Source organism: Pongo pygmaeus, chromosome 1, assembly GCF_028885625.2.
Source record: "Pongo pygmaeus isolate AG05252 chromosome 1, NHGRI_mPonPyg2-v2.0_pri, whole genome shotgun sequence".
In the NCBI taxonomy this organism is placed as follows: Eukaryota; Metazoa; Chordata; class Mammalia; order Primates; family Hominidae; genus Pongo; species Pongo pygmaeus.
The window spans coordinates 18,477,367-18,548,555 of NC_072373.2; the positions used below are offsets into that span (position 1 = coordinate 18,477,367).

Consider the following 71,189-nt stretch of genomic DNA (forward strand, 5'->3'; position numbering starts at 1 on the left):
CAGTAGAAAGCTTTTCTTTTCTCAGAAACACAGTGTCATAGCATTGGCTTCTAGCACATTGGGCAGTGAGCCCCTTTTGTTTGAAAACACACTGTTCACTGTTCCAACTAAGGAAGCTGTTCTGGTGCATTGAAAAGTGACTGCAAGGAGATTGCCTGGGTGGGAGACTCTCTTTTTAGAATGTAGAAGGTAGACTGGGAAGGACAAGAGACAATGCTAAACTCATACGGACAAGCTGGGTTCAGGTAAGTGTGTATAATGGAGGAGCTGAGTGTGTTGAGATGTTGAAAGGCAGGAGGAGTACAGCTTTCCAAGAAGCCTGGTCCTGATGTGGCCTACAGAGAGTCTTCTGCATGACCACATTCTTCTCAGAACTCTGAGCTCTGTCAGGGAGTAAGATGAATTCTCAGGCTTGCTGGGCCCACCTCTGCTACCTTCTCTCCATCCATCCAATTAGACCAGGACTGAGCCACACTTGACCTGGCCTTCTAGTTCCCAGAGTGAGAAAAGGAATCATATAATTTCAAGGTGCAAGGTGGCCCAGAGAGGTAAAGTGATACGGTTAAGTCCACACAGCTAGCTGGAGGTAAGTTCTAGACTAGAATACAGGACCCAAACTCTAAGTTCAATGCTGCTTCTATTACATGATCCTGCAGTTGCTCCATACGGTTCAGCTGTTCCCTTTCCTTGGCAAGTCCTAGTGATAATGAACCAATAAACTTCCTTGGGAATATCACTGAGCTACATTCTTCCATCAGAGGCACTGTTCAGGCACCAAGGAGAGTCTCACCCTCTACCTCTCCTTCTCCCACTTCAGAAAGGCACTGTGGGGCTGGGAAAATGCCCCAGGCTGGCATCAGTAGCAAGCACAGCCTACTCTTGATTCACAGCTGTGGTGACGAGGCAGCCTTCGCACTGGTACTTGGCAGGCGGTCTTGGCTCTCAGTAGAATGGTGCTTTGTTTCTACTAATGATCCAGTACACTGAATTAGGCTGGCACCAATGACCCTGGTACCTCTGCCAACCAGGTCACATGCTCTGGGCTTTCTGAAGCCCTGGCCCCTCAGTGCACTGTGTAGCTCTGCACAGGACAGGGTGGAGAGGAGCTTGGAGGTAGGCTCTGTATTTCAGATAAACATGACTGTGGCCTGAGGCTCTCTCCAGGCACTGTCCAAAGGATTTGGTCCCAGGACCAAAATGTTATAGGTTGATATGGTATGATATGTTTCATGTTGTAGGTTGATATGGTTTGGCTCTGTGTCCCCACCCAAATCTCACTTTGAATTTAATCCTTATAATCCCCATATGTCAAGGTCAGGACCAAGTGGAGGTTAATTGAATCATGGGGGCAGTCTCCCCCATGCTGTTGTCATGATAATGAGTGAGTCTCATAAGAATCTGATGGTTTTATAAGTGTCTTGCATTTCCCTTGCTGGCACTTCTCCTTCCTGCCGCTTTGTGAAGAGGGTACCTTGCTTCCCCTTCACCTTCCGCCATGATTATATGTTTCCTGAGGCCTCCCCAGCCATACTGAACTGTAAGTCAACTAAATCTCTTTCCTTTATCAATTACCCAGTCTCAGGTATGTCTTTATTAGACTGTGACAGTGGACTAAGGCATAGGTCTATTCAGATTTTCAGTATTCTCTGAAGGTAGTTTTGATAATTTATCTTTTTCTAGGATTTTTTCCATTCCATCTAAGTTGTCTAATTTGTTGACATAAAGTTGTTTAAAATATTCACTTATCATTCTTTTAATTTCTGATGAGTCAACAGTGATGGCTGCTCTTAGATTCTTGATTGTTAATTTGTGTTTTCTGTCTTTTTTCTTGATCAGTTTAGCTAAAAGTTTATCAATTTTGCAATCTTTTTTAAGAATCACCTTTTTGTTTCTTTGATGTTCTCTATTATTTTTCTCTTTGCTAGTCAATTGATTTCTGCTTCGGTCTTTATTTCTTTCCTTTTAAGGTTTAATTTGCCTCTCTCTCTAATTTCTTAAGATGGAAGTTTAAATTATTGTTTTGAGAACATTTTACTTTTCTAAGTCCTGCTTTAGCTTAATCCTGTTAATGTTGATGTGTATAGACATGTGTAAATACATAGTTTATTTTTGTTTCATTCAGTTCAAAATCTTTCTAATTTCCGTTGTAATTTTTCTCTTCAACTCATAGTTATTTAGAAATGTGTTAATTTCTAAAATTTGAGGATTTTCCAAACTTATTTTTGTTTCTAATTTAATTCCTTTGTGGCTGGAGAACATACTCTGAGTGATTTAAATTCTTTTAAATATATTAAAAATTAGTTTTATGGTCTAGGATATGGTCTAACCTGGAGAATGTTCCATGTGCTTTTGAAAAAATGTGTATTCATTACTTGAGGGTAAAGTGTTCTATAAATGTCAGTTAGTCAAGTTGGTTGATAGTGTTGTTCATGTCTTCTATTTCCTTGTTAATTTTCTGAATAGTTGTCCTATCAGTTATTAAAAATGGGTTATTGAACTCTCTAACTATAATTGTTAAATCTAAATAATCTATTTCTTCTTTCAATTATATCAATTTTTGCTTCATAATTTTGAGACTCTACTATTAGGTACCATTACACTTGTAATTATTATATATTCCTAATGTATTGACCCTTTATGATAGTGTAATGTCATTTCTTGTCTCTAATAATATTTCTTGTCTTAAATTTTATTTTCTCAGATATTAATGTAGGCACTCAAGCTCTCTTATTGCCAGTATTTGCATGGTACTCTCTTTCATCATTTTACTTCCAACTTTTGTCTTTTTCTGTGAAGTATCTCTTGTAGATAGTATATAATTGAATCTTGCTTTTTTATCCATTTTGACAATCACTGCCTTTTGATTGTAGTGTTTATTCATATTTAATATTATTACCAGCATGGCTGGATTAAGGTATGCCATTTTGTTTCTATGTCTTATTTTTTAAATCTGTTATTCCCTTACTGCTTTTGTGCTAAACGATTTTTTAAGTATTCCACTTTGATCCCTCTGCTGTTGTACTGTATTTTTGAGTTATTTTCTTAGTGGTTGCTCTGTAGATTACCATCTGCATCTTAATTTATAACCTTCTAATATCTAATATCATTACTTGAGGTAATACTGACTTAATTCTAAGAAAATATAGAAATATTGCTTCAATACTTTGTTTCTTCCCCTCTCCTTTATAATATATCTCTCTATTGTTATAAACAACAATATAGTATAGTAATTAATGCTTTATATAATCTAATGTCTTCAAACAAAATTAGAATGGAAGATAACACGTTTATATAGTCTTTTATATTTACCCACAGATATCCTTTTGAGTGCTCTTCATTTCTTTCTACAGATCCATAGTCTCATCTAGTTTTATTTCCTTTCACCCTGAAATACATCCTTTAATATTTTTCCAGTGGCAGGTCAGCTAATAATGAATTCTCTCAGTCTTTAACTGGGAATACCTTTACTGTGCTTTCATTTTTGCAGTTCTAGTGGGAAAACAGAATTCTTGATTGAAAGATTTTTCCTTTGGCACTTGGAATGTCATTCTACTGCCTTCTGTTGTCTGTCATTTCTGATGAGAAGTCAGTTGCTAATTGCATTGTTCCCCGTTCATGATGAGTCATTTTTCTCAAGCTGCTTTTCAGATTTTCTCTTTTTTTCCCAACAGTTTGACTTTGATGTGTCTAGGTGTGTATCTCTTTGTATTTCATGTGATTTTGGTGTGAAGCAGTAGCATTAGATAGCTCGTGTGTACTACTGTTTAATTAATTAATTTTAATTTTTATTTTTGAGAGAGTCTCGTTCTGTCACCCAGGCTGGAGTGCAGTGGCACGATCTCGGCTCACTGCAACCTCCGCCTCCTGGGTTCAAGCGATTGTGCCTCAGTCTCCCGAGTAGCTGTGATTACAGGCAAGGACCACCACACCCAGCTAATTTTGTTTTCTCTCTCTCTTTTTTTTTTTTGTATTTTTTATTTTTTTGAGATGGAGTCTTGCTCTGTCCCCCAGGCTGGAGTGCAGTGGCACGATCTTGGCTCACTGAAACCTCCACCTCCTGGGTTCAAGCGATTCTTCTGTCTCAGCCTCCCGAGTAGCTGGGACTACAGGAATGCACCATTATACCCAGCTGATTTTTGTATTTTTAGCAGAGATGGGGTTTCACCATATTGACCAGGCTGGTCTCGAACTCCTGACCTCGTGATCTGCTCGCCTTGACCTCCGAAAGTGCTGGGATTACAGGCGTGAGCCACCATGCCCAGCCACTGTTTAATTTAAAGGTAGCAGGGCGTGAATTTTTTGGTGCCAAGACCTAAAGCATATATTACACAGGTGGTGACAGACATAATATGAATGGCCATAAATCGCAATTTTCCTAGGACAGCTCCAGTTTACATCTATTGTCCTGGTGTAATAACTAATATAATTCCTTTCACACTCAAAAGCTGTTGGTTTGAATTATAAGCTACAAAATCACTTTAATTACAGTTAATCAAACTCATGCATGTGAAACATCTTCCTTTGTTTCTGGGTGTCAGTATCAGACCATATAATTCAGAAACAAATAGAAGCTAAATTCATACACTTTTTTTTGTTCTCAACTCATGATCATATAATAGTCTATAGAGCTCTATTGAACTCTCCTTCAAGACTGGTTCTATAATTCTTGGATTCTTGCAATGAAGAACAGAGGTAAACCGAAAGCATGTGATAGTATCTAACTCTTTTAGACATTTAAGAAAACACTGGTTCACAACAGTGGGCCTTAGTTGTACTGAGGGCCTATTATGTGTCAAGTACTGTGCCTGGCACCTTCTACTTACAATTTCATTTATTCATCATAAGATCTCAGTAAGGCAGAAATTACCATCCTTGTGAGAGGAGGAAACTAAGTCTCAGAGAGGTTAATAACTTTCCCAGGGACATATGGATGGAAAGAAAACAGGACGCCCAGTTCATAAACTTCATTTCCTGGGTACTTTTCAAGCACAGGAAAAAATCAGTGAGAGACAGTTATGTGCTCCTGGACATAAAGGCCTAAAAGCACTCTGTGAGACTGACACTAGAAAAAGGAGCTCATATGGTGAGTCCCCTTCCAAGTTTTACCTGTGAGCAGGGCTAGTGTTCACGACATCTAACAAACAATATGGCAGCAGTGTGCACCGAAGAGAGTGGGCACAGGCCGAGCACAGGAGATGGCATGTCTGGGGTTGTACTGGCATGACCCAGCACAGAGCCTTGGTCCTAAGCCTGCTCCTGAGAGAGGGCTCTTGTCCTGCATCCACTGCTGCGTGAACCCAGGGAAAGGCTGGAAGGTAAAGGAGAAGATCATGGTACCTTGGCCACGATCAGGGACAGGGTTCTGATGAAGCTCCACTTCTTTTTTTTTTTTGAGACTGAGTCTCACTCTTGTTGCCCAGGCTGCAACCTCCGCCTCCTGGGTTCAAGTGATTCTCCTGCCTCAGCATCCTGAGTAGCTGGGATTACAGGCACCCGCCACCATGCCCAGCTAATTTTTGTATTTTTAGTAGAGATGGGGTTTTGCCATGTTGGCCAGGCTGGTCTTGAACTCCTGACCTCAGGTGATCCGCCCACCTTGGCCTCACAAAGTGCTGGGATTACAGGTGGGAGCCACCATGCTCAGCCTCCACTTCTAACTAGATCTTCATCCCAACTGTTCTCCCTCTTTCCCTCTCGGTATCTCCCGCTCCCATCCTCCACCTCATCTGCCACAAGTGTACCAGTAAGAATGTGGGGCTTGGCATGTATTGAGCCAGTATCTTCTCATGTTACCTCCCATTATTCCAGTTCAGTGGATACTCCTGTTCAGCACTAGTGAGCTGTAATGAGGATTCTCTGGTCTGTTTTCCCCCATCATGTTGGGGATGAGTAAGATCAAACCTCACCAGAATCTGGACTCCTTGAGAAGAAATGACAGCATTCAGCTTTTCTGACCCAAAGTCTTCAGACACAAAGAATGTCTGGACTGGAGAGTGACTGTTTTAGTTACCACCTCTTGTAGGAGGAGGTAGAGATTTTCACCTTGATCCACTCTTATCGGAGATCCACTCTTGTCCAATTATCGGAACTACCTGATATCTTCCCCGATAAGGAAGCATACTTATGATGCAGAAATGCTAAATTATGACCTCACTCCTTTTCCCCCTCATCTTATTCCACATACACATTTATAAAAACATGTTTTATAAAGGATGTCTGATCACAATGACTGGAGCTACATGGAAGCCAGGATTCTGTGCGTTAGAACTCTGAGTAATTCTTAATGGAAGGAAGTAAGGAAAGTAGAGCGTGGGAAAGCTAGTGATGCCTGAACCTGGATGTAAGGCACAGGTGGCACCATCAGCCCCCTTAAGGCAGTGACTTTACAAAGGAGTAGCACAAAATCAGAGAGTGTAGCTGAGTTCATTTCATTCTTCCCAGATCAAGATGGAGAAGGGAGAAGGCCAGACGATGAGAGGGGAGTGAACCCTGGGCGTAATGGTTCCACACCAAGAGAAGTTCTGAAGGTCAAGGTCCAGAAGCCAAGATTCAGCTGGGCAGGTTGCATCTCTACAAGGCAGCCTCAGATGTTCATTGTCAAATGGATGAACTGGGAAGAGAGAGAGAGAGAGATGAGGGGTCATTGTCCTTCCATGTCCCTTCCAGCCTCAGCCTCAGGAGTGGCCCCAGTTTTCTGACATCACAGGAGATCTGCTATTTTATCATTTTGCCTGCCAGCTTGGATGTCTGTCTCAACAGGAAACCATTTAAAGAAAATAAATGAATTCTCAGCACTTGACGTTTTCTGGAGGACCTGAGTCCTTTCCAAGTGAGCTCACGTCAAGCACAGATGGTAAGACAGAGACGGGAAAATGTGCTTTCTCCCTGTTAAGAGGACAGCCTTGCTGAAGCATCTTGGTCAGGGCAGTATTAAGTGCCTTTTCCTTGTTGATGAGGGGTCCTCTCACCTTGGGGAGAGAGGTGGCCTTCCACCATGGAGAAGCTGCAGGAAGTGGAAGCAGGTTCCATAGCTGGGGGGTGTTACAAGTGAGCTGAAGGAGAAGTAGCATGGAATTCCTCCTCATTTTCTCTCCTGAGTCCACCCTGCCTCTTCCTTCCCAACAGCTTGTTTATCACAGCATGGTGACTTGGGGCAACGTGATTATATGAGACGGTTTTTTTCTCCCTTCTCTGTTCTCCTTCCTGGGCACAGTGTATATAGTACGAGAGAGAGCTACTGTAATGAAAGGTGCACAGGCCCTTTTAGGAAAGTGATTGCCGGTGAGGCCAACTCAGCCAGGAAAAGCTCCTGTTGCTTCCTGGGATGGGTCAGGAGAAAAGGAGAGGGACTTTAAAACATGGATACTTCAGACCTGGCTGCACACTGGACTCACCAAGAGGATTAAAAAAAAAACAAAAAAACAAAAAAAAACAATGCTTGGGTCTCACCTACAGAGATTCAGATTTAATTGATCTGGGGAGTGGCTGGGGTATCAGGATTTTTAAATCTCCCCAGGTGATGCTGACATGCAGCCAGATGTAAGGATGGTAGGTTTGGAGGGAGAAAATGCAATGGTTTTCACTGTTGTACTGAAGGGTGATGATATGGGGCAGGGCAGGAGCCCATTCCAGCCCCTACACCTGTGGACACTTGGGTTAGAGGTGTCCACACTTCTACCTTGAACCTGCAGCACTGGAATACTTCCTCCACACTGCTGGTGCTCTGGAGCCTTTGACTAGCCAGGAGGCCGCTGAGTAACAAACCTTCCCACTGTCTCCTTCCACCATGGACCAGAGGCAGCCATTACACTTCTTCATGTTTTTTAGTGACATTACTTATCATTTACCTGAAAGTAAATGATAAATAAAGGTGGACCTACGGGTCTCTCTTGTTTTCTTTCTTTCCCTTTCTCTTTCTTTCTCTTTCTTTCTTTCTTCCTTTCTTTCTTTCTTTCTTTCCTTCTTTTTTTTTCTTTCCTTCTTTCTTTTCTTTCCTTCTTTCTTTCTTTCCTTCTTTCTTTTGATGGAGTCTCGCTCTGTCGCCCAGGCTGGAGTGCAGTGGCGCAATCTTGGCTCACTGTAAGCTCCACCTCCCGGGTTCATGCCATTCTCCTGCCTCAGCCTCCCGAGTAGCTGGGACTACAGGCGCCCGCCACAATACCAGGCTAATTTTTTGTATTTTTAGTAGAGACGGGGTTTCACCGTGTTAGCCAGGATGGTCTCGATCTCCTGACCTCATGATTTGCCCACCTTGGCCTCCCAAAGTGCTGGGATTACATCTTCCTTTCTTTTTTAAGAGACAGGGTCTTGCTATTGCTCTCATCCAGGCTGGAGTGCAGTGGCGAGATCATAGTTCACTGCATCCTCAAACCCCTGGCCTCAAGCAATCCTCCCACCTAGGACTCCCAGATAGCTGGGACTGCAGGTGCACACCACCATGTCCAACTTCCTCTTGTTTTCATAATAGAATAGTTTGTGTGTGCACATCTTTCTTTGGAATCTTGGAGTGATCAAAGGAGGTATGGTTATTACATGTGTCCTACATGCTGAAGGTGAAAGACAAAACTAGAGAAGAAAAATGCCCAGTTTCTGTTCTCAATGAAATAATAATGCGTCCAGAGATCTGAGATACACACTTGAGAAAATTAGTGATGAGTCAACATAATTGCCAAATTATATGATATTATTATAAAGCAAAGCTTTTGGTGTAATACTAAGGCCTATGTCTCTTTCTGTAAATGGTTAAGCTGAGGCACAGAGCAACCTGATTAATCGAAATCAGAGCACAAAAGAGGGGAAGAGGTACAATCCTCTAAAACACATACTGTCATCAACCTCTTCATCTTGAAATATTCAATTAAATGTTATCCAAACCCAAAGTTACTAATGAATTTGGAAATGAGCTGGCTGTGAGTGTGAGTATGGAAGTTGGTGGAGAGGAGAAACCCCAGAGATTGGGGAGGAGCCACAGGCTGCCTGGCTTTAGTGTTGTTAGGTAGAAGAGAAAGCAGACCTGGAAAGAAAAATACAGGGAGGGAAAGAAGGAAAAGGGAAATAAAAATTACAGAAACCATGGAAGGAAACTGCTCCACAGTTTCCCCTCTGCCTTTGGGCAGGAGAATGTCTCAAGAGCGTTGCCAAGCTTCATGCGCACAGGAATCACGGGGGTCCTGTGAAAGGCGACTTCCATTCAGCAGGTCTGGGGCAGGGCCTGGCACTCTGCATTTCCAACGCTCTCTCCTAAGTGATGCCTATGCTGCTGCTAGCCCACGGACCTCCCTGTGAGCAGACGGGGTCCACCGGGATCCTCTGGGGAGAGGGTGATTGAAACCCCCTGGAATCCTTCTCCCACACCTCTGACACTTGGACCCATGGTCCCCCACCCCTCATTGCTATGATGGCCCCGGTAACTGGCCAGTTTTGTACTTGTCGGAGTTTGGGGGAGCATCATGGGAACCGCAGGACAGCAAGAGCAAGGGAGAGTGAGCAAACTGGCAGCTGGAGGGCAGGCAGGCTAAGTTACCCAAATGACGGAAGGAAGAGAAGGACAAGAAGGCAGAGTCTGCTCACTCACTCAGGTCAAGGCGATTAATCTCTCTATGCCTCAGTTTCCACCCTGCAAAATGTGGATACTATTGGTACTTAGCTCACAGAATTATTGTAATGGCTCAGTTGATTACTTGATAAATAGTATCTCAAAAATATTAGCTATTTTGTTGTAATCACTCCCACAGGTAGATGTCAGCCTTTGCATGAAATCATGCATTCGGCAAACATTTATGGAGCGTGGACTCTGCCAGGCCCTGGCTGGGTCCCTGAGCAGAGGGTCTGGATTGGCCATACCTCATTTATATTGAGATGAATGAACTCCTTGCTCTTCGTACTGAGAGCCTGGAACACCCCTGATAGGAGAGAAGGGGGAAAGGCATCCTTTTAAAGACAATTCCTTTACCAAGTTTGTTTCCCAGCAACCAAAGGGCCTTTCAGTGGAGCCTGTGGGGAAGCTGCTCCATCTGGTGGTAAACAAGGACTTTCATCAAGGGCGGCGATGGGACTCAGGCCGGCTGAAGGAGAACTTCTCTGAACGGATGGAGGCATCCGGTCCTGTAGCAAGCCAGTGGTCACCTAAGCCAGTCAGCCGGCCAGCAGCTTCTGGAGCCAAAGCAACTCCCTTATCTTAACCTTCTGGGGGGTACAGGGCCCTTGAAATCCATGGGCCCTAGAAAAAAAGCACATGTACGTAAAGTTTTGCATGAACCTGAAAGTTGTTAGTCTCGCCCTTGTAGGAAGGGGCTGTGGGTGCTGTCACAGGACAGACCAGCACAGGAGAGCGTGCCAGCACTGAGCCGGGGGCTGGGTCTACCGCGTGGTGTCACCTGAGCAAGTCACTGCCCTCTTGGGGCCTCAGCCTCCTCACCTTCAGAAGACGAGGTTGAGCCAATCAGCCCTGGCTTCACTTGAGAATCTCACGGGTAGCTTTAATAATACAACCCAAAGCGGGGTGGGGGACCATCACTGAACACAAGAAATGGAAGAGACCCAACAACCAAACATGGTGACTGGATCTTGTGTGGATCCTGAGTCAACCAAGCAACTGTGAAAAGGTGGCCTGGGAGATTTGGGCATGGACCGGGCACTAGAGAATGTTGAGGGTTTGCTGAGAATTTCGTTAGGTGTGCAGATGGTATGACGACGATGCCAAAAACAAGTCTATCAGCTGGAGATACTCAGATGAGTGGACAGAGTTTCTGAGATCTGCTATTAAATTATTTAGGGGGAAAAAGTATGTGTTGCGGGAGCACAAGGGAAAAGTTAGCAAGATGCTAATGGTTGAGGTTGGGTGTAAAGGTCTGGAAACACCTGGCGAATTTTCATAACTCCCGATGCTGTGTGCCACCCCTGAGATTCTAATAGAATTGGTCGACTGTGCAGCCTGGTCATCAATGTTTCTTTAGGCAACCCTGGAGATTGTAATGTACAGCAAAGTTTGAGAAGTGCTGGCGTGGAGTGCATGGGAACCTATTATGATTCTTTATATCTAAGTGGAGGGTTGACATTCTTACAATAAAAAGTTAAAATAATACTGCAGCAAAGCTCCATCCTTGGTAATTGTAAAAGTTCTCCAGGCAAATCTAAAGTGAGGATCCCAGAGTGGATGGTGTTAAGCCTAAAGGATCTTCAGCCTAATATTATAAGAACAAGCTGAGGCACTCCCACCCCCCGTGCTGGGAAGGATTATGCCTGTGTGGTTTAGAAAGGGAAAGAGCAATTGAGAGAAGAGAAACTAGCAAATGTCATTATTTCTAGGGTCAGCTCTGACCACCCTGTAAGTCTAATAAGTGATTCTCTCTCAGGAGGGGTCTTTCTAGAATGCACCTCTCACTAGCTACCAGTAACCCCCTAGGGAAATCCCAGCCTCCTGGCTTGATATACTAGGCCCTTTGGGACCTGCTGATCTCTCTCTGGGTTTCTCTCATCATTCCTTAATCAACACATACTCATTGATTGTCCAGAAATTATGGGTCTCCTGGAGCTTAGAGTCTAGAGGGGCTGTGCTTCAAGCAAGTAATTAGTTTTCTATTACCAAAGAGGCAGAGGGAGCTGTCACGCTGACAAGTGAGGGTCACAGCCCTCACCTTTTTATTTTAATTTTAACTTAATTTTAATTAATTAATTAATTATATTTTTGAGATGGAGTCTCCCATTGCCGCCCAGGCTGGAGTGCAGTGGCAAATCTCAGCTCACTGCAACCTCCACTTCCCAGGTTCAAGGGGTTCTCCTGCCTCAGCCTCCCGAGTAGCTGGGACTACAGGTGCATACCACCACACTTGACTAGTTTTTTGTATTTTTAGTAGAGACGGAGTTTCACTATGAGCTGGTCTCGATCTCCTGACCTCATGATCCATCTGCCTCAGCCTCCCAAAGTGCTGGGATTACAGGCGTGAGCCACCGTGCCCGGCCCCCTGTCTTTTTTTTTTTTTTAAATCAAGTATTCATACCTCGAAGTGGCCTATGGAACATAGATTAGAAAATACCAAGCAGGACCAGCTGCATAATTTGTGAGGCCCAGGGCAAAATGGAAATGCGGGGCCCCCTGCTTCTAAGTTATGAAGACTTTCAAGATGGAAACGCCAGAGCATTAAACCAAGCATGAGGCACCCTTGGGGACACAGGTCCTTTGGCACCTGCACACAGGGCATGTCCTCATAGCCACCCCAGTGCTGAGTTACAGGCCCTGGACATGCTTCATTCAGCCTCACCTTCAAAACCACCTTTGAGGGGCAAGATGGCTATGACAATAAACTGCAAACACTGAAGTGCACGGGCACATAATCTCTTTCTATTTGTGGTGTAACAAATCTTGTTTGAGATAACTGGGTCAATGCCTAGGGCTTACAGGGCGGGGAAGTGGGGAGGAAGAGGGACTGAGACTCTCCAGTTTCTATATGCTATGATGAGATTTAACCTGAAATTGAACCTTTCCTCAAACACAAGGCACAAACCTGCTCCAGCCCATCATCCTCCCACTGAGGCACTGTGAATGTGTAAAGAAAGGCGATGCTAAGAAACGCGCTGCAGGGAAGGCTGGCACATTCTGCTCCTTAGCTAACCACACAGGCCCACGGGTCCACACACATCAGACCATGGCTCTCTGTGGTCTATCTTTGCCATTACTTTAACCAGGCTCTTTCTCATGCGCTCGTGGAGGGTGACTGAAGATGCCACCCCGAGGTGCACCCTCAGCCTTGCTGGACACTTACGGCTCGCATTCTCCAGCCGGACCAGGCAGTTGAGAAAGTCATCGAAGTCCAGCTGGAGCTCCTCATCTGCATACCTGAGCACAATCAGCTGCAGGAGGTGGCTGCTCAGCTGAAAGCCTGTGGGGACGAAGGAGGAGACCCAGGACTCGCTGTATCCGAGCCCCGAGGTGAGTCTGCACCTTTGAGGGAGCTCCCAGGCAGCTGAGGAGAGGGCACAGAAGAGGGAGCCACTGTTTCACTCCTCAAAGCTGGGATTCCCAGACCAAGTGGGACTGCTGCCCTTGGTGTGAATGCAGCGTGAGAGTGTGAATCTGTGGTGCAAGGGCGAGTGTGCGGGGGACTCTCAGGCGTGCTTTCTGTGTTTAATGGCTTCTGAGTTTAGCGAGTTTGTGATCTTAATTTTGATGCCAACATCACCCATAGGGTCTCGCTGACTTTATAGGAAGCTTCGTTTGGGGGAACTTAACACTGGGTGGTGTCTGAGCCCCACACTCATTCCTACACCAGCCTCCCCTCGCGTTCTGTGTCTCAGGTCACTTCCGGCTGTGGCCCTAGAACGTTTCTCGGAGGGGATGCTGCTGCCCACGGAGAATGATACTCTGCCAGGGGCCCATTCCTACACATCCACGACGGGGGAAGAATGCCAGGCTATAGCCAGGAGGCCTGGATCTGAGCCCTGGCACTGCTCCAGCCGTGGCATATGGGTTCAGTTCTCTGGGCTTTGGTTTCCTCATTGTCAAATGAGGAGTTTAGATAAAGTGAACTTCCTTCTAGATTTGATATTTAGATTTTTTTTTTTTTTTTTTGAGATGGAGTTTCACTCTTGTTGCCCAGGCTGGAGTGCAATGGCGCAATCTCGGCTCCCTGGAACTTCCGCCTTCTGATTTCAAGTGATTCTCCTGCTGCAGCCTCCTGAGTAGCTGGGACTACAGGCACCTGCCACCACGCCCAGCTAATTTTTGTATTTTTAGTAGAGACAGGGTTTCACCATGTTGGCCAGGCTGGTCTCAAACTCCTGACCTCGTGATCCACCTGCCTCGGCCTCCCAAAGTGCTGGGATTACAGGCATGAGCCACCACACCTGGCCAGTGCTTTGATTTCTAATTAGTGCCCTTAGAAGTGATTTCTTTCCCCCTTTCGTTTTGGTCTACATGTTCACTTTCTAGGAGGTGTTCACAGGATTGTTCAGAAATCCACCCAGGGTCTTTCTGCTTCTTCCTAATTCCAGCGGAGGAGCAGGGGGTCAGGCGCAGAGCACAGAGTCTCTAGAGCCTACACGGCAGTGCTGGCTGCCAGCTTTGGCCAGAATCCTGGTGTTTGGGGCTAGAGGAGGGGGATGCGGGGCAATCCCCCCCACGCTACATCAGGGTAGGAAAGACACAGCCATGCCCCTCCTCTCTGAGCGCTCCCTTTGTCCCCTGCTCAGTTCCTCCTCCTACCCCGGAAACAGAGTCACCATCCCTTAAGAAAATCAGGCACCCTTCTCAGCCTGGCACTTTGCTCAGTTGTAAATCATCTGATTTTCTTCTCCCTCACATAGGACCCGAGATGGTCCTGGCTGTGTATACTTCACCCTTTTATCAGACCTGAGCCTGGACATGTTTCCAGATTTTGCTTTCCCTGGGAGGGAACCACTTTAAAAGGTTCAGGAGGCCCCTGTCTGTGAGGTGTGCTTGGTGAGAAGCACAGGCCGCCCGGCGGGAGGGAGGTCTGCATAGTGCTCATGGAAACTACGGTTGTGTGTGCAGGACACGGGACCACAGAGAGGCCGACAGCCATCCAGCGCTGGACAAGAGTGGGAAACGCCACCTGGAGCCCAGCCTTCGGGAAAGGAAGCAGGGTATAAACTATGACACAGTCACCCAGTTTGGATTCAGAGTCTGCTGCTGATAAAGCCTGGGACAGGGCCACAGGTGGCAGAGGGACGTGCGGCCCCAAACCATGGGCGCTGCATGCTCTGTCTCACCCACGATAACAACCACCTGAGAGCAGAAATGAGAAGTTTGGAATCACTGCAGCTTGCCACCAAAGAGCCATGTGTTAAGTACTGGGCCAGAAAACATGGTCCGGGGCCATGAGGCCTCCAGAGGGCAGGCCAAGTTCATTTTTAGCAGATACATTTAAAAAGTTTCTACCAATGTTCACAGTGGTTTAAAATGAGGGCCCTGGTGTCAGCAAGTGAGTCCTGGGTCTGAACCCTGGTGCCACCACTCCAAGGGTCGTGACCTTAAGAATCACCAACTGGGCTCAGAGGCCCACCTCCTGGACAGCAGAGAGAAGACCTGCCATCTGCTCAGGTTGCCCACAGGCAGTACCTGGCATGAAGTCAGCCACCTGTACTCCAGTTTTTACCTGCAGCTTTCAGTGCAGTCCGCAGTTCATAGGTAGACATGGTGCCGGACTTGTCAGCATCAAACCGAAGGAAAAGGTTCTAAAGGGTGGAGAGCAGAAGCATTGAGAAGGAGCGCGCCTGAAAGGCATTGCTGATGGCAGTAAATGGGTGACAGCCAGCCCGGGGGAGCTACCCTCCAGGGGCCGCAGATGCCACAGTTGGACTGGGCCTTCCAAAAGAAGTCAGTCTCCCTTTTGTCTTCCTTTTCGTCTTGGGTGGAAGCACGGTGGTACTCCCATAAGCATTGGAATAGCATGATGCTGTTTTCCCTTCTCCCCTGTCCAAATACGATTCCTCTAGCCTGCAGCCTGCAGCCTGCTGTACCTTTTTAAATCCCCTCTGCTCTACGCTCACCGGGTCCCCCAGAGGCCAAGCCCTGCTCCAGGTTACATACAATCCACTGCTTCAGCTTGTCCCAGAACACTTTGAATTCATCAAACTCCAGTTTCCCATTGCCGCTGGTCTGTGCCAGGTGGGTTAAGGGAGACATGAGCAGTGTTTCAACCTGAGGCTCCTCGTGGGACCTCAGCTCTGGGACTGCAGAGGGGGAGGGCTGATGGGCTGGCCTGGGTGACACAGGTTTGGGGCCCTGGGGAAGTGGTTTTAATGATTAAACCACAAATTTCTGAAGAGGGGAAACAGCAGAAGTGGAATGGGGGTGGTCCCGGAAAGTTCACAAAAACAGAACTCTGTTCCCTTGGATGGGATCCCAAAGTGGCAAGAAGACCCCCAAGTCCCTTCAAAAGCTCCCCACCCCCGCCACTGGGCAGTCTTGTGCATCTTGATTCTGATCCAATTTCAGCATCGGGGTCCCCCAGCTTTGGGTTATTTTCTGTGAAGAAGACTATTCTGCTGGCTAAGGATGTCATGTTCTTGAAGAGTCTGCACTATTGAAGATTACTCTACTGTGCTTAAAGCCCAGGATCCATGTTTATTTCTGCTCAAATATTTGGAAGGATACGTCCATCAGGGAAATGATGTTTTTACAGGAGATCAGGCTTAGCTTCTTGAATTTGATGTCCTTTTCTGAAATTGCACATGAAAGCTGAATTCAGTTGACCCGATAAGATAAACTTATGTACCCATCTGCTGAAAGCCCAACAAATCCGGGGCTGTTGGGGGCTGTGATGTGGCTACTCTCTTATGATGCTGGTAGGAGTAGAAGTTAACATGATCTTTCAGAAGGAAAATTGACAAAATGTGAAAAAAGCAATAAAAGTGGGAATACGCCTTCATCCATTTATTCTAGTTCTAAGAATCCCGAGCAAAGAATTACATATGAAGATTTTTGTCATCACATTATTTATAGTGGCAAAAATTTGGAAGTGAAATAATGACCAATAGAAAAGCATGGTCAATACCTTAGGCTATGTCTATATAATGGAGTATTATACGACCCTTAGGAATCATGTTTTTGCAGCATATTTAATGGCAGGATTTAAATTTGTTGGAGAAATTTGTACTCCCATACTACTGTTGGTGAAAATGTGAAATAGTCACTTTAGAAAACAGTTGGATAGTTTTTAAAAACATTAGAGTTAAGTAATCCTCTTAACTAAACATATAATTAAGAGGATGGTTATGCCACCATGTAACCATAGACTGTTGCATTGTGATGGAACCATCCTCATAACTATATACCCAAGAGAAATGAAAACACATGCCTACCCAAAAAACTTGTATAGGAATGTTTACAGTTGCATTATTCATAATGACCGAAAACCGGTAACAACCCACATGGCTACCAATAGATGAATGAATAAACAGAACGGGGCCCATCCATACGATGGAATGTTGTCTGGATGTAAGAAGGAATGAGACATTGATACACGCTACAGCATGGATGGACCTGGAAAACATCACGCCATGTGAAAAAAGCCAGTCAGAAAGGACCACATATTGTATGATTCCTTTTATTCCCCCCTGAAACGGAGTATTGCTCTGTTGCCCAGCCTGGAGTGCAATGGCATGATCTTGGCTCACTGCAACCTCCACCTCCCAGGTTTAAGCAATTCTCCTGCCATAGCCTCCTGAGTAGCTGGGATTACAGGTGCCCACCACCACACCTGGCTGATTTTTTTTTTTTTTTTGTATTTTTAGTAAAGATGGGGTTTCACCATGTTGACCAGGCTGGTCTTGAACTCCTGACCTCAGGTGATCCACCTGTCTCGGCCTCCCAAAGTGCTGGGATTACAGGTGTGAGCCACCGCACCTGGCCTATGATTCCTTTTACATAAAATATTCAGAATATGTAAATCGAATCTATAGAGAAAGAAAGTAGATGAGTGGTTGCCTGGGGCTGGGGGAAATGGGTACAGGGTTAACACTGTTAATGGGTAAAGGGTTTCTTGTTGGAGTGATGAAGCGTTCTAACATTATATGTCTACACATATGACACACATGTACATACATGCAGATACACATATGTTAAGAGTGGTTATTGATGGTGGTGAGATCATTTGTGATTATCTTTGTCATTAGGCTTTTCTGCATTTTTAAGAATTTTCTACTATAAACCTGCATCATTGTTGGAATCAGGAAAACAAACAATGAAAGCTATTTTTAAAGTCTACCTATAAATCAGCCCTGGGAAGCAGATCTGCAGCTCGGAGGAGCAGGGAGGGGACCCAGGCAGTGTGGTCGCTCGTCCCTCCATAGGCGCCCCAGGACCCCGATGGGGTCGGTACTTACTCTTTTGCAGCACAGCATTTAAAACATACTCAAGTTCCTCTGCTGTCACCTCCATGTCCTGTTGAAGTGGAGACAATTGTTTTTTATAGCCCTTGGCACCTTCTTTTTTAGGTTTTTTTGTTTTAAATCAGTTCTGAGCTTGATTTGGCTCAAGTGACAGACCAGCCTTCAGGACCCTGCTGTGGGCAGATGTACCTATCTCCTGTGTAGCTGCAACTACGTGTCTCATATGTCACATGTTTTAGGGACATGCCAGCCCAACTAGGAGAGAGCCTAACTTGAGAGACATCCGAATTCAGGAAAGTGCATGGAAAGCTGGGCAGGGCAAGGCAGTGGTTTCCCAACTTCCCTGAGGGTCAGAACCACTCCTGGAATTGTCCTAAGCTCCTCAGATGGTTCCTATGTTGGAGGTAGTTTGGGAAAACCAGACTGAGTCTTCCTCTGCACAGTAGAACCGCCTGCAGAGCTTTAAAACAGTCCTGCATCTGGGGCTTACCCCAGGGAAACTTGAAATCAGAGGTCCTGAGAATACGGTCCTATTTTTAAGACCTAGGAGTTGATTTAGAATTAAGAATAAGGGTGAATTTCAGAATCATGGATCTAAGGTGCTCCAGGAAATCTCAGCAGCCCCCACCCCAGAAGCTGGTTAGAAATGGAGAGTCTCAAACCTTGCCCTGAGTCTTAGGCTTTTTTTTTTTTTTTTTTTTTTTGATACAGGGTCTTGCCCTGTCATCCAGATTGGAGTACAGTAGTGTGACCACAACTGACTGCAGCCTCAATTTCCCACACTCAAGCAATCCTCCTACCTCAGCCTTCCAAGTAGCTGGGACTATAGGCATGCACCACCATGCTGGGCTGATTATTTTTGCAGAGATGGGCTCTCCCTATGTTGCCCAGGATGCTCTTGACCTGTTGATGAGGAATCTGTGTTTTTTTCCCAGGATGCCCAGGTGACTTTATGCACATGCGTGTTTGAGTAGCACTGACATAGACCTCATTTTGGTCAGGGTTTTGCACTAGCCGTGTGTTATGCTGTGGAGTGCTTCTAACACATGTCCGTCCTGAAGCCTCTGGGCCTGGGGAATGGGGGTTTGGGATGTTTGGTGTTGGTAAGAAAGCAGTGCCCCAGCCAGGCCTCACTGAAAGAGGAGGAAAGAGAAATGGAGCCATGTGCCCAAGTCATCCAACTACTTGGAAGAAGAGCAGGACATGAGTCAAGGAGGGCTGAACTCTAGAGGTACTTTTTTGATTGTTAATAAAGGTCGACTGAAACTCCTGCAACATTCACCGCTTCCCTCCCAAACTCTGGATCTCCATCTGACAACTCCTGTCCCTCCCGCATGAACCTCTTTAACTCCTCTGAGCCTGTCTTGCTGGGTCTGACCCAGCATGCTCCAGATAGCACCTGGAGCAGGGAGGTCACCACTGCCTTCCCCCCTCACCATGCTCTGTCCCGCCCAGGGCTGCACTCAGCCACCCTTCCTGCTGTACTTTAAGCAGTCACATGAGCCCCCCTTTTCTCCATCCAATCCTGTGGTCCCCTAATTTCCCTGCCTTGCCTGTTTATTGCAGTGCCTAATATACTACCATCAGACAGCCCCTAGGTTTAGATATCACCCCTCCAAGTGACCCCTTTCATAATTCAGGAGCTCCCGTTTGGGGAAACACATGAAGCTAATAGAGTCATTAGCACCTTGACATGAATTAGTTCATCAGCTCATTTTATTTATGGCTCCAAGAGAACACCTCTGGGGCAGTTTCTAGGAAGACTTCCCTCCCCTGACCCCAGCAGGTGGAGGAAGAGCCTGGATCTGTGTGAGGCTCCATCCAGTGTCCCCAAAAAGGAAGCTGAGCAGTGGAAAGAGCTAGGATAGGGTGGGGGACAGGAAGTTGCAATTGAATAGGGACTTCCTTGAACATGATCCCCTTTACCACAGCAGACAGAGTATTCTAATGGCAGTGATTTTCAGGCAGAGTTCAAAGGAGCCACCTCTTCAAGGCTTGCTCTAGCCTCCCAAAGAAAGAACCTGGGGCCAGGCGTGGTAGCTCATGCCTGTAATCCCAGCACTTTGGGAGGCTGAGGCCAGAGGATTGCTTGAGCCTAGGAGTTTGAGACCAGCCTGGGTGACATAGCAAGACTCTTTATTTATTTATTTATTTATTTATTTATTTATTTATTTATTTAACTAGCTAAGCATGATGGCATGTGCCTATAGTCCCGGCTACTCAGGAAGCTGAGGTGATAGGATCTCTTGAGCCCATGAGTTTGAGGCTGCAGTGAGCTAGGCTTATACCACTGCACTCCAGCCAGGGCAACAGAGTGAGACCCTGTCTGAAACAAAACAGAACTAAAAAACAAAGCATCTGGGCCTATTCTGAGCTTCTTTGGGCTCACTGGCCCCATCCACAGCTGCAGACTGTGTAAGTAAGAGATGTTGTAAACAGGGTGGCCTTTGGGCCTTCAAAGATCAGTGCTGGTCTTACTTTGCAACAAGCTCCATCATGCCTCAGAATGACATTGCTGACCAACCCAACGACTGCAACCCTTTGCTAGGAAGCCAGGCCCAGGCCCTCAGCCTGGTGGGGAGATGGAAGAGGGGTGTGTCTTACCTCACCAGCGACTTGTTTGAACAGAGCTCGAAACTGCTGCTCCTCCTCTGTCTCCTGGTCAGGTGGAGTTGGCTTTGGAGGCTAAAAAACAGCCAAAGAAACTTGCACAAAATGATCCACAAAAAAGAAACATGACAAAAATAGCAGGAAAGTAGCCAGGACCCTCTGTGCCCAGCCCCATGTCACCCTCCTGAGGCGGTGTGCACAAGCTGTGTCCTATAGCGTGAGGAACATTTTCTCATGAAGGCTCTTTTAGAAGGTGAGACTAGAAGGACTTTATTAGCTGGACCTGTGGAACCCTTCTGCCTTACAGACGAGGAGGCCAAAGGACCTTGACCCGTGCCTAAGTTAGGTCCTGGCCATTGGATTCTCATGCTTCCTGCTCTTCCTCTGGCTTACTTCTTCTTGCCACCCTGGACTGGAATGACTTTACTTCATCATCTGTTTTGATAGCTGGTAAAATCGTTGAAGGCAAGAGTCTGTTTCTAGCACTAAGCTCTGGGCTTGGTATATAGAAAGAGCTCAGTAAATGTTTTGGGTGATTTTTGGTTTCTTTGTTTTTTTAGCACCATTAATAAGCTGTGCCCCAGCATGGAATAGCAAATTCCCTCCTAAAAGCTCCCTCTGCTGTCCCTGGACGTGTCAGACTGTTTCCAGCTACAGTATCTCAGGGCCTCTTGAGGAGTCCTCCAGCCCTTGGACGAGGGTAAAGCCACCCCCATGTCTCCCCTTCCACACACACATAACATAGGGGAGATGTAATGTGTTCCCCTGAGTCCACAGTAAAAAACATCTCCCTGCCTCTCTGGTTTTCTTTTCATTGATTAGATTTCTTAAAATACGATTAAAAGATAGTCTACCCCCTTCAGAAGCGGCAGCCTCCTCTCAGGTGGAGTTGGTAGTGTGAAAGTTATTGAGTCAAAATGAAGTCACTAATGTTAAGAAAACCCTGACAAATAGAGCTCAGGAAGGCCAGAAGGTTCTCATGCTTATTTGCCTGATAACAAAAATATCACAAAAGGCTGCAAAAACCACAACCTTTCACAGAGGCCCTTGCAACCACTCACAAAAATACTTCTACCTCTGCCTAGCAACTGCCTGTCCAACATCAGACTGGCTTCACTTTTGTTATTGATCTTCATAGCCAAGGATAATTATTTCAAAACAATTATGTAATCCTTCTCATTTTTTCTTTAAAAACCTTTGTCCTCCTTTACCTCCCCAAATATGTCATAGTTTACTACAGCATGCGCCTTCCCATTGCACTGCTTTACCCCTAAATAAATAGCTTTTCTTTTAGAGAGTGTCTCTGTGTTTGTTATTTCAGTTGACAGTAGCACAGAGGAAGATGACATCGAACAGAACTTTATACCAAGCACCCACCTCACTCCCATGCCAGGTCCTTGTGGACTAGAAGAGCATAGACTAGAACACACACATCTTGGTTTCCAGGAGGTTAGAATCATAGATGCTTACTTGATTGCATATAACCATCCCTGAACTGCAGAGTTTTACATGATGCTGTGATTAGAAGGAAGGTTTCCAGAACCATCACCTGAATCCTATACTCCATAGCAACATCAGAAGACTCACCTCAGGAAGGTCAATGTCTACATTTCCATCCATATCCCTGTAGGGGCAGAAAAACACACTGCCTCAATTGTGGATAAACTTCCCATTGGGATCTGCAGAGCTGAAGAGCCCAGAGCCGTGGGAAGGTTCTGTCCCTTTGAATCCCTTATTGTTCAGTGCTGTTTCCACTTCACAGAGTTTGCAGACCCCATGCATTGACACCCCCACCCTTAGTCACTTAGACCTTGCTCAGAATGCAAATAAGAGGGACAGCCATTGTGTTAGACCATTCTTGCATGGCTATAGAGAAATAACAGAGACTAGGTAATTTATAAAGAAAAGAGATTTGATTGGCTCACGGTTCTACAGGCTTTACAGGAGCACAGTCCTGCTTCTAAGGAGGCCTCAGGAAACTTACAATTATCGCAGAAGGTGAAGGGGGAGCAGGCAAGTCACATGGAAAAAGCAGGAGCAGGGTGGTGTGGGGGAGTTGCCACATACCCTTAAACAATAAGATCTCAGGCAAACTCACTATTGTGAAGACAGCACCAAGCCATGAGAGATCCGCCCCCATGACCCAAACACCTCCCATCAAGCCCCACCTCCAACACTGGGGATTACAATTCAACATCAGATTTGGTGGGGACACATATTCAAACTATATCATTCTGCCGTGGCCCCTCAAATCTCATGTCCTTCTCACACTGCAAAATATAATCATGCCTTCCCAAGAATCCCCCAAAGTCTTAAGTCATTCCAGCATTAACTCAAAAGTCCAAAGTCCAAAGTCTCACCTGAGATAAGGCAAGTCCCATCACCTATGAGCCTGTCAAATCAAAATCAAGTTCCAAGATATATAAATTCCATTTTATACTTCCAAAATACAATGGGAGTATAGGCATTGGGTAAACATTCCCATTCCAAAAGGCCAAAAGAAAGGGGCTACAGGCCCCATGCAAGTTTGAAACCCAGCAGGGCAGTCATTAAATCTTAAAGCTCCAAAATGATCTCCTTTGACTCCATGTCCTACATCCAGGGAACCCTGGTACAAAGGGAGGAATCCCAAGGCCTTGGAAAGCTCTGTCCCTGTGACTTTGGCTGCTGTCATGGTTGTTGAGTGCCTGTGGCTTTTCCAGGCTCGAGGTGCAAGCTGCCGGTGGATCCACCATTCTTGGGTCTGGAGGATGATGGCCGCCTTCCCACAGTTCCACTAGGCAGTACCCCAGTGGGGACTCTGTGCGATACCTCGAACCTCTCATTTCCCCGTCTGCATAGCCCTAGTAGAAGTTCTCTGTGAGGGCTCTGTCCCTGCAGCAGGCTTTTGCCTGGGCATCCAGGCTTTTCCATACGTCCTCTGAAATCTAGGTGGAGGCTGCCAAGCCTCATTCAGTCTTGCATTCTGTGTGCCTGCAGGCTTAACACCATATGGAAGCCGTCAAGGCTTATGGCTCGCACTCTTGCACCCTCTGAAGCAGTAGCCCAAACTGTATCTGGTGCCTTTGAGCAGAGACTGGAGCTGGAGCAGCTGGGATGCAGGTAACAGTGTCCTGAGGCTGCATAGGGCAGTGGCGCCCTAGGCCTGGCCCATGAAGCCATTTTTTTCCTCTTAGGCCTCTTGGCCTGTGATGGGAGGAGGTGCTGCTGCAAAGGTCTCTAAAATGCCTTTGAGGCCTTTTCCCCATTGTCTTGCTTATAGCACTTGGTTCCTTTTTAGTTATGTAAATATCTCTAGCAAGTTGTTGCTCCACAGCCTGCTTGAATTCCTCTCTCGAAAAAGCTTTTTCTTTCTCTGCTGTATAGCCAGGCTGCAAATTTTCCAAACTTTTATGCCCTACTTCCCTTTTAAATGTATATATTCCAGCTTTAAGTCATATCTTTGCTCCCACATCTGAGTATAGGTTGTTAGAAGCAGCCAGGTCACATCCTGAATGCTTTGCTGCTTAGAAATTTCTTCTTCCAGATACCCTAAATCATCACTATGAAGTTCAAACTTCCACAGATCCCTAGGGCATGGACACAATTCAGCCAAGTTCTCTGCTAAGGCATAACACACATAACCTTTGCTTCAGTTTCCAATAAGTTCCTCCTTTCCATCTGAGACCTTGGCAGCCTGAACTTCATTGTTCATATCACTATCAACAGTTTGGCCATAACTATTTAACCAGCCTCTAAGAAGTTCTAAACTTTTCCTCATCTTCCTGTCTTCTTCTGAGGCCTTCAAACTCTTCCAACCTCTGCCTGTTATCTAGTTCCAAAGTCACTTCTACATTTTCAGTTATCTTTATAACAATGCCCCACTCTTCTGTACCAATTTTCTGTATTAGGCTGTTCTTGTACTGCTATAAAGAAATACCTAAGACTAATTTACAAAGAAAAGAGGTTCAATTGGCTCACAATTCTGCAGGCTTTACAAGGAAGCATGGTGTATTCCCTAGAAGTTAACTGAAATCCTTGACTTCTAGGAAGGCCTAGGAAACTTACAATCATGGTAGAAGGGGGAAGAGTCATGTCACATGGCAAAAGCAGGAGCAGGGGTGGGGCAGGTGCCACATACTATTAACCACATCTCACAAGAATTCACTCAGTATCACGAGGGTAGCACCAAGCCATGAGGGATCCACACCCATGACCCAAACATCTCCCACCAGGCTCCACCTCCAACATTGGGGATTACAATTCAACTTCAGATTTGATGGGGACACATATTCAAACTATATCAGCCATCACCAAGAACTTGTGAATTCTGGATTTATGAAACTAAAAGAAGTTAGGCCAGCAGTCACTCCTTATTTCTTTGGTGTACTTTAACAAGGGCAACTGATAAAGTGTTTGTAGAATAGTAGCACCTCCAAAGACCCATAAACAGTGCAGTTGCATTACACATTCACTCTCCATGAACTTTGCATCTTCAAAGGAGATACATATCTGTTGGAGACCATTCAGCCTATTGAGTGGTATGCATTGGGGAGGGGGTGCATTTTAAAAGATTACAAAGTTGAATCAGAACCAAAAAGACCACCTTTTTTTTTAGACAGAGTCTCACTCTGTGGCACAGGCTGGAGTGCAATGGCATGATCTCGGCTCACTGCAACCTCTGCCTCCTGGGTTTTAAGTGATTCTCCTGCCTCAGCCTCCTGAGTAGCTGGGATTACAGGCACGTGCCACCATGCCCAGCTAATTTTGTATTTTTAGTAGAGATAGGGTTTCTCCATGTTGGCCAGGCTGGTCTCAAACTCCTGACTTCAGGTGATCCTCCTGCCTCGGCCCCCCAAAGTACTGGGATTACAGGCATGAGCCACCGTGCCTGGCCTAAAGACCACCTTTTGAAGCTGCATCCCTAACTCCTGCCTCTCCTCACAGATGTAAATTCCTGATTCCACTGGTGGGCTTGGGGAGGGATGGGTGTCTCTGTGCTTATGTTAGGGAAAAAGAGGAAAAATGATGCAATCATGCTTTTTTGCTATTCACATATTTAGGGGGACTTGTAGTATTTGGATAGTAGTAATATTAAGAGGAGGAGCAGGCTTCAGCTTTTGATGATGCTAAAAGCATTTGGAGGAATACAGTCTTATAGACTAAAACTTGAAGGGCTCTCAAAGAAAAACTGATACAAAGTCAAAGGGAATACAAATAAACATTAACATCAAATGGGGGTAGTCCTCCCTTTCCTCCTCATCCCCTGGGCATCCATAACATAACCCTTTCAGAACTTTTGTTTGTTTGATCAGGAGCCTGTCTGAGAGCTAAACCAATGCAAACAGAGCTCAGTGTGAATTTTTGTTACTAAGCTACAGAGCTGATTCTTATACTCAATATCATAGCAGATTAAAGTATCTTGTTCAGAGCAAGATTGAGTATGCAGTTTTTTTGCCATGTACAAGTCACCTTATGCATGTCAGTGACTCTGAGCTCACCCCACTAATGAGATAGAGAACAAGAGGCATGGCATTGGCATAACTTGGGTCTCTTGTTCTTGCCACCCATAAGAGATGTCAATCTGCATTGATCTCATACAGGGTACTTTTGTGGGAACAGATACTAGGATATTTATCCGCATCTTCTACTAGTATCTGGGAGAAGGCTGGAGAAAAATTCTCCGGTAGAGTGTTTAAAAATTAAAGACTTTTCTGCATCTATTTAGCCAAGAGAAAGAACCATGCCTTTTGTAATCAGCTTGGGAAACCCCACTAGACTTCATAATTGAGAGTCTTTTCAATGAATGCCACCAATCTAATTCTCTCTCACTAAACGAAAGATGAAACTAGAGTGAGTCATCTATTCACAGCTGTCTCTCTTGTTAACTCTGTGCAGATTGATCTTTTGTTGGAGACTTATCTAGCTTAAATACAGAATTAGCAGATTTTAGCATTCTCCGTAATCTTTAGAATATCGTCATTGGGAAAAGAAATGGATTCCTCTATCTCGAACCATTTTTCCCCCTGTGCCACAGAGCAACCAATGGTGAATGGGTAGTAATGGGAAACATTTTCCATAGAAGTAACCGATATAAAATAATTTCGCTAAGACACTGTGAGGAAAATGTGGTGGAATATTGGGTATGTAAAATGAGAGGCAGATTTGCCAACATTTATTTAAATTGGAGCTGAAAGAACATGTCATTCTTAAAATTTGCAATAGCCACTCCCTTCATCATGCCCAGAAATATCTAGCATCCCTGCATGTGGCTCTTATCCCAGAAGCTTCTTGGTAATAGGGTCTGAAAAATGAAGGTCTCCACCCAAGAACGTCTTGTGAGCATGACTCTGGGACCAGTAGAAAAGAGCAACTTTTCAATGGTTTGCTTGAGGGAGGGAGGAGCAGAGCTAGAAGGGATATGTGCCTTGCCTTGCAGATAAGTTAAGAAAGTGTCCTGCAGCCTGGCGCGGTGGCTCACTCCTGTAATCCCAGCACTTTGGGAGGCTGAGGCGGGTGGATCACCTGAGGTCAGGAGTTCCAGACCAGCCTGGCCAACATGGTGAAACCCCGTCTCTACTAAAAATACAAAAAAAATTAGCTGGGCGTGGTGGTGGGTGCCTGTAATCCTTGCTACTCGGGAGGCTGAGGCAGGAGAATTGCTTGAACCTGGGAGGCGGAGGTTGCAGTGAGCTGAGATGGTGCCATTGCACTCCAGCCTGAGCAACAAGAGTGAAACTTCGTCTCAAAAAAAAATTAATAATAAGTAAAAGAAAAGAAAGAAACCGTCCTGCCTTGTTTCTCAGGTACACATGGAAAAGGGAAGAATGGAGTCTTGGCTCCAGCAGTTCCCAGGTGACTTCTGTGTGAATAAACCACTAAAAGAAGTGGGATTCTGGAAGCTGTTCCTCTGACTCACCGGGTAATGGCTTTTTTCTCTGAAAAGATTCTCAGACAGAAATCAGCTTCCTGGTGGGGCTCAAAAGTGCTAGGAATCAAGATGTACTCCCCAGGGGGCAGCTTGAACCGGTCGGAGACTTCTCTCAGGTTGATGAACGTCTTGCTTCTGGCTCGAGAAGCGTGGTATCTGAAGAAGTCTTTGTTCAGGTGTTCGTCTTTGTCAGGGCACTGCAATGGGCAAGAAAGGGAGGGGTTTCCTAGGGAAGTTCCTCTTGGCTTTTCGGACACAATTCATGGACTCTTGGTTGAGTCTCAGGTGTGAGACTGAGGAGGAGCCGTGAATTTAGAACTCAGATGGAGAACTCTGAAATGCAATGTGGTTCCCACCTACCTCATAAATGGCATAGCCGATTGTGAGCACATTGGCACCAAATCTCTTGAGTTTCCTTCTATCTTTCTGCATCAGGGCTACAAGGAAACTACACTCCTCCTGCCCCTCATCTTTCTCAGTCAGAGACAATTTTATTTGTGGATTGGTCCAAAAGGTATCTGTCATTTGGGAGAGGTAGATTATTTTCCCCTTTTTAAAAAAAACTCACAAAGACCACGCACACACACACATACACACACACACACACGCACGCACACACCTATCCGCTCTCATTATATATCCTACCAAACATGAGAAAGTAATACCTTCTCTCCCTGTTCAATAAGCCCTCCTACCCTACTTTTGATAATCCCCAGTGAGAATGCAAAGTATCCTCTCTTTCATTTCCACCTTCTCTTCAACCATTTCCTATGCAGTTTTTAAGGACATTCTTCTGGGTCTAGTCTGCTAAAGCTTGTTCCATCTTTTTTTTTTTTTCCACTTAGTATTTCAAAGGAGAGTGTAGTGGACTTCTGGTTGTCCCCCTGGCATCTACTTGATGGTGGGCAGTTTGAGTAGGATTGACCTCGATCACTGCTCCAGCATGAATTCTGATTGGTCTGTGCCAGTCCCTCTTGCCACCGAGGATTGGACAAAGCCAATCAATGCATAACATTCACTGGACAATATTGGCTCAAGGAATTTCCAATTAGAGGGAAGTTGAGGACTTTTGTTTGATACCCCCAGGAGCTCTTGCTGTTCGTGTGAATGAGGGCTCAGGAAGCCCTAGATACTGCTGCCAGCCCTCCTGTGATTATAAAGAAAGCCAGACAGAGAAAGAAGTCAACGCAGAAAAGAGGGCAGAACAGTGAATTACAAGCAGATGGAACCAGGGCTCTGATAGAACTGTGCCTGAAGCCCACCCTACTTTTCCTCTGAGCTCTTCAATTATGTGAGATAACAAATCCTTTCTATTGTTAAACTGGCATGAGTCGTGCTTTCCATTACTTGCAATGGAAAATAACCTAAGTGGTAAAACAAAGGAGGTTTCCCCAAACAATTCTTATCCAACTAAATCTTTGCAGCCTTTTTTTCCCAGTCATTTTTGAAATCTTACTATGTTTTAGGCTTTCTCTGAGGACCCGGCCCTTATCCTTTGGTGTCCTGGGTTGGAAAGGACACTTGGGAGTGGCAGAGAGAGTGACAGGCAGCCTACCTACCCAGGAAATTGCGGCAGCCCCCAGCCGTGGAGCCGCGAACCCAGCTTCCCTGATGGACCGTCACCTCCCATTTGTGGATGGCGTCTTCCTCCAGGGCATCGGGAGTGAGGTTGCAGATCTCCACTTTGTCAAAGTGGGCCTTGAAGTCCTTAAATGCCATCCTGCAGCAAAGTGGAGAGACACGATGCACAGGAGGGCGATGGGGAGGGCATCATCTATTCACTCATTCATTAAATCATTCACTTATTCATTAAATCATCTCGTTCCTGTCCGCAAGGAGTGGGGGGACTGCAAAGTGTGGGGAGATAGAAAATTTTTTAAAAGTAAAATAAAGGTTAAAAAGGTAAAAACCAGGGTAAAAATATAGATTGATTGTAGATGTTAAGTGCTACAGAGAAAAACCAAATTGGGCTGAAGGATGGGAGTGTAGGGATGGGATGCTATTTTAAACAGGGAGGTAAGGGAAGGCTTACTGATGGGGCACATTCTGAGTGGAGGCCTGAACTACCAGGTCCTGGGCAGGGCAGCTCTCTGGGGGTCTAGGCAGATGGACAGCAAGGCCCCGAGGCAGAGAGGTGCTTCAGGTGCTCATGGAACACCAGGAAGGCACGGGGCATCTGTAAGGAATAAGATCAAGAGATCATAGTAGGTCAAGTAGGTATAGGGATTTTGGCTTTGACTCTGAGAAGATGGAGAGCCATTGGAAGGCAGTAAACAGACGAGTCACATGCTTCATGGCTGCTGTGTTGAGAACAGACTTTGAGGACACAGGTGGAAGCAGAGAGGCAGCTAGGAAGTTAGTGCCGGTGTCCAAGTGAGAGACAAGGGTGGCTTGGTCCAGGCTGATGGCATGGGAGGTGATGAACAGTGGCCAGATTTGAGGCACATTCCAAAGGTAAATTTTACAGGATTTGCTAATGGACTGGATGTGGGGAAGGAGAGAATGAAAGGAATCAGGATGTTTGGTTTAAGTGACTGGAAGGATGGAGATGGGGAAGGCTGTGTGGGGTAGTTTGAGAGAGAAGCTCAGGAGGTCAGGTTTGGGCACGTGAATCTGAGATGTCTATTATACATTCAAGGAGAGATGTTAAGTAGACCATTGAATATGTGACTCTGGCATCCTGGGGAAAGGAGCTGAAGATAGAAACCTGAGAATTAGTGTAAAGATAGTTTTTAAAGTCAAGAGACCAGACGAGACGCCTAAAGAGTGGGAATAGACAGCCAGGAGGGGGACCATGGATGGGGTCCTGGGACACCTCAGTGCTAACAGGTTAGGGAGATGAGAGGGGGCCAGGACAGGATGTTGGGAAGGAGCTCAGGTAGGAGGAGGACCACCAGGGCGTGTGGTCCCCCACAATCCAGCACGTCAAGGGCTCCTGATGGATCAAGATAACCCGATCGAGCAAAGTGAGAGTCAGTGGCGTCCCTGGCAAGATCAGGGTGAGTGGGGTGGTGGGGCACACTCATAGCTGAGTGGAGTCGAGAGAGTAAGGGAGAAGAGGAACTGGCAGGCTTGCTGTAGAGGACAGGAGAGAGCTGGGTCGGTCACTTGAGTGGGCCAAGAGAGACTTTTTTTTTCCTTTGCAGGTAGGAGAAATGATAGTGTTGGAGTGCTAAGATGAATGATTCAGAAGAAGGGGGAATTCATACATAAGGGGAGAGAAGAGAGTTGCAGGAGGTACATCCTAGAGCAGGTGAAGGATGGAAAGAGGCTACACAGGGCTTCAGAGTCAGGATTCCAGGAGGAAGGGCTCCACGCACAGAGTGCATGATTTAACATCACCCATCACCTTGGGCAGGCTCAGCCCACGTGTCGGGGCAGCTCCTTCAAGAGGGGCAGGGCAATGGATCCCTCACATGGACGCTCTTCTTTGTGGAGCCTCCTGCTGTAAATTTCCAAGTTTCCTCTGCCTGGCTTCTCCCACTGTCTGCACCAGACCTTCCTTGCACTAGCCTGACCTCAGGTAGCCTCTCAAATCCTAGTTTCTACCTCCTGCTCATATACAGCAATTACTGTGATGGTACTAATTCCAGAACTCCACTTTCTTCCTGCAGTTTTTGCTCCTCTCTTGTAACCCCCTAACTCAAAGTCCCCTGTACTTCAAAATTCAAAGTTTATCTGTAATTTCTAATTTGACAGCTTGGGAATCTCTCAAGCACCCTGCATGTTTTCCACAAATCTGGGGAACCTAAACCCTCATGGTTCCTGAAGCAGAGATGGCTGGCAGTCATCAGCACAGGACCAGGACTGCACCCCACTCCTTCCATTTGGGAATAGAATGTGAGCCGTGACGCATTTACTTCTGAGTCAAGATTTTTAGAAAGTGAGAGTGTCTTTTTCAATTTTTTATTTTATTCTTCTCTTCTGCTGGCTATGTGCAGATGATGATGTGACCTTAGAAGATGGCAGAGCCACACAATGGAAGGCGTTTGGGTCCCTGAATCACTGTATCAACAGAGCCACCCACAGAATATGAACATCCTCCCTGGACTGTCACAATGAGCGAGGAAAAAACTTTACTGTGTTTGAGCCTTCATATATTTGGGGCCTATTCACTACTGCAGCTAGTGTTACCTTGAGTCATTGGTGCCTTGAATTACGGAACTGCCGTAACAAAATTCTAAAATATGTTAGCAGCTGGGCAAGAGGGAACACGGAACTGTTGGAGCTGGAAAATGGATATCTATGTTATGTAGTGACAAAACATTGGGTAAATCTGTTGCATGTCATTATGGACTGAATGTTTGTGGCCTCCCCTAAATTCATATGTTGAATCCTAACCCTCAAAGTAGTAGTGTCAGGAGGTGGGGCCTTTGGGAAGTGACTAGGTTGTGAGGGTGGAGCCCTCATGGATGGGGTTAGTGCCATTATAAAAGAGCCCCAGAGAGCTGCCTTGCCCTCTTTCTGTCATGTGAGGACTGAGTGAGAAGGATCCATCTATAAATCAGAAACAGGGCCCTCCACAGACATAGGTTCTGCCTGTGTCATCTTCTTGGACTTCCTGGTATCTAGAACTGTGAGAAATAAATTCCTGTTCTTTGTAAGCTACCCAGTCTATGGTATTTTTTTATAGCCACCCAAATAGACTAAGACAACTATAAAAATACAGAAGGCAGAACAAATCACTACTGAGGCTGTGTTCTATGGGAAAAGAATGAAAAAGGCTGGAATAGTCATGGTTTTGGGTTGTTGTTGTTTTTTTTTTTTTTTTTTTTTTTGAGATGGAGTCTCACTCTGTTGTGCAGGCTAGAGTGCAGTGGCACAATCTCAGCTCACTGCAAGCTCCACCTCCTGGGTTCATGCCATTCTCCTGCTCAGCCTCACAAGTAGCTGGGACTATAGGCGCCTGCCATCACGCCTGGCTAATTTTTTGTATTTTTAGCAGGGATGGGGTTTCACTGTGTTAGCCAGGATGGTTTCAATCTCCTGACCTTGTGATCCACCTGCCTTGGCCTCCCAAAGTGCTGGGATTACAGGCGTGAGCCACCGTGCCCGGCTGCTGTATTTTAAAAGCTGTTACAAGAAAGAGATGAGCTCAGGCAAGACTTGATTGGTTGGAGCACATAAAAGGGAATAGAGCCAGAAATCAGAAATTTGGTCTTGCAGGGTTAGAAGGGCCAACTTCTAGAACCCAAACAGGAAGAAATAAGACTGAAAAAGATTCTAGAGATGAAGGCCCAATACAAATATTCAATTAAACAAAGAGATTCAGGCCAAGGGAAAGTCCAGAGTAGAAATGTTTCCTTCCTACGTAGGTCGATATCTTTAGATGCTCTCAGGGCAGCTGCCTTCAAAGGTACCTCTCACCAAGGTGGGTGTGGAGGGAATGGACCCTGTGAGCAGCAGGGCTGCCTGTCTTCAAATTCACTGTGTAAACCCGGATGACAAAGAGTGCCAAGGAGGTGTGTCAGGCTGGAGACCAGAGGCTCTTCCTCTATTGGATTGCAGGAACCCCCTGAAGACTCTTCAACAAACCGAGAGCTGGGGTGAGCCCCCACCAAGAGAGGAGGGAGATTAAATTTCCCTCTAATCTGGGTGTATATGAGGGGTCTGAGACAGATGAATTTGATTTGCCAAAAATGGAGAGAGAAGGCTGGGCACGGTGGCTCATACCTGTAATTCCAGCACATTGGGAGGCCGAGGTGGGTGGTTTCCTTGAGGTCAGGGGTTCGAGACTAGCCTGGCCAACATGGTGAAACCCCATCTCTACTAAAGATACGAAATGAGTCAGGCGTGGTGGCGCATGCCTGTACTCGCAGCTACTTGGGAGGCTGAGGCAGGAGTATCACTTGAACCTGGGAGGCAGAGGTTGCAGTGAGACGAGATCGCACCGCTGCACTCCAGCCTGGGCAATAAGAGCAAAACTCTGTCTCAAAAAAAAAAAAAAAGAAAAGAAAAAAAAAAGAAAGCGAGAGAGAAACATGGTGCTCCTTACGGCCCAGGGCCATGGGACTTGCTCATATCTGCAGTTTAGACAGGAACAAGCACTGTACCAGAATTCCCCATCATCCAGAGCAGTGTGACACAGACGCTTCTGCTCAGCTGGACCAACAGAACGCCACTCCGGAGAACTAGGAGTAAACAAAATTGGTGTTCAGGCAGAGGTCATGAAGAGCAACAATGGCCTTGATGTGGAACCCACAGTGTGCGGTTATGGAGGAAATAAGACCTGCTTAGTAGCTACTCACTGGGTCTCAAAAATGCACCCAGGGATGTAGCAGCAGGTGAGCCACTGGCCCCCAAATAAGAGGGCTGGTCAGAAAGTACATCTCCAAGTGTTGCTGATGGATAAAATACCCCTGAGGATGATCTGAACCACTGACATGGAAGATTATCTTGGGATAGTCACAAGGCATTGCATGCCCGTGGGGTAGCAGAAGAGCCCGGCTGGAAGCCACAAGTCTGCTGACTTTCGTGCTTGGCCTCCAACTTGCCATGTGACCTGGAGCAGTGCTTGGCCCTTCCTTAATGGATAAGCTGACACTTGGAAAGGTGATAATGCCTTACACTTGCCCATGCTTGATGTTGTCTGTACCCAACACCTTTTGTATGTGACCTCGCTAGCAAGCCAGGTGGGGTTCTGTGAGCTAGGTGTGCCTGTCCTGCAGACAAGAGGGCTCAGTTAGGCCCATGGAAACACTCTCAGGGAAGAGTAGGGGTAGGAATGGCTGCCTGTCACTCTCCAAACTCAGGATTTGTGACTCCAAGTTCATTGCATTTTCTGTGACTCCCACAGCTGCCTCCAAATAGTTCAAAGTAGGTCACCACTGTTGCAGTGCTACAGCCAATGTGGCAGCTCCCTCTCATCCTGCAATCTCGACTCAACCTCAGGGGAGTGTCAGGAGATCCAAGGGGAGATCCAAGGGGAGGATCAGCAGGGACCTGGAGACAGGTCCCTGCTGATCCAGGTCTTGGGCCAGGGTCAGAAGAGTGGAACTGGCAGCCATTATTTACTTTTGGAGCCATTATCCTGAGTGGCTCACATCCAGATAATTGGCCTGACAGGCTGCCCATGTGGTGTCTTCAACTCTTCTCACATGTCACCAGCAGCACAGCGAAGTCAGGGAGTCGAGATGGCGCCTGCCCCTCCCATCACCCATGGAGGCTGCATGAGTGGAAGACAAACTTCATTCCAGGCGTGGCTCCCAGTCAGAATGCACTTCCTTTATTTCTACCTCTGTGAGTCCCAGAAAATGGGAGAAAATGGCCCATTTTCCTTTTATAGGCTACGATCTCAAAGTTGAGGGGCACTGCACATCTTATGTGATGCCGTCTCACTTATTTTGGTTTCAATAGTTCTCTGTGCTTTCCATTTCTGCCAGGAGAGGGAGGCCAATCTCCTCCCTCCTCAACCTGTCTCAGCTCATCTCTGCCAATGCTTCTTGGTTTTCAGAAGGCGGCAGCCAAGGCCAGAGCAGAGGATGGTGGGACGAGAGCCTCCATGGGGATGATGACAGCCTGGAAAGCACAGGCCTGTGTGCTCTGCCCTCACGCTGGGGTCTGGCTAATACAGCAGCGGCTGCACCATGTCTGGTGACCTGATAACTGTGTCTGGACTGAAGACAAACACTGGCTGAGTTTTAACCAAGTTCTAGACTAGCTTCAGATTTCCCCAGAAGCTCAGGGGCCATGGATGTGGCAGGAAAGGCCTTCAGGAACCCAACAAGCAGAGAAGGAGCAACAGCTTCAGGCGGGCCCTGCCACACACCCACACAAACATCCCTGGTTCTTAGTGACCTGGGCCACTTCCCAAGGGACCAGAGCTGGAGGAGCTGTGGGGACACACACAGAAAAGGCAGACCTTTCTTGATAACTGGGGGCCAAAACTCTGGTTAACAGCTCTGTAATAGATGAAATTCCAATTCCATGTCCTCTATTTTTTTTTTCTTTTTTTCTTTAAAAAAAAAAAAAAAAGAGATGGGGTCAACATGCTCTGTTGCCCAGGCTGGAAAGCAGTGGTGCAATCATAGCTCCCTGCAGCCTCAATCTCTCATACTCGAGTGATCCTCCCACCTCGGCTTCCTGACGTGTTGGGATAATAGGCATGAGCCACCGTGCTCAACCTCACTTCTATTTCTCTGCTGGGCTATTGGGCCTCTGCCATGGTCGGTGACCATCAGAGAGAATCCTATAGTTACATGCTAGGTAATATTTCAGGGATTCCCACAGTCCAAATACACACACACACACAAACACACACGCGCTTATGTACATGCACACTGCTTACTGGAGCTACTCACAACTACAGATAAAGCTTTTCACCATATCACTGGGTTATAAACATCACCATGGGAGGTAACACATTTATATATTGACATAAATACAATTCGTGAAAGTTAGAGTGCTGTTGTAAAAGTCTTTCTTGAGAATCAAGCTTGATGCAAGGTGGGCCTGAGGGCTGAAAGGGGAGGAAGAAGGGGCACCCCAGAATTGGGACAGGGCCCTGAGTCAGAACCCGGGAGGATGGTAGACAGGCCACTCCTTCACATGTCTGCACAAGCCAACTCTGGCCCCACACGTCCTGGGAACCAGCCAGAGAGGCAGGATAGGGTGACTGACCTGTCGCTCCACGACCCGTTCCACTCAACCTGGCCCCAAGGGTTCCGGACTCGGATGAGCTCTATTCTCTGGCCTCGGAAATTTACCTAGAAGGGAAAAGCATGAGGGATGTGTGAAATGATAAATATGGTGGAGGTTTGGCCACATTCATCCATGAGCTCCAGGTGGACCAGCTCCATCCAGGACTGGTTTTGTTGAAAGTCTCTTGCCTGAAACGCTGCTGAAGGTATGTAAAAGTTCGCCATTTCTTAACCAGCCCTTGGAACCTTCTAATTCCTATTGAATAATTGCTACTATTGCCAATGATATTATATTAAGCACCAAAATGCTTATGCCACATCTGGGAAGTAAAGTAGAATTGCAATTAACAAGAAATTAGTCCATATGAATCTAGAAATGGATGGGTTTCTCTCTAGACTGGGATCTCCCTAGAGGCAGGAGCCAAGTCTTAGGCATCTTCAGCATCTAGCAGAGTGAATGGTAAAGAGTAGTCCTCAAAGGTGCTCATGGAACTATTACTGAATTTTCTTCATCCTAGCATCCCATGCATAGATGAATGATAAGAAAATAAGCACATGCTGGGAATTTAAAGACAACAATAAACAAAAACAGCTTTTACGTCTTCTAGACCCAATATCCTCCTTATTTCAGGTGTCTATGAGGATTCCAGCTGTTCACCTCGATCGCCCTTGAGCCTGTGTGCCCTCAGGCTCTCCCTGGGAGCAGGGACAAGGGCCAATGCATTCGAGAAGGGTTTTGGAGGAGACAGAGTGAAAGTAAAAGACTTCTAGTTATCGACTAACCAGAAACTGTAGCAGTCTGAATGTTTTATCCTCATGCATTTGGCATAAATTATATTTTGGATGTGTAAAAATTCAAGTAACATCAACTCTTCAGAGTCCAAGATGTGGCTTGTGGCCCACCATTTAAAGGGCTCATTTAATTTGAAAAGTTCAGGGCAGGTGAGTTCCTTGTAGGGGGAGAGGAAGCAAAATCAAGCAAACCAAGATGATGAGAGGTTTCTGTTGTTACACGGAATACGTAGAAGATCTAACCTAGAAAAATCACATGCCCGCTTAAGTGAGTGATCTGCAAGTCATCTATGGATGGTGAAGGAGGACAAAGGAACCAACACAAATAGCTAACATTCTAAAGAATCCCAAAGAGTCCAAAGGCATCTCACACCTTGGCTCCAGTGAGGAGGAAGGGCAGGGTCTCCCTTCTGTGTTCTTTACGCATTCAGAGGATGTCACTCAAAATGTGTGTGGCTACAGAAGACCAGGGGCATCTGTGCCTTCTAAGTACTGGGCTTGAGACTGGTCCAGGGAGGCATGGAGTGGGCAGGGCAGGCTTCTGGACTTTGCTGAGCTTGAGTCTGGCAGAGTGATACCTTTGGCTTCTTGTCCTCCTCTTTCATTCAATTATTTCTTTCTCTTCCCCTTGTGCCCCTCAAGGATCTCTCCTCCTCACCAGCCACTCCCTCAAAATCAGGGTGGTGCTGTGTGGAGTCTGGGTGTCCCCTGGGATCAGTTCCACCCTGGGCTACAGCTACAAGAATGGGACTCCTGGTGATTAATTTTATGTGTCAACTTGACTGGGCCATGGGGTGCCCAGATATTTGCTTCAAGGTTATTCTGGTTGTGTCTGCAAGGGTGCTTCTGGGTGATATGCGATTTAAGTTGATTGAGTAAAACAGATTGCCCTCCCTGGTGTAGGTGGGCCTCATTTCATCTGTGAAGACCTGACTAGAACAAAAAGGCAGAGGAAGGGGGAATTCACTCTCTCTGCCTGGGTGCCTGAGCTGGGACATACGTCTCTCCTGCCCTCAGACTGGGACTTTTACCATTGGTGTTCCTGGTTGCTAGGCCTTCCTTTCAGACTCAGACCAGAACTACACCACTGGCTTTCTTGGGCCTCCAGTTTGCAGACAGCAGATTGTGGGACTTCTTACTCTTCACAATTGCATGAGCCAATGCCTTACAATAAATCGTATTACAGGTGATCCTGGAACAATGTCGGGGGTTGGGGTGCCAACCCTCCTGCATTGTCAAAAAATCTTGTATTCCCTAAAGCTGAACTCCGTATAGCCTACCATTGACCAGAAGTCTTATTGATAACATAAAGAGCTAATTAACATGTTTTATAATTATTTATATTATATACTGTATTCTTACAATAAATAAGCCAGAGAAAAGAAATGTTATCAAGAAAATCATAGGGAAGAGGAAATACATTTACTATTTATTAAGTGGAACTGGATAATTGTAAAGGTCTTCATCCTTATTATCTTCATGTTGAGGAGGAGGAGGAGTTGGTCTTGCTGTCTCAGGGGTGTCAGAGATGGAAGAAAATCCCCATATAAGTTCAAGCCTGTGTTGTTCAAGGGTCAACTGTGTGATGTATATAGATAGATAGATAAATAGATAGACAGATATGTGTGTGTGTGTGTTTAATTGTATGTGTATATATTTGGTTCCCTAGTGATTCTATTTCTCTGAAGAATCCTGACTAACACAGGACTGAAGGAGAATTGGGAAAGAAAGGAAATTAAAAATAAACAAAGACCAGGCGCTTACAGCTGCTAAACAAGTTTTGTGCTGTGGTGGAATCACATGGTTTCTGTCTTTCCTGGCTTGCCGTTTTGAATTCCAGCCTTCCTCTTTAGGTGACATAATCTCTGAAATGCCTGAAAGGCAGACATTTAAACTGCAATGCACTGAATAAATGCCTAAGGGACTAGCATTGTCACATGTCTCCCCACACCCTGCGGCTGGAGTTCAGGTTGCCTACCTGGTCAATTCCCGTTACACTGTAGGCATGACCCTTAATAAGACCAAACGGCGTCCGGGCCTCAGATTCTGCAGCACTTCTGGTCTAAAACATGGAAAGAGCAGAGTCACACCCACCGTCTAAGTCAAGCCTCCCCTGCTGGATCAGACCCAGCTACATGTCTGGCCCGGTCACAACCTCCAGCCCCTTCTGCTGCCCCAGGTGCGGGCCATGTGCGTGGGCTATGCACGGGGATCCCCTAGGATGTTTAGCAGTGACATGCAGCAAGTTCCAGTCTCTTCCCAGGATGGGGAGGCGCTCGCTCCCAGTGTGGACTCCAATGAACAGTTCACTATTTTGTCCCCAGACAGAACAACTTGTCACCTTCGTGTAGTATAGTGTGAGAGATAAGACACAATCACATACATCCCAGAGATGAAAAGAAGCATATAACAACAGGACACACAGCTCTGCGTCACAAACCTGAAAGTGCAGAGGAACTGGCTAATTCATTAGCAAAAAACAGACCCAAGGCTAATAATCTAAGAGGAAACAGAAAACTAGAATTGATTAAAAAATACATAGTGTCATAGCAGTCCATAAAAAACAACAAAAAATTTTAAAAAGATGAGATAAAATTATAAATGTGTGTTTGTATGCACAGAGAAAATTTTTAAAAATATCATTAGACTTCTATCTGCTATTCTTTTTCATAGTATATGAAATGAAAAAAAAAAAAACAAATTTCGGAAAACTAGATAGAAAGATCCCATTTCAGTAAAATCAAACCAACTGACCTTGATGTTTGTGTGCGGACGTGTGTGCCTGTTTGTGTGAGCAGAGAGAGAGCTGGGAAGGGTACAGGCCGGGTGATCCCAGTCCCAGGGTGGAGCTGGAGAACAGAGGCAGCTGAGAAATGGGTGGGAGGGAGGTAAAAATGCGCCTGTATGGGCCTCAAGATTGTTCCATCTGATACAGCAAGTACATCTTACCTTTGTCATTTGACGACTATTAAATAAAAACTTGTGTTTTATTTGTTATTTATTTATTAGAGACAGGGTCTTGCTCTGTCGCCCAGGCTGGAGAGCAGCGACACGATCATAGTTCATTGTGGCCTCAAACTCCTGGGCTCAAGGGATCCTCCTGCCTCAGACTCCAGACACACACCACCATGCCTGGTTAAAACCTGTGTTTTATTTATTTATTTATTTTTTATCATACTTTAAGTTTTAGGGCACGTGTGCACAACGTGCAGGTTTGTTACGTATGTATATATGTGCCATGTTGGTGTGCTGCACCCATTATACTACAGGAGATAGTATATCTCCTAATGCTATCCTTCCCCCCTCCCCCCAAAACTTGTGTTTTAATTAGCAGGAATAAACACTGCCCCCCAATAGTTACGCCCCTCCTTGGCTGTAGCTGGGATATCTGGTGCAGACTGCAGCCCCAGCATGGTGCCTGGAATGGGAGCCCATGAGCAACTTACATCAATGAAGCAGCCCAGCAGGGAGCCTCTCTTCAAAGCCTTCTCTAGAATCTCATAGAAGTTCTCGGGGGCCTCTTTAGTTTGGAAGGTCTCTGCCACACCCCCGGTGAAGTCTTCCATGGCCTCGATGGCGCTGCCTCCCTTCAGAGCTTCATAGCTCCCATTTAGCCTGCAAGGGTGGCAGGAGAGAGAGGAGACAGTCAGGGACCTAGGGAGGCCACCCGGGGTACCCTGCATTCAGAGCTTTTCTAACTAAGCCAGAAGCATCTCCCAGGGCTTGCCCTGGCTGGGTAGTATGGAAGGAAGATGGGAAGCAAGCATCAGGGTTTGTTTAGAGCTTTGAGGAAGCCAAAGATCCTGAGCTTCCTGCAAGGGAGGCAGTGTGGTGTGGTGGTATAGAGCAGCAGCCCTGGTGCCTAAGTGGCCGCAGGTTCAAATCCTGGTTCTACCACTTACCATCTGAATGACCAAATCACTCAGTGCCTTAGCTTTCTTATAAGCAAAATGGGGGAGAGAGTTGTGCTCTCCCTTCTAGGACTGCTGTGAGGTTCAAATGCATGTGCCTCACTCTCTAATCTCCCATGGAACGGGGCCTGACTATGTGGATAGAGAGAGGCCCTTTCTCTTCTTCTGTGGTCTCACATACTCCTAACCATTTTTTTCATAGTCATCTTTTTTGTTCATATGCATTTTACATACATGTGCTCTGCTTGATTTTTAAATAAGCTTTTCAATTTAGAATTTTAGAATCCGGTGGGAGGTGACTGAATTATGGAGGCGGGTCTTTCCTGCACTGTTCTTGTGACAGTGAATGAGTCTCATCAGATCTGATGGTTTTAAAAACTGGAATTTCCCTGCCCAAGCCCTCTTTGCCTGCCACATCCACGTAAGATGTGACTTGCTCCTCCTTGTCTTCTGCCATGTGATTGTGAATCCTTCCCAGCTACGTGGAACTGTGAGTCCAGTTGAATGTCTTTCTTTTGTAAATTGCCCAGTCTCGGGTATCTTTTTATCAGCAGCATGAAAACAGACTTAGTACAATAGCTTATTTGGGCTTCCTTAGTTTTTACCTAATGTCCTTTTTCTGTTCCAGAATCCCACCCAGGACCCCACACTGCAGTGAGTCCTCACATATCCTCAGGCTTTTTGTGGCTGTGACAGTTTATAAGACTGTCCTTGTTTTTGATGACTTTGATGGTTTTGAGGAGTCCTGGGCAGGCATACTGCAGGATTAGAATTTGTCTAATGTTTTTTCTCCTGGTAAGACTAGGGCTATTAAAGAAATGATAAATGCTTGAGGTGATAAGTATCTCAATTATCCTGATTTGATCATCACACATTGTGCGCTTGTAATCAGAATATCAAATGTGCCCCATCAATATGTACACTATTATGCATCCATAAAAATAAAAAATGAAACATTTTTTAAAAATTAAAAAAAAATAGCTGGGTATGGTGGTTGGTGCCTGTAATCCCAGCATTTTGGGAGGCTGAGGCAGGAGAATCACTTGAGCCCAGGAGTTCCAGGCTGCAGTGAGCTATTACGGTGCCACTGCACTCTAGTCTGGGTGAGAGAGCAAGACCCTGTCTCTAAAAAAAAGTAAATAATAATAAAAAAAAGAGTAGGGCTATTGGTTAGTGGAAGGAAGACCAGAGAGGTAAAGCTCCCCTCTCATCTCATCATATCAAGGGTACCTGCCGTCCACATGCCTTACCATGGCTGATGCTGGCCTTGATCACCTGGCTAAGGTAGTGTTAGTCAGGTATCTCCACTGGAAAGTTGCTCCTTCTCTCCCCTTTCCATGCTGAATTCTTTGGAAGGAATCATTATGTGAAGGCCGCATGAAAAAATCAGGGAGTTACGCTCCACCTCCTCAAGGATGGAATATAAACATAATTTATTTGGAATTATTCTACACAGGATATTTGTTCCTTCTTCCACATTTATTTATACAATCATTTATTCAAATTAGTATGAACCCATTGATATTTATTTTCTACTTGGGTTTATTTTGTGTTTTTTTGTTTTGTTTTTGTTTTTGAGATGGAGTCTTGCTCTGTTGCCCAGGCTGGAGTGCAGTGGCATGATCTCTGCTCACTGCAATCTCCACCTTCTGGGTTCAAGTGGTTCTGCTGCCTTAGCCTCCCGAGTAGCTGGGATTACAAGCATGCACCACCATGCCTGGCTAATTTGTGTATTTTTAGTAGAGACTGAGTTTCATCATGTTGGCCAGGCTGGTCTTGAACTCTTGACCTCAGGTGATCCACCTACCTCAGCCTCCCAAAGTGCTGAGATTACAGGTGTGAGCCACCACACCCAGCCTCTACTTGGGTTCATAATCCAGTACTGCTTTGTCTACTTTGTTGGTCGAATTCTTCTAGCTTTGGCTGTTTGGAGCTCCTTCAGTATGCTCTTGTGTCCTTTTGGCATAACCTCATTTGTGTGTGGATGTGTGTGTGTGTGTGTGTGTGTGTGTGTCTGTGTCTTGCATGTATTCTCACTTTCTGGCACTATAAGATGACCTAGGCTCATTTTATGTATGTATGTGTATATATATATATGTATGTATGTGTGTATGCCCCAGTCCTAGAATCAGCCTTAACTCCAAGAAGCCCTAGTTCCTTTGATTGAAGAATGATCTTAGAAACCAAGACTTGAGACATAGGTGTGCTTGTTGCTACAGGATTGTCATTGCTTCTAGCTCCTCTCACTGACAAAGCAAGGAAATACATATGTGTATGATAACCCAAGTATAGATCAATATATATGTGTATGATAACTCATGTATAGATCCATGTATCTCTACGTAACCATCTCTGTTAAGCTAAATCTGAGTTCATTCTGGAATCTCCAACTCTATCTGCATGGATCATTCTGGCCTCCTCCCATTGCCTGTCTGTAACCTCTCAATCCAACAGTGAGAAACTCAGCTCCTGCCATCCACCATCCATTCACCTGATTGTTCAACTCAGTATGCATGCATAATTAGATCAATTTTTCATTTGTACTCCTTCAAGAAACAATTTTAGCAATGAGAGCACAGCACTCTCGTACAATTTCTTTTGCCTTTAATCTTACAGACTCCACTGATTTCCAGAGTTACTTAGGTCAGCACCTTTCTCTCCAACCCCTTCAATGAGGTTATTTCATACGTTTGAAATTGGCTCTCATAGTTAGGAAGGCTAAGAAATCTCACAATCTGCCATTTGCAAACTGGAGAACCAGGAAAGCTGGTGGTATCATTCAGTTTGAGTCCAAAGGCCTGAGAATTGGGGGATTGATGATGTAAGTCCAAGTTGAGTCCAAAGGTTTGAGAACCAGGAGCTCCAATGTCCAAGGGCAGGGGAATATGGATGTCCCAGCTCAAGTAGGGAGAGGGAATTCACCCTTCCTTTGTCTTTTTCTTTTATTTGGATCTTTAACAAATTGAATAATGCTTGTCCACATTGGTGGCAGCAATCTTCTTTACTCAGTCTACTGATTCAAAAGCTATTTTCTCCAGAAACACCCTCACAGACACACCCAGAAATAATGCTTCACCAGCTATCTGGGCATCCCTTAGCCCAATCAAGTTGACACATAAAACTAACCATAACACCATCTATACATTTTTTTTTTTTTTTGGTGAGCTGTTCTGCCAACCATTTTTGGCCTTTTTAAATGACTCCAATAAATCTTTTTTATGTTTAGAAACTAGATGGCACACAGTTTCTGTTGCCTTGCTTGCATCCTGATGTGTGGGGCACTCACCAAGGGGCAGAGCTGGGCTTGGGTTCCACCCACTGGACTCGGAAACAGTGCCCTTTGTCCCCTTAAGCCTGTCTGGTGGCACTGATGGCATTTGCACAGACCTGGGTGGGACAGAGGGCAAGCGTGGGCATCTTTGGTTCTTCTTTGATGGCTTTAATTCTGTCCTGCTGATTTCAGGATTAATTTAACCACAGTACGCCTCCACTCTATTTTGCCACTTTTATGTCCCACTTGGAGGTAGAAGCAAGACCATCCTTACTTCTGTCTCTGGGGATAGGATTCTCATAGCTTGAAGATCCAGGCTGAACCTGAAAGTGGCTCTCAGGAGCTCTGCCATCACCTGTGGATCAAATTCAGGCTGCTGTGGCCTTTCACTAACAAGCTAGTGGGCTGGAAATGGAGAGACTGAGGAAACTGAGGCCATTTGGCTGGTGTTTAAAAACAAATGTCTTGGTTCCACTTATATGAGTTTCCGAGACTAGTCAAATCATAAAAACAGAAAGTAGAGTGGTGTTGCCAGGGGCCGGGGGAAGGGAGGAATAGGCAGTTATTTGTTAATAGGGACAGAATTTCAGTTTTGCAAGATGAAAAATTTCTGGAGATAGATGGTGGTGATGGCTGCACAGCAACGTGGATGTATTTAATGCCACTCAACTGCACACTTAAAAATGGTAAAATTTATGTCATATACATTTTATCATGATTTTTTAAAAATAAAAAAGAAGTATCCTGTAGAACGGACAATTGATGTCTCTATATCCATGTGGGTAATAGCCCAGATGTTTGAGCCATGCCAGTGTCCGAGGGAAGTCTGAAGCATTAAGTACTGTCGGCACAGCCAGAATTCCCCTCTGCTTGCCTTCCCAGCTCTTCCAAAGGCCAGATTCATGACCCAGGGAGACAAAGGACCATGAACGTAGCCAGTGTTCCCAAAGATGGGCACATGCAGGCCACGAAAGGAAAACCACCTCCAACTCTGCTTGAGCCCTGAGAGGGTTGGGTCCTGCCGAGCCTCACCTGCAAACCCACAGCCCTGGTTTTTTCCCAGCCCTTAGATGCTCGCTACAAAGACCAGTGTAGAGACTCCTGTCGGGAGGCTGCCCGAGCTGGGGAAGCTGTCACTCACTTGGCGTAGGCTTTTTCTAGCAAGGCGCTCCAGAACTCATTGTGGTCGGCAGAGTGGAGGAAAACCAAGCGGTCCCTGAAGGTGGGCAGGCGGTCATCAATCACCACGTCCAGCCACTCACTGTGCTGCCAGAACTGTTGCCCAGGAAAAAGACGGAAATGATGGGAGTCAGCTACACGGGAGCTCCAGGCCCTGTTTGTAAATGTTTATCCTGTTGCTTTTTTCCCCTCTGACCAAGCTACCCATAGATAGCTTTGAAAATCACACATGGGTTCCATGGTAGGGCACCTGGGCTTTGTCCACTAAGTTACAAGCTGAGCGTTCTACCCAGCAGTAACCATTGACATCAGTTCAAAGACTCAGGGTCAACCCATCAAAGCCGCAGGTGACGGGGGCGGGGCAGGACAGGACTCACAAGTAGACACTCTGCGGTGCTCTGAATTAGTTTTTCTTCTTCACAAGAAAGTTGTTTTTGTGGGGGAGGGAGAATGGTAACGTGGGGTTTGGGTTTGCTGTTTTGTAGCCCAGTTCTCCGTTATTCTCTCCCACCCAGTTTCAGGATCTAGCTCCAATTTTCCTTAATCTTGCTCCCTCCTCACCCATAAGTGGAGCCCCTAAGACTGATTTTTTGGCCATTTACACAGGAGGCAGGTGGACTCAGTATTCCCTGCGTGCCAGGTGAGGAAGCATGAGGGGAGTGTGGGTGTGTGTGAATGCATGTGTCCACACATGTGTATACACGTGCATGCAGGCAGGCATGACAGGTATGTGCACTGTTTGTGGTTTATTTATACATTGCATGTGTGCAAGCATGTGTTTGCTTACATGTGTGCAAGTGTGTGCATGCAAGCACATGTATGTTTGTGTGTGTGCATGTATGTAGGCATGCATGTATTTGCAAGTGCTTCTACACACATGTGTGTTCGAGCACATGTATGCATGTGTATAAGCTTGTGTGTGGTCTGCTGGGAACAAGAAGGGAGGTTGGAACAAGTCAAGGATCATGTGTAGTTTCTCTGTGTATCCTGCAGTGACCCACCTCCCTGTTCCTTCTGGTTCAGTTGGCCTGAGAGCGATCCCAAGGTAACCTCTAAGAGTAAGAAGAAAGAGGTTGAAAGAGGAGGGTAGGCACAGTGGTTTTGGGAGCCATTTATTTACAGCTTTGCTATGTCATCCTGAGCATCTTGCTGCATCAGTGATTCAATCCCAATCAGAAGAGTTGGCCAAGGTGTGGCTGAGGGGGTGTGTGTGTGTGTGTGTGTGTGTGTTTTAAGGAAGATTCCTGTCACCTGTTCCAGCTGGACCTCCCCTCCGGGGCTTCCCGCTCTTGGGGCTATCCACAGCTTCAGGTGGGACTGAGGCACAGTTGGGTTAGGTGTTTAAAGTCCAGGCCTGGGCCTTGGGCTTCCTGAGCAGGAGAGGGGTGGGGAGGAGCCTCAGGGCTGGCTTTCCTTGCAGAGGGGCTGGCTCAGGGCGCCTGTGAGTCAGGAGAGATGTATCTGCCAGCCCAGAGAGCTCTGCTAACTTCTAGCACCTGTACTGTGGCTGAGGGGTGGAAGAGGAGTGTGAAGGAGGTGGATTTATTTCCAAAGCTCTGCTTCCTAGGAGGCCAAGGAGGGGATCAGGCAGAGTATTGTTATTGTGGGACTGACAGGCATCAACAGGGTCACTCCCCGCCCCCACCTGATCCCTGGCAGCACACAAGGATGCTGGATCCAGAATCCCTGAGTTATAGGTCTGGCTTGGCTACTTATTGTTTTGTGACCCTGGATCAACCACTTCCACTCCCTGGGACTCAGTATCCTCGGGAGTTAATGAGAGGACTGGCTCAGGCGATTTTCCAAGGCTCCTCCCAGCTGTGACATTCAAGGCACAAGAACACTGTTCCTTTGGGGAGCCCAAGATCAGATGGTGGTGGTTCCAGTTTAGAGGCAGTAGTTCTGCTGGATTTTCTGAGCTTAACCACCCCCAATACTGCCACCCTGGTGTGTTCAAGAGGACTGGGGAAAGACCGGCTCCTGGGGGCACCATCAAGCCAAGACTGTGGTCTCAGCAGAAGTCACAGGATGGGAGGGGAGACAGCCAGGTGGCGGCAGGTCTGTGAGAGAGCAGGGGTAGAGTTTCCCTGGGACCCAAAGTAGCTCTGTCCCCAGCTGGTGCAGGAGGCCTGACCCCTGGGAATTGCATGCTCCCTGAGCTACATGTGACCTGCTCGCTCTCTCTGCCTTTGAAACACTTCTGTGCTATTGGTGACAGGGCTTGAGAGTACCTCTGCTTATCAGATTGCAGGCCTCAGGGACGGAAGAAATGGGCTGGCCCTGAGTGGTGGCCTGTAAGTCAGGAGAAGGTGACACTGCCTGGGGTGGAAGGTCAAGGAATGTCTATTCGGTGCCTGGCTATGTGCCGGCTCCCGTGTGGGATGCCATTTAGCTCTACGGGAAGCCTGCAGGGAACTGTCAGTCTCTCCTTTTTTCAGATGAGTGTAGAAAGGTTTAGTGTCACTAAGAAAATTGCCTGAGGTCACCCACCTAAATAGGTACAAGGGGCAAGTTTCAGTATCTGGTCGAACCCTATATAAGGACAGGGGTGGAGGAGAGAGTGGAGGGATAGAAAGTGAGGTGAAGGAGCAGGAAACCATCTCCTGGGGGCAAGCCTCTCCCAATGTGCACCTCAGCTGAGGGTCTGTGGGTCACACGGGACTCCAGCAGATGTTGTCTGCATTTTTCTCAGTTTTTATTTTTTAAAATCCCTCAAGCTCTCCAAATTTACATTTCTTCCATAAAGAGAACCTCTCTGTTTATGAGAAATCAACCAGTTTCCTGGAGGTATAATCAGTTTAGTCAATTTGTGCTTAAAGCACAAGAAATTTCAAATAATAAAACCCTTAACATATGGACCTCCAGATCTGCCAAAACATCACTTAGAGTTTTACATGTATGTTCCATAAGGATTCACCGTGCAGTGCCGTTGATGTTCTTCTGAGGCATTTAGCTGTTATTCCATGATAAAATGTGGCTTTAGCATGGTTTAGGACCATATGTCACACAGATCTGATGACATTTTTTTCCAGGGTTACTAGGCAGTGTGGAAATCCACCTGCCCTCATGCTGGGCCCCAGACAGGTAAATCCACTGGCCCAGGGCTCCCTCTTACCTGGAAATGGAATATCCCGGCATAACCAGGGCCAAAGCTTTGGTCCTGGGGGATGACTCTGGCCAGCGCTTTCTGATTAAGCGTAAGGGAGGCGATGGCGGCTAATAGCCAGCAGTCTCCTGCAAAATGAAAGCCATAAATCACAATTTTCATTGCTATTTCACAGCAAATAGGAAAACTCTGTGTCAGAAGGGGATGTAGGGAGTTTCAGATGTGGCCACATCTTTTCTACCTGTTTAAAAACAGACAGGACACCAACAAATACCTCTCTCCTCCCCTTCTGCCTCCCTTGCCTGCTGTTCTCTGCTTGTCTATCATAAACAGCTGTTGCCTTCTTGGCACTGTTATAGGACATGCTTACTTGGGTTTCAGACATATGGCTGCCTGATGCATCAGCTCTGTGAATTCCAGCGACTCCCTTTCCAGAGGACCAGGGCTGCATACGTCAGCGTCAGCATGGGCTGGGCGAGCAGACATTTCATAACTGCCGCCCAAGTGGTTCGGCAGTACTTGGGAGGGTGGTTAGAAATCGCCCTGCAGCCCCAACCCAGACTCAGCTTCATTACAGATAATGATATATCCGTGGTGGCTCCATTTGCTTTAAATTACCTTGTATTTTCAAGATTTATTGGCTGACCTACTGAACTTCCCGGCTGTGTCTTCATGTTAACACACATCTGGAGGAAAACTAAAAAGTGAAGTCAAACATCAAACACGATTTTATCTGTGCTCTCTGTGCTGTTCCAGACTCCTGGAGGCATTCCTTTGCCCACACTGAGTGTGCGCTGTTTCTGGTGTGTGCCTCACAGTGTCTCAGATGCCGCTTGTGTAAGCAGATATCTGGGAGGATCCATTTATCCGAATCAGCTTTATCCAGATTCATTTGTTTTCAGTAGACAACATCAATGTCATCGGAACCTAAGAGCCCATCACACTCAGCGTGGCAGTTTCTGAGTTCACATTTCTGGAAAGCACCGTATATCACTGGGCTTGGGACATTGTAATATGGCCCTTTCTGGCTGTTTTACACAGGCAAGAGAGACTCACCAGGGCCGAACATCGGGAAAGCTACTTCCGAATCGCCCTGGTTCTGGCTTTCTGAGAGGTGTCACCAGCAGAGTACAAGCCACCCCCAGCCTTAGCTGGGGTGCAGAAGGGCATTGGTTTCTAATGCATCTGCTGGTCTTTGGAGCCTCGGGTCAGCTTTGGGAGATGCCACTAGGAAGTGACATGGCTGGAACCTGCAGGATCATTTGTTCAGCAAACTTTACCAAGTGCCTCTAGGGTAGCAGACCTTGTGCCACGCAGAAGATGCAAAGATAAGGAGAGACTTGGTGTCTGCTTTCAGCTTCAGGGCAGCCAGGCCAACAGGAGTCTAACAGAGTGAACTCTGCTGTGGGCTGACCTTTCCCAGCTCTCCTCCAAGTTTCGACTTTGCCCAGTTGAGGAAAATGAGTGTTTCCTGGCCTGAGAACTCAACACCTCACGTATATTCAGCAAGAAATGCCCTGAGCTTTTGACAGGGAGATTGAGAAGCCAAAACAAGATTGCTTTTCTCTCTCTTGGGCCTGGCCAGATGGATGGGGCTGGCCACCCAGCTGTGCCTGGGAGAAGTGCCCTCTGTGGGTCAGCGTGTTGCTCGGCTATCTGGGTGGTGCAGAGCAGAGGGCACTATGGGAGGAGCAGGCTGGAGTGAAGTGGCACCATCTCGGCTCACCGCAGGGGAGAAACCTGTGCCTCTTGGGTTCTTGGGATCCCATACTGCAGTCGCTCTCCTGATCCAGCAACCCAACCTCCCTCTCGCCATGCTCCATCCCCTCACACTCACCCAGCTCCGCCCCCATCCCCCCCCACCCCCGCAGATAACAGCATGCCTTGATGCTGTTCTAGTTGTGTGTGTGTGTGTGTGTGTGTTTTTTTTTTTGATAGAGATGTGGTCTTGCTATGTTGCCCAGGCTAGTCTAAAACTCCTGGGCTCAAGAGATGTTTCCACCTCACTCTCGCAAAGAGCTGGGATTACAGGTGTGAGCACTCTACACGACCAGATGTTCTAGTTCTTATTGTGGGTGGCAACAGATCACGGTTGTTCATTTTCTTGTTATTCTTTATAACATATATATGCCATGTACAGTACTTTGGTGTAGTAAAAGTGTTACAAAATAATCTCTAGAATCAACCATCCACCAAGGTAAAATATAAGGTTGTAACTCCAAATATATGTTTATGCCAATGTGACAAAGCAAAACTTTGAAAAACAAAGGAGCCAGTAGAATGATTTCCTATTGGATAGCAATGGAGGACTACGGGGTCGAGGGGAAGGGAGGCAGAGGAAGAGGGGGAGAGGTGGGTAGCGGCAGGGAGGATCTCCTGGACAAGGACCACCTGAATGTAAACCTTTTGAAAAGTCTACATTGTATCTAGAATATGGCATACGTGGGGGATTGGTTCCAGGACCCCTGTGTATACCAAAATCTGTGCATACTCAAGTCCCACAGTAAGCCCTGTGGAATCTGCCTATACCAAGTCAGCCCTCTGTATATGCTGGTTTCAAATCCTGGAATAGTATATTTTCTTCCTTCCTTCCCTTCCTTCCTTCCTTCCTCCCTCCCTCCCTTCCTCCCTCTCTCCCTTCCTTCTTTCCTTCCTTTTTTTCCTTTTTGTTTGTTTGAGACAGTGTCTTACTTACTCTGTTGTCCAGGCTGGAGTGCAGTGGCACGATCTCAGCTCACTGCAGCCTCAACTTCCCAGGCTCAAGCAAACCTCCCATCTCACCCTACCAAGTAGCTGGAACTATGGTCATGCACCACCAAGCCTGGCTAATTTTTCAATTTTAACTTTCAGTAGAGACGAGGCCTCACTATGTTGCCCAGACTGGTCTTGAACTCCTCGGCTCAAGCGATTCTCCTGCCTCGGCCTCCCAAAGTGCTGGGATTACAAGTGTGAGCTATCACACTCAGCCTGGAACATGGTATTTTCTGTCTGTGTTTGGTTGAAAAAAATCCACTTAGAAGTGGTCCTGCACAGTTCAAACTCATGTTGTTAAAGGGTCAACTGTAATTCTGTCTAACATCCACCATTTATCTATACCCATCCATCCATGTATTTACCCACCTACCTTCCTATCATTATTCACTACCATCTATCATTATTATATATTTATTTTGTATGGTCTATCAGTCAATCAATCAACCTATCAACCTATTTATCTATCTAATTATGCATCCATTTTCTACCTATCATCTATTACTTATTATCTATGTTTCTATCTGTCCATCTGCTTCTCTCTCTCTCTCTCTCAATTGTCTCCCTGTCTAGCTAATTAACTAACATCAGTCTAGGTTTGTGACTTTGGATCTTGTGTTTAGGGTAGATCAGTTGCTCAGCATGGAGGTTCCAGCATGGCCTTTCTTAACCAATAGACCACAGTGATAACCTCAGCTAGAAATAAGTCAGGGTCCAGACAAGCTTGCAGTGGTTTGTTCTCTCGGCTGATTTCACTGGTATTTTTTAAAAGAGAGTCTCTCGCTCTCTCGCTGTCTCTGCCTTTCATAGATAGAATAAAGGTAAACCCAGCCCAGTTGGATTAAATCCTAAAATGCAGGACCCGATTTGAGTGACTTGAGGTGCACTCAGGTTCATTGCAGGAGGGAGACTGGATTGCTGGGGAGCGGCTCCCCAGGGTGTGTATAATGGTTAGCAGCAAGGGCTCTACTGCTGGAGTGTCTGGGTTCAAATCCTGATTGCCTGTCTACCACCTTTGCGATCTTGGACAAGTTACTTAGCCTTCCTCAGCCTCTGTTTCCTCATCTGTGATGTCAGGAGGGTGGGTTGTGAAGATGGAATGAGGCAATGTGCGCTGGGGAGAGTACCTCGCAGGTGACTGAGTTCATGTGTGCAGATGTTAGCGACTGTGGTGGTGTAGGAGCGCCTAACCAATGTTGCTGGGTGTCACTCTCCTCTGTAAACTCTGGGGCTGTGAGCCCCACATCACAGGCACATCTGATTCTAGAGGAACCGGGGTGCAGTGGCTTGAGGCCCCTGGACTCCATTCAGAGGGAACAAGGAAGCAGAGGCCGAAGCAGTGTTGTTCCCCCAACTCCATGCCTCTTGGGTCCTCAGGGACCCTGTGCTGCAGTTGCTCGCCTGTCCCAGCAACTCAACTTCCCTCTCGCCATGCTCCATCCACTCACACTCACCCAGCTCTCCCTGGCAGATATCAGTCCTGGTGGCCCCTCCAAGAATGAATTCCGGGTTTTTCACGATTTCCTGGAGGAATGAGAGTGTTATTAGGCTGAGGCCTGCCATGCTGCAAGCTACCATGAAAGGGTGGGCTCAGGGTCTCTCTGGTTTCTTGGGGCAGAGGGCTTTCCCTGTGCTTGATTCTTTTCCCTGAGGAGGGCCACGTGGATGTAAAAGGCTGCCACCTCTCTATGCTCTGGACAAGCCTGGGCTCAACGTTGGTAAATCTCCTCCCCCGGGGAGAAGTCCTGCCTCCTGAGCCGCACTCAGCACCAACCTCTGGCCAAAGAGACACAGGCCACACCCGGCCACAAAGCGGGACATCAGCCACACACTGAGGATTCCTGTGCTCACTCAGGCACTGGGCTAGGAGTCCAGGGCTACCCCAGCTGTGAGCTCTGTGACCTCAGTGGGCTTCAACGAGCTGAGTAATGCATGTACCACAGGCTGGGGCCTTGGACTAAACGTACTCCCTACCCACCCAGCTTCTCCATTTCTTTCTTTATATAATCCTTCCCCTCAAAGTTGATTCCAAATATATATAGGTTTAGAGACAGAATCTTGCTGTGTCACCCAGGCTGGAGTGCAGTGACATGATCATAGCTCGCTACAGCCTTGACCTTCTGGGCTCAAGCAATCCTCCCACCTCAGCCTCCCAAGTAACTGGGACTACAGACGTGAGTTACCACGCCCAGCTAATTTTTAATTTTTTTTGTGTGTGTGTGGAGATGGGGGTCTCGCTATGTTGCCCAGGCTGGTCTCAAACTCCTGGCCTCAAGTGATCCTCCCGCCTTGGATTCCCAAAGTATTGAGGTTACAAACACATGCCACCCTGCTCAGTGTTTCTTTTTATAGATATGCGCTTAGGTAAAATTTCATGTATCTATACCATATAAAGAGAGATATGCACACATCTCTCATATGGTTTCACCGAAGTGCATTGTATATATATTATTCTATATTACACATAAGCACATACACTATGTGTATTAATCTAATCATTAATACATATTAATATATACATATACAATATGGAGGGGTATTTATAAAACATGAATAAAAAAATGTAGAAAGCAATCTTATGAAATGCATATATTCTTCCATTCTTTGAGTTGCTGGGCTCCATTCCTGACACTGGACAACAGCAAAGAGAGAGGGAAAGCCCCTGCCCTGGTGGAGCTGCCCTGGACGCGGAGGGCGGTGCTCGCGGAAGCCCCGCCCCTTCCCATCCTCCTGCCCCGCCCCTCTCCCAGCCTGCTTCAGGCCTGGCCTCACCCACGGCGCCTACTGTGCCTGCAGCTGCCACCACCTCCCAGAAGCTGTTGTTTCGTTCAGGAGAGTTTTGCAAATTGCATTTGAGGAAGAGACAAACCATAAACCAGGAGAGAAAAGAGCGAGGATGGAGAGGGAAGGGGTGGGATGGGGCAAGGCTAGCTACAGCAGTCAGCAGGGGAGGCGTCTCTGGGGGAAGCAGAGGAGCAGAGACCTAAACAAAGGGAGGGAGGGAGGAAGCAGGGCCGGTCCCGGGAGAGGAAACAGCCAATCCTGTGGCAGCGAGGCACGTTCTGGCTCACCCTGCAGGGGTGGTGAGTTAACTGGGCCGGGGCCTGCAGAGGAGTGAAGGATTTTTCCCACCTCTTCCTACTTTTCCAGGCACCAGGACTGAGAAGGGGCCTGGGCTGGAGGTGGAAGGTTCCAGCAGTGTCTGGGCGGACGCCGTGTGGGGAGCTCAAGCTGCGCCACCTTCCCCGAGAGACCTCTGCTTTGAATTGTCTTCCTCAGCCTTCTCAAGACCCTGCTTCTCCTCTGATCTTGTGTCCCAAAGAATCAAAGGCAGGACAGAGATGTCTTTGAAGTCAAGGGGATTATCAGGACCAAGAGCAGAAGCTTCAAGTGCTGGTGCTTTCTCTGCATCCCCCAGGATGTGACAGCCTGGAGGAGTGACAGACACCAGCGGCGCCTGCCCAGGGAGAGCTATGTGCGGCATTAGTGTCTAAAATATTCAAGAAAGCTTGGCCAGGAGAATTTCTGAAGAACACGGGGTGTTTTAGATGCACCAAAACCCCAGGCCCAGCGGAGGTAAGGACCTCCCAAATGCTGGCCTCTCCTCTGCCAGGTCTCACATGTCTTTGCATTCCCACCCCCAGCTCCAGATAGCTTTGGAGCCATTTCATTAAATGACTCTGATCTCCATGGTCGTTGGAAAGGGAGTGAAGGTGGGGGGCAGCTGCTCAGTTCTGGGGTCCTGGCTTGCCTGTGCAGACCCCTCTTATCTGTAGGAGGCACACTGCTGTTCTTCCTCCACCACCTCCGCTAGCGCAGGAGTTTGCAGGTGGCTCTGAGCTGAGCCTAGAAGGACAATGCTCTGAGCTGAGCCTAGAAGGACAATGCAAACCAGGATCATGTTAGTGGGCCTCGATAGAGTCCCAGCAATAGCCTGCCCCACTCAGCAGTGGGGCTCAGAGTGGACCATTTAACTTCTCACGGCTGCATCCTTATCTGTCGCCAGCTTAGACATTCTGGGCTTGTTGCAGAATGTGCCTGCCCAAAGGGAACCCCAGGAGTCCCCCAAGCTCTCCCTGTCTTGATTGCCCAGCCCCTGCCAGGGGATAGCCCTGGCAAGCAATGCCCCCGCTGCTAATGCTACTCACTCCTCAAGTGGACATAAAATGGACTCCAAAAGCCACAGATCCCTGCCCAGCAGGCTGTGCTAGCTCCTGGGGCAGGGCTGTTCCCGGATGCTTGCCTCCTTCCCATCCTCCCTGCCCCTCCCCTCCCCCAGCCTTCTGCAGGCCTGGCCCCGTCAACCGTACCAACTGTGCCTGCAGCTGCCACCGCCTCCCAGCTCCTGTCTTGCAATTGGTTGCTTTGTTCAGGAGAGGTTTGTTTTTGTTTTTGTTTTTGTTTTAAACCAAATCGCACCCAATGAGGAGAAAAATACAAAAGGAGAAAACTCAGAAACTCTCTCCAAGTAAACACAAATTAGCCATCGGGTACAAACTGGGGAGGTGTCTGGATGTGTGACCGACTCCTCTGTGGGTCAGTGTTTCTGGGAATTGATGTGCACACGTGCCAGTCACGGGGGTTCTGCGGGCGCATGTGTGGAAGGGGCAGCTAGGCTGTGGACCTGGGTTAGATGCCTGGGAGTGGCGTGTATGCTGACGGCCCACATGCCCACATGTGCAAGGTGCCTGTGACTTGCCTTGTTGTGTGTGTCCAGGTGTGGTACACGTGTGTGCCTGTGTATGCTCCACATGTATGCTGGTTGCATGTGCACTTGGGAGCATTGTCTAGGTGCGAGTGTCCTGCATGTGCGTGTCGATCCTGGATGTACATTTGTTCCTGTGAAATGTTGTTTGGGAGGCCATGAGGAAGGGGTTACCTGAAGCTACAGTCCTGTGATAGGACGATCAGAGATGTCTCAATTGCAGGGGTCTTGACAAACCTGAAGTGAACCTAGACTGCTGCCTGGAGATGCCTGAAGCCCCGAGGGAGGCACGCAGACCCCTCCCTCTTCCCCTCCCTTCCCCTACCCCACAGCCCTACCACCAGGTGGTTTTCCTGGAGCACTAAGGGCCAAGCACCCTGGAATGTTTGCTTTCAGGGACTGTTCTGTTTACCTTGTACATCATCGGGGCTCAGCCGAAGACTTTCCTCTACTAAGCACAGTGAATAATTCACAAAGGGAAAAGCCACCTTTCTCTCTTTCTTTCTTTTTTTCTTTCTTTCTTTCTTTCTCTCTCTTTCTTTCTTTCTTTCTTTCTCTCTCTTTCTTTCTTTCTTTCTCTTCTTCCTTTTTTTCTATCTTTCTTCTTTCTTTCTCTTTCTCTCCTTCCTTCCTTCCTTCTTTCCTTCCTTCCTCCCTTCCTCTCTTCCTCCCCTCCTCCCTTCCTTCCCTTTCTCTCTCTCTCTCTCTTCCTCTCCTTCTCACTTTTTCTCTTTCTTTCTCTCTTTCTTTTTCATTCATTCTTTCTTTCACATGGGCTTCCAGTGAAGAAAAGCCACATTTCTAGCAAGGCCTGGAGATGCCAGACGCTGCTGTTCATAGCTGTGTGCCGATCCCTGTCATGTGCCCAGCACGATGGAGGCTGTGGGGCCTTTGGGGCTGTCCCAGAACAGCTGACAACCCCTCCTGGGTGTCAGGGGAGCAGCACAGGGAATGGCAAGCTCACCGTGCAGGAGAGGCTGTGGTCACATGCTACGCTGTGCACAGGTCTGCCACAGGGGTTGTTCACATGGGCTAGAGGGGTGTGGGCACTTTCGGGGAGGTGTCCTGAGAATTTACACTGAGAATTGGGGGAGGAATTGCCTGGCCAAAAATAAATGGGTACAGGCAGACAAGGAGGGGTGGACAGCATGGTGGCTGCTCCCCATCAGGCTGGGAGACCCCACGCAATACTCCCTCCTCCTCTTTCTGTGCACCCACTTCCACTCAGGTCCACAGTGCCTTGCATGAGACCTGGGGGTGATCTCACCTTCTCTCCAGGTTGAGCCTATCACCCTCTCTGCCTCCCAGCCCCTCTCAGCCAGTTCCCTGAGTCACCCTCAGTGCACTCCTTGCCCTGGGCTCCCTTGAGGGCAAGCCTGGCTGTCCACTGCCCTCCGATGTCCCCTTGGCTTTGTGCTCTGCCCACCCTCCCCAAGCACAGCTGTGTTTGACAAGAAGGTGATGCTGGGGAGGAGGGCCGCCCAGCCCCACGGTCCCACGGGCTGCCGAGACGTGCACCGCGTAACGCTGAGTCCCACTGCAAACGATGGCCAAGCCACAGAGGTCTGCAGGGAACCTGGCAACGCTTGTGATTTCCCTATGGCTCGCCACCCCCTGACCCCCTGCGACTCCATGCTGCAAAAAGAGTCTCCATGCTCATCCTCAGCCCTTTTGCTCCTGATTTTACAGAAATCTGTAAGATATGACGTAAAGCTCCTAACTCCCCTAAATAAGAAACAGATAAGGGTGCGAGAATGAGGACCAGACCAAAGGGACAATCTCAGTTGCAGACAAAGGAAAAGGCCGAACAGATTCTGAAAATGAGTCCGTGGGAACGACAGCAACACAGTAGACCTGGGTTAAGATCAATAAAGGGTCTGCCCTGGGTGGAGACAGCGGGATGAGGAAGGGACAGAGGGCTGGTACGGGGGCATGGGCTGGGTAGCAGGTGGGGGTGCATCTTGGCAGGGGCTTGTGTGTATCAAGGGCCCTGGCCTGTAGATGAAGGCCTCACCCAGCATTTGGGGCAATGCCCGAGGAGATAATACTAAGGAAGACAGCCCCTTGGAACGGAGATCTGGGACTTGAGAGTCGCTGGGCAGGCCTTGGTGGCCCTGGTCCCAGGAGGGGAGACTTCTGAAGGGGGAGACAAAGATGCCCTCCATGCTGGTTTGTGTGTCCAGCCTTTATCTTGGAGAATTCTAACTTTGACAAAAAGTAGGTGAGTTGTAGAGTACAGATTACACTTTAAACTAGGTGACGTCAATACAGACTGCAAGGATGGGGGCCCTCCTAGAGTCAGGAGACGATGGTGTTAGGTTACAATGACAGCAGTAGAAATAATGAGGATGGGCACTGTTTCTTTGCACACCAGGCTCTTTGCTAAGTGCTCTACTCGTGGTAATGCAGCTCACCCTCATGAGGACCCCATAAGTTGCGTTATTGTCCCCATTTTAAGGAAGAGAAAAAGTGCTTCCAACCTTTTCGTATCAAGTGCCTGTAGAGAACATGAGCATTTGTACAACACACTGGATCAAACAGAAAGAGCCGCTGCTTCCGGCCAGGGGCTCTGCTTACCAGGGGCCCAGGAAATCAGTTTCTCTGTAACTCTATTTCCCAGGGCTCCTGACATCAACTGCAGGGAAATCTCTGCCCACAGTTAAAAATGCACCCACAGCCTGCAGCCTGGGCAGCTGCCCACGCGCCCGTTTGTTCGTGCGTTAAGGCCGGAAATAAGCCCAGGGAGACCTAATGGTCGTGGGCGGTGCCCCTCAGAGGGTCACTCTTTTATGTCTTGTAACTTCTGCTTTTTTATTTTGGAAATGTCCTTTTTCTTACTTAGCAGGGAATGACCTACTAATTCTGTCTGTAAAGTGCAACCCTACGTGATCTGCCAGTGCCCTGACCTCACACTGCAATTGGCCATATGCAGAGAACCAAAACCAATCCCAGCGTGGCTTCAGGTTGTGGTGAGGAAGGTGCCTGGGAGCTTTCACCCCAACTCCGATATGGCCACTGAATGCTCACTGTGATTTCCCCAGGAAAATGGCACCTTGTGGGATCAATTACCTGGCAGGTGAAGATCAAGGCACCTGTGTGCCTATGAATGCAGTCACCCACCCCCCACATTCATGCATATCCACACACGTGTGCACACAGTCACACACATGCACATACACAAATTCCTAAACACACAAGTGCATGCACACACATACACCCCACACTGCCTACCGCAGGAAACAGCAATAAAACCCTTACCACTTCAGAAACAGCCGCTTGGGTTCACTTTGGCCCTGCCCCTGAAGAGCCCAGAGGTTTTGTGAATGTGCATTAAAAAAATTTTGTTTTAATCATCAACATTATTTTAATGTTGGAAGATAGTGAGGAGGTAGTTATGATGAGTCCTTTGCTACTCATATGTAAGATGAGACTCAGAGCTAATAATCATCCTAATGATGATAATAATAGTATCAGTAATAGTAATAATGTGAGAATAGCTGTAATGTACTGGAAACCTTCTGTGTGCTAGACATTGGCCTGCGTTAGTCATTATTGTTCCCATTTTACAGGTGAGGAGACTGAGGCTCAGGGAAATTAAGTGATATGACTATATGCATGAGACAAATTGTCAGGATAAGATGGGCACTCAGCATCTCACTTGTAGGACCAGCATCCCTTGTACTGCCCCTCCTTGCCCAAAAGCAACCTGACCCCACAAGAGCCACTCCCAGGCCAGTATCCACCTGGAGGGAATGGAAGCCAGCCCAGCTGGCGCTGGGTCAGAGGTAGAGCCCTGACTAATCCAGCACCGCAAATATTGACATGGCGTCCCAGGCACAAGCTAGCACCTCTTGGGATCCAGTGACCAGCTGGTGCCTCTTGGGACGACACCACCAGACTGTCAGAGGTGGGGCACTGTTCACCCTTATCTCTGGGAATGGGGGGTGCATGGTTCTGGGGAGAAGATTCCTGCTTCCCTTGTATTCCATCTGTCACCCAGTTGCTAAGACCTTGCTGAGCCAAACATCCATCCACACTGAGCACCTCAGCTCTGGGCCAGAAGCCACAGAACACTGTACGTACGTGATCTCAGTGTTACCACACACAGGGTGGGGGCCTGTCCTTGTGTATAAGGTTTTGATTTGTGCCTATCACCTGCTGACAAGACCCGCTCTGACTCCAGGTCCTCAGCCTTGGTGGGAGTCAGAGAGCTTGGGGCAGGGGAGGGGTACAACCAGATGCCCCGGGTCCCCACCGCAGAGCATCCCAGGCCTGTACATCATTTTCTGCCTCCAAACTGCAAAGCTTTCCACAGTAGACTGGGATGGTGCACCTCAGTTGCACTGAGTGTAGCCGGCCCCTCCCCAGCACCCCTGTTTCCACTTCCTGCACGGGCTGCTGAGCTTTGGCCTCATCTGTGCTCCTTCCCCTGCTCGCCCCACTCACCCCTGGTCGTTTCCACACAAAGGGAATCTGCGGCCTCTCGCTGTAGAACAGGGAGGAATTACTGGCTGGGAAGTCTGCATCCTCAAACAGGGTGCCTCTCTGCAGGCACTCCTGCCTCATTTGCTCAAAGCTCTGGCCTGAGGAGTGGGTGGTCCGGGCGTCCTTGGGAACCGGGTGTGCCTGGGGCCCTGGGGCCCGGTAGAGGTAAGGCATGGCTGCTCCCTGGAAGGCTGGCTTGGGCCCGGCAGTGGATGGAAAAGAAAGTGAAGAAGCGAGCTGTGTGTGCCCGTCAAGAAGGAACAGCTCAGAGGGCCACTGGGCTGAGTGGCCCTCACCTCCACCTATTTTCTGGGCACCTCCCTGTTAGACTGAGATGGGATACGCCCTGAAGGAAAACAGCAGAGAGAGCCCTCTGCCCACTCTGCACTCCTGCAGACTCAGAGGCAGCTCTGGGGCCTGGCACATTCCACTCAGAGGCGGCACCTCTGCTTAGTGCACTCAGGGGGCCTAGTGGGAGAGAGAGGATTGCTTCAGAAGGAAAAAGAGCAAGAAACCCAACTGGTCCAGGAGGTGGCTTTACGGAGAAGTGCACGGTGTGGCCTTGAGTCACATCTCCTACATCAGAGAATGGCAGAGTTTTGTAGTCGGAAGGGAGCTTGGTGAATGAAAACACGATGTATGATGTGAACACAGCTGGCACAGCTCCTGCACAGGCAATCCCATAGTGATTCCGCGCTGGGGTCAGCAAACCTTTTCTGTAAAGGCCCAGATCATGAATATTTTCAGCTTTGTGGGCCAAAGAAAGTCTGTGCTGCAACTACTCAACTTTGCTGTTGTAGTGACAAAGCAGCCATAGATGTGACACAGATGAATGGGTGTGACTGTGTTCCAATAAAACTTTATTTACAAAGGCAGGTGGGGGTCAGATTTCATCCAACCTGACCCCTGATAGAGGAGAACTCACAGAGGACATCTGCTCTTCCTCTAGGGCACATGTGCCTCTTTAGTTCTCTAGACATCATATTAATAAAATTCCTTGTTGTTACAGTCCTACAAATAGGATCTCACGTCTGAGAAAAAACAAATGTTAGAGGATGGAGGTGGTTTGATAAATGTGTTTGCCCACAGAAACGATTATACAGGCTGGGTGTGGTGACTCACACCTGTAATCCCAGCACTTTGGGAGGCCGAGGAGGGTTGATCACCTGAGGTCAGGAGATCAAGACCAGTCTGGCCAACATGATGAAACCCTGTCTCTACTAAAAATACAAAAAATTAGCCGGGTGTGGTGGCGGACGCTTGTAATCCCAGCTACACGGGAGGCTGAGGCAGGAGAATCCCGTGAACCCGAGAGGTGGTGGTTGCAGTGAACTGAGATCGTGCCACTGTACTCTAGCCTGGGTGACAGAGAGAAACTCTGTTGAAAAAAAAAAAAAAAGAGAGAGAAAGAAAAAAGAAAAGAAATGATAAATACTGGAGGGGGATAGATAGCCTAAATACCCCAACTCAGTATCACACATTCTGTGCATGTAACAAAATAGCACATGTAACCCATCAATACGTACAAATATTATGTGTCAATAAAAATAAGTCAATAAAAGTATTAGTCACCATGTGAAAACTCTGATGTTCTAAGCACTTTATAATGATTTCTGTGTGATTCTCTAACTAGTCAAAGTTGGGGTTTGGAGACAAGGGGTCTTGAGTTAAGGGGTGCAGTTAAAAGGCCATGATGTGAATTTTTATATAAGCTCACAGTTCCCAGGAGTGTGCACTCAGTCTGATTCTGTCTAGTAGATCCTGCTTATGGTTTTACAGGGGAGGTCTAGACATTAGGATTGGGGATATTTGGGTTTTACTCTGCTATGGCCTGATTGCTTGTATTGCACGCCCCCCACCTGAAATTTGTATGTTGAACCCATACCCTGCAAAGTAATGGTATTAGAAAGTGGGGCCTCTAGGGGGTGATTAGGTCAGAAGGGTGGGGCCCTCATGAATGGGATTGGTGCCATTATGAAAGATTAGGTCACAGAGAGCCCCCTCCTCCCTTCCACCATGTGAGGACACAGGAACCAGAAAGTAGACCCTCACCAGGCATGGAATCTGCCAGCACCTTGATCTTGCACTTCCAGCTTCCAGAACTGTGAGCAACACATTGCTGTTGTTTATAAGCCACCCTGTCTGTGCTGTTTTGTTATAGAAGCCTGAATGAACTAAGACAAGTTCCCAGTTTTGCCTGGGGTGATCTTGGGTGAGTTATCCATGCTGTCTGTCCCTGCTTCCGAGCTGTGAATCAGGACAATCGGTGCTGCCTCCTAGAGGCATGGCGGGTTTGTGGAAACAAAGCCACTTGCAGAGTCCGGCACATGGAGGGGATCAGGAGCTGCTGATTCCTCCCTTTCCCCTATCCTCTCTGCACCCCCCTGCCCCTCCCACAGATGCTGCTGAATTTCATGGTCTCCTTCTGAGCCTGACTTGCCTCAACTTGCAAGGCATCTCTTGTGTCTCTTTGTTTGCACAATGAAGGACTTTGGAACTGGGGTCCTCTGGCTGGGATCAGAGTGCAGTTCTGGCCAATCCAAATGATTCTTGGCTAGAGATGATGGAGCTGCCCAGGAGCGTCCCATTGCCCACTGCCCTGGCAGATGGCTCTGTTTTGAAGTGATTAAGAAGGGCAACCTAGGGAGACAGGTGAAGCAATGTGAGGGCCATCCATTTCTGGTGACACCTCGGCAGGGAAATGATTACCAGCCCAGATCTCTGGGAACATCCCCTTCAAATGCCCCAGCAACTGAGAAAGGACCTTGAAGTAAATTTCAGCACTGACCAGAGTCGTAAAGGGTTTGCTCAGCACCAGACCCACTCCCAGCTTCAGGGATTTACGTTCTCATTCTCCTCCCAATACAAACACCTCTCCAGGCTGGGGTCTTGTCCTTCCACCTGGGACTTATCTATGTATTGGAAGAACCTGCCTTTTTCTTTAGAGCCTTAGTACAGTTGCTAGGTAATCGGAGAATTGCATCACCATTGTGAGTAAAGCAAACATGCCTCAGAGTAGGAAACACATCAAAAAGGTTTAACAATCCTCCAGAACCACAGCTGGAATTCCTCCTGCCCCTAACACTCTGGGACTCTGAGAATGAATGTGGGAGGGAGTGCCTTCTCAGGATTTACAGCCTCATCATTCTTCTTGCCCAAAGTATGCCCACAATGCCCTGGGTCCATCTTTCCTGCAGAGCTCATGGCACTGAACTTCTCCATGACTTTGTCTTAGCGTCTAATCCTGCTCCCAGCTCAGCCCAGTGCAGGGCAGGAGCACGATGCACATTTGCTGAGTAAACGTTGAACCAATGCCTCAAGAAAGCAGATGGCATTCTTGGGCCTCTTCATTTAGTTTTCCAAACCTTCACTTCTCAGGATGAACAATAGTTACAGAAACTGCAGCCATGCAGTCTAAGGTCTACCAGGCCTTGCACACTTCCTCACCCACACTGGGAAATGCTCTGAGTGGCTCAGAGGGAAAGGGCTCTGAGCTTGGGCAGAGAACCATGTGCACTGTTTTTAATAAGCTCTGCCCGCTTGTGGCTAGCCTAGAGACGCAATCAGCTTTGAGCCAAGCGGGGGCCATGCATCATGTTAAGTGTATTTTCCTCTCTTTAGCGGAGCAATCTGCTGAAGTGATTTCTACATGAAGTGAACCTGACCTGGCATCTGGGGCCTTCCTGGCCTTTCTTTTCTGTGCTGTTCTTTCTCTGTCTCCTCCACACTCAGGCCTGTGGCGAACTCCCTTTATTTTTCTTCTTCTTCTTCATCTTGAAGGGCAGCAGGTGGTGAACGTAGTGCCTGGGTGGCTCTGGGATGCCATGGGGCAAAACCCCAAGGACAAATGCTCGGAAGCTTCACATGGGTGCAGGGAGACGACCCCTAGGACCCCATCTGGTCCGGGCCTTAACAGCAGGGCCTGGGTTTTGAGGGATATGCCGGACAGCCTGGATCCTGCAGAGAGGAGTGTCCTGTTTTCCACCGCTATGATGGGCTGAGAGTGAGCCCACCCAGCTGCGACATTTGTAGCCCCTTGGCTTGCAGTGTAGAGCATGGGGTGGGCTGGTGAGGAGGGTGGAGAGTGGAGAGGCAGGGGACCTGCACAGGTGTCCAGGTGAGAGGGGCTGAGGCTAACTCCAGATGTAACCGGAGTGAAGGCGGGAAGGGGCAGATTCTTCTAGGAGAAGTACTGTCAGGGCGTTCTGCTGGGGCGCAAGGATGGAGGTGTGAGGGTGGCGTCCTGCCTTCAGACTTGAGCAAATGGGTGATGGTGGTGACAGAAGGAGGAGAGGCAGACTTGGAAGAAAAGTTGAACACTTTGGGTATGTTAAGAGTAAGATGGCTGTGTGCAGTGGCTCACACTTGTAATCCCAGCACTTTGGGAGGACCATTTGCTGAGACAGATGGGTCACCTGAGGTCAGGAGTTCAAGACCAGCCTGGCCAACACGGTAAAACCTTGACTCTACTAAAAATACAAAAAATGAGTCAGGCGTGGTGGGGGTGCCTGTAATCCCAGCTACTTAGGAGGCTGAGGCAGGAGAATTGCTTGAACCTGGGAGGCAGAGGCTGCAGTGAGCCGCGATTGAGCCACGGCACTCCAGCCTGGGCGAGGAGCGAGACTCCATCTCAAAAAGAAAAAGTAAAACACCCCCCTACTTGCTGAAGGGAGTGTAAATTGGTGTCTCCTTTTTGGAGAACTATTTACGAATACCTCTCAGAGCTACCAATGCACCCACTCTGATCCAGCTGTTTCCCTTCTAGAAATTTATCTTTATCCTGATGATAGAGCCGCACCCTGAAAAGTGAAAGGTATACCAGGTTGTTCATTTCATGGTAACACTGTTTACGTTAAAAAAAGTTGGAAAGCACTTAGTGTCCTGTATTGGGGGAATGGTAAAGAAAATTGTGGTCCAGCTAATCATGAAGTGGAACAGTATACAGCCATAAAACGGAACAAGGAAACTCTGCATACTCTGATGTGGGAAGGTCCCTGGGATACAGTGTTCAATTGAAAAGTCAAAGTGGCCGGGTGCAGTGGCTCACACCTGAAATCCCAGCACTTTGGGAGGCTAAGGCAGGCAGATCACGAGGTCAGGAGTTCGAGACCAGCCTTGCCAGCATAGTGAAACCCTGTCTCTACTAAAAATACAAAAAATTAGCCAGGCGTGGTGGCGGGCACCTGTAATCCCAGCTACTTGGGAGGCAGAGGTAGGAGAATTGCTTGAACCGGGGAGGTGGAGGTTGCAGTGAGCCGAGATGGCGCCACTGCACTCCAGCCTGGGTGACAGTGCAAGACTCTGTCTCAAAAAAAAAAAAAAAAAAGAAAAAAGAAAATTCAAAGTGCAGAATGGCATGTAGAGTATGCCAGCATTTGTGGAGAAAGAAGGCAAAAAATATTTATTTATATCTGCAGAAAAATCTCTCGGAAACTACACAAAGATCTACTCATAATAGTGGTTCTGTTTTCTGGAGGTAGGTGGAGTAGATGGGGGTAGAGGAATGTGGGGAGACTTTTCTATATGACTTTTATACTTTTTTAGCTTTAACCCTATAGATTTACCTGGTTGAATTTTTTAAAATTTTATTTTAGACTCGGAGTCTTGCTCTGTCACTCAGGCTGGAGTGCAGTGACATGATCATAGCTCACTGAAGTCTTGAACTCCTGGGCTCAAGAGATCCCCCTACCTCAGCCTCCCCAGTGGCTGGGACTACAGGTGTGCACCACAACTATGCCTAACTGTTGTCGACTTTTAAAAGCCTAGTTTGAAACTTAAAGCCCACAATGATGTTTTGGCCTAGGTGGGCTCTGCCTTCCCTCCCCCGTGTATCTCTCCTCACAAGATGGCTGTGTGTTTGCAAAGGAGCTTCCCTGTCCTGAGGGCCACCACCATTTCCTAGAAGATGAGAACTAGATCTTCACCCAGACCTTGCTTCTCTATCCATCCCATCCCAAGGTCATTGGTAAGCCTGATACCAGGCAAGGGTCTCACTTTCTTCATCTGGGGACTTGTCCATCCCAGGAACACTCCTCGTTTCACCCCTGTCCTAGCGGGCACTCATTCATGAACCACAACAAAGCTTTCTTCAGTGGGAATGAGCCGTGCTTAGGCATCACACCATAGGGTGACAGCCATCTCCTGAAAGGCAACAGAGCACCCAGCCCAAATCTCCCCCACACCTGCTGCTCCACAAGGTGATGCCCAGTCTTTGGCCTCAGCTGTCTGACTCAAGAGATCCCAGCTTGGAGGCGCATAGGCTGGTGGACAACCTGGTGGTTCCCCTGGTTTCCAGGGCTGCACAAGCTGCCTGTAGCTTCTCTCAGCTCTGGCCTTGCTTTCTGGCTTGATTGTGGAATATATTCTCCTCCAAGGCCTAATCTCCCTAAATAAGCTCTAGATCACTGCCCCTATGGCCTAAGGTGACACCGTTGAAATTGTACTTCCATCCCTGAGAAGTAGTTTCACTCCTTAAACATTCAGTGTTGAAGAATGATAAATATCCCTGTCTGCCTTCTGCTAACTCTCTGGGATTTCTTTCCCTGGAGTTTGATCTCAGCCCAAGATGATTTCCTTTCTCCTTCTCATCTAGGAGCTGGAGGTTGATGCTATGCACAGATCTTAGGATGACTTGAACCACAGGGGCGGCAGGATAGGAATTTACTCTCTGCAGTTTAGGGCACAAAAAAATCCTAATTTTTTGAGATAGAGTCTCCTCTGTTGCCAGGCTAGAGTGCAGTGGCACAATCTTGGCTCACCGTAACCCACCTCCTGGGTTCAAGCGATTCTCCTGCCTCAGCCTCACGAGTAGCTGGGACTACAGGCGCATGCCACCACACCCAGCTAATTTTTGTATTTTTAGTAGAGATGGGGTTTCACCATGTTGGCCAGGATGGTCTTGATCTCTTGACCTCATGATCCACCCGCCTCAGCCTCCCAAAGTGCTGGGACTACAGGCATGAGCCACAGCATCCGGCCAAAAATCCTAATTAAAAAAAAAATTATATCTTCTTGCCCTCTGGAGTCCCCAGTTACCACCTCGCACCAAAACGTGTATTTAGATTTTGTTGTGCGACACTCTTATTCATTTTAAAATGGTCTCTTTTACTCTGTCTCTCTTCTTCTGTCTCTGTAAACTAGTAGTTACTTCAAAGTTCAAATATCCTGTAAGGTTTGTCAGAAGTGTTTGAGCCAGAATGACTCCAACTTGAATAGGGGTTGGGTAAAATAAGGCTGAGACCTCCTGGCTGCATTCCCAGGAGGTTAGGCGTTCCTAGTCACAGGATGACACAGGAGGTCGGCAGGTCACAAAGATACAGGTCACAAAGAACCCGCTGATAAATAAAACAAGATGCAGTAAAGAAGCTGCCAAAACCCACCAAAACCAAGATGGTGAGGAAAGTGACCTCTGTTCATCCTCACTGCTCATTATACACTAATTATAATGCATTAGCATACTAAAAGACACTCCCACCTGCATCATGACAGTTTACAAATGCCATGGCAATGTCAGGAAGTCATCCTTTATAGTCTAAAAGGGAGAGGAAGCCTTGTTTCAGGGAAGTCTCTGTCCCTTTCCTGGTAAACTCATGAATAATCCACCCTTTGTTTAGCATATGACCAAGAAATAACCCTAAGTATACTCAGTTGAGCAGCCCATACTGCTGCTCTACCTATGGAGTGGCCATTCTTCTTTACATCTTTAATAAACTTGCTTTCGATCTATAGACTCGTCGTGAATTCTTTCTTGTGCAAGGTCCAAGAACTCTCTCCTGGGGTCTGGATCAGGACCCCTTTCCAGTAACAGGTCCCCTTTTCCCCAAATAAGTGATCTTCCTCCTGCTTCCTCCTTCTGATAGTGGCATCTAGGTCAGAGTGAATCTTACCAAACCTGCCACTGGAGCAGGGACCTCTGGCTCTCTGGAATCTCTTGGTTGAGGTGTCTCTGGGAACCGCCTTCTTTCCTTACGGTATTTGCTGTGGAGGGGTCACAGCTAGCATAACTTGTGTTTCATTTTCCTATCAGAAATTCATTTCCTATCAAATGCACTGTAATTACCCTGGAAGCTCAGTCTGGCTTCAACATTTCCCGTTAATGATGAGCCCTCCACCTGGTTTCTCTGTGCTTGCCGAACCTCAGAAACTCAGTTGCTCTTCTCAGTGGTCCCCAGCTTTGGGCTCTCAGCTCTGCAGAATCTGCCACACCATCTCCTGCCCTGCCCAGAGCAACACCCTGGTGGACAAGGTGACTCTTAATTCTCAGCCACCCCCCACCCCATAGTGGAAATTGTGATTGGACATTTATTATTATTATTTTATTTTAGAGACACTGCTGGAGTGCAGTGGCACGATCATAGCTCACTGTGGCTTCCAACTCCTGGGCTCAAGCCATCCTCCTGCCTCAGCCTCCTGAGTAGCTGGGACTACAGTCATACCCAGCTAATTAAAAAAAAATATATATATTTTGTAGAGGAGGGAGTCTCAGTATGTTGCCCACACTGGTCTTGAACTCCTAGCTTCAAATGATTCTCCTGCTTTGGCCTCCCAAAGTGCTGGGGTTACAGATGGGAGCCACTGCACCTGGCCTTATTATGTTTAATTGGAGGGAACATTGATAAAGTCTGTTACATAGTAGCAAGAGTATCCCTAACGTGCCTTACCACTGAGAAATAAGATTCTTTGCTGCTGGAGGTGCGTGAAGTTTTTCTATAGCAGAAGGAGATGTAATTTTTTTAAAAGTCCTTTGACTACAGAGATTTTTATATTGTCTGTGTACAATATTACTGGGTTTATTAAAATAACAATTTAAAATATCTCATTTGATTTATCTCCTACATCTACAGTTGTGTATTTAGTTATGGGACATACATCTAATTGAATTTCCATCTTTTTGTGGTAAAGGTTTATTTTCAGCATCTCTTTATGCATCTCATCCTTTCCCACTCTCCATTTTCTCTTTTTAATGCACCATTTTCTGATTCTTATAAATGACGTATCCTCCCCCTTTGGCAAGGCAGCATTAGCCAGCAAGCATACCTAATATTTGTGTGGGTGGAAGGCTCAGGAAGAGAACTATTTGTCTCTTTCGAGCTTATGGCTTTCACAAAGTGTCATAGCAATTTTTATGATTCAACTTTCTTTTTTTCAATTATTATTATACTTTAAGTTTTAGGGTACATGTGCACAATGTGCAGGTTAGTTACATATGTATACATGTGCCATGCTGGTGTGCTGCACCCATTAACTCGTCATTTAGCATTAGGTATATCTCCTAAAGCTATCCCTCCCCCCTCCCCCCACCCCGCAACAGTCCCCAGAGTGTGATGTTCCCCTTCTTGTGTCCATGTGTTCTCATTGTTCAATTCCCACCTATGAGTGAGAATATGCAGTGTTTGGTTTTTTGTTCTTGCCATAGTTTACTGAGAATGATGATTTCCAATTTCATCCATGTCCCTACAAAGGACATGAACTCATCATTTTTTATGGCTGCATAGTATTCCATGGTGTATATGTGCCACATTTTCTTAACCCAGTCTATCATTGTTGGACATTTGGGTTGGTTCCAAGTCTTTGCTATTGTGAATAGTGCCGCAATAAACATATGTGTGCTTGTGTCTTTATAGCAGCATGATTTATAGTCCTTTGGGTATATACCCAGTAATGGGATAGCTGGATCAAATGGTATTTCTAGTTCTAGATCCCTGAGGAATTGCCACACAACTTTCAAAAGAGATTTATTAGCTTGAGTCTCTAGGAAAAAATAGTTTATAAGGCCACTGACAATCATAGCTGTGAAGACATAAAGTAACATGGTAAGCACTTATTTTTTACAGCACTTTTTACACATGAGACTACCATGGTATGAAGTTCAATTATGATGACTGATTTATAAACATCATTTCTTGTTTAACGTGGGTAATTTTTAAAAGTATGAACTGGTGAGAATGTCAAATGGTGCAGCCAATTTGGAAAAGTCTGACAGGTCCTCAAACAACTAGACATAGAGTTACCGTAGGAGCCAGCAGTTTCACTCCCGGGTATCTGTCAAGAGAACTGAAAACAGATGTCCACACAAAACTTATTCATGAATGCTTACAACAGCATTATTCATAACAGCCAGAAGGTGCAAGCAACTAATTGTCCATCAGCTGATGAATGGATAAATAATGTGTGATATATCCACATAGTGGAACATTATTCAGCCATAAAAAGGAATGAAGTACTAATGCTACACCTTGGATGAACCTTGAAAACATTATGCTAACTGAAAGAAGCAAGTCACAAAGGACAACAGACTATGTGACTCCATTCATAGAAAGTCCAGAACAAGGAAATCTATGGAGACAGGAAGTAGATTAGTGGTTGCTTAGGGCTGGGGGTGGGGTGAAGTGGGAGGGGTGGGGGTGATGGCTAAAGGCTTTCTTTTTGAGTTGATGAAATCTTCTAAAATTGACTGTGGTGGTGGTTGCACAACTCTAAATATGCTAAAAATCATTGAATTGTACACTTTAAATAGGTGAATTGTATGTACAGTATATGAATTACATCTCAAAGCTATCTTAAAAAAATAAATAAGCTCTGTACCTCATTTTGCCTCCTACAGTGTTTCGTAAAGTTGTAGTACTAAAAGGGAGATTTAATAGCAATAATGATAATAATAATAAACAGGCTGGGTGCGGTGGCTCAGGCCTGTAATCTCAGCACTTTGGGAGGCCAAGGCAGGTGGATCACCTCAGGTCAGGAGTTCAAGACCAGCCCGGCCAACATGGTAAAACCCCGTCTGTACTAAAAATAGAAAAATTAGCCAGGCGTGGTGGTGGGCGCCTGTATTCTCAGCTACTCAGGAAGCTGGGGCAGGGGAATCTCTTGAACCTGGGAGGCAGAGGTTGCAGTGAGCCGAGATCACATCATGGCACTCCAGCCTTGGTGACAAAAGTGAAACTCCATCTCAAAATAATAATAATAATAAACAGTTTCTAA

General features: G+C 47.0%; 1 protein-coding gene and 1 long non-coding RNA gene across 2 annotated transcripts; one reads left to right on the forward strand and one right to left on the reverse strand.

Moving 5' to 3' along the window:
* The first annotated feature begins 1,078 nt into the window (after positions 1-1,078).
* LOC134740268 (uncharacterized) lies at positions 1,079-6,799 on the forward strand. Its single transcript, XR_010127602.1, has 2 exons — positions 1,079-1,113; positions 6,442-6,799. It is a non-coding gene; the product is annotated as an uncharacterized LOC134740268 (long non-coding RNA).
* Positions 6,473-60,383, reverse strand: CAPN9 (calpain 9). The gene is made up of 20 exons (XM_054454341.2): positions 60,171-60,383; positions 52,474-52,543; positions 48,278-48,396; positions 45,125-45,258; positions 40,248-40,416; positions 38,780-38,863; positions 35,990-36,075; positions 33,424-33,501; positions 28,930-29,090; positions 27,731-27,888; positions 27,359-27,567; positions 22,048-22,084; positions 20,455-20,535; positions 17,845-17,902; positions 16,115-16,179; positions 15,548-15,616; positions 15,114-15,192; positions 12,762-12,878; positions 9,844-9,902; positions 6,473-6,610 (listed from the first exon to the last, which is right to left on the reverse strand). The coding sequence occupies exons 1-20, from the start codon at positions 60,381-60,383 to the stop codon at positions 6,584-6,586; spliced, it is 2,073 nt and encodes a 690-aa protein (XP_054310316.1). The 3' UTR covers positions 6,473-6,583.
* Between the last annotated feature and the right edge of the window lie 10,806 nt (positions 60,384-71,189).

Coding starts and splice junctions, on each gene's coding strand:
- CAPN9 (XM_054454341.2), bottom strand. CDS start 60,383: ATGCCTTACCTCTACCGGGCCCCAGGGCCCCAGGCACACCCGGTTCCC. Junction 29,091..33,423: donor CTGGATGATGGGGAATTCTG/GTACAGTGCTTG, acceptor ACTTTGCTGCAG/GATGGCATTTAAGGACTTCA. Junction 15,617..16,114: donor ACATCATTTCCCTGATGGAC/GTATCCTTCCAA, acceptor CACCTGGCACAG/ACCAGCGGCAATGGGAAACT.